General features: G+C 37.6%; 4 protein-coding genes across 21 annotated transcripts; 2 read left to right on the top strand and 2 right to left on the bottom strand.

Annotated features, from left to right (window-relative positions):
* Positions 1-13,804: 13,804 nt before the first annotated feature.
* LOC107770073 (glycosyltransferase-like KOBITO 1) lies at positions 13,805-24,626 on the top strand. Its single transcript, XM_016589341.2, has 11 exons — positions 13,805-14,216; positions 15,292-15,441; positions 15,761-15,813; positions 16,392-16,500; positions 16,577-16,711; positions 16,835-16,879; positions 17,285-17,472; positions 17,656-17,797; positions 20,997-21,043; positions 21,267-21,354; positions 23,973-24,626. The coding sequence occupies exons 1-11, from the start codon at positions 13,869-13,871 to the stop codon at positions 24,255-24,257; spliced, it is 1,590 nt and encodes a 529-aa protein (XP_016444827.1). The 5' UTR covers positions 13,805-13,868; the 3' UTR covers positions 24,258-24,626.
* An 888-nt stretch (positions 24,627-25,514) lies between these two features.
* On the top strand, positions 25,515-29,795 carry LOC107770066 (uncharacterized). The gene is made up of 2 exons (XM_016589335.2): positions 25,515-25,893; positions 29,504-29,795. Exons 1-2 carry the CDS (start codon positions 25,594-25,596, stop codon positions 29,633-29,635), a joined length of 432 nt encoding a protein of 143 aa, XP_016444821.1. The 5' UTR covers positions 25,515-25,593; the 3' UTR covers positions 29,636-29,795.
* Positions 29,796-30,240: 445 nt separating this feature from the next.
* LOC107770023 (pentatricopeptide repeat-containing protein At4g20740) lies at positions 30,241-35,746 on the bottom strand. Of its 18 annotated transcripts, XM_075237960.1 has the most exons (6): positions 35,184-35,746; positions 32,445-34,196; positions 31,906-32,021; positions 31,509-31,638; positions 30,546-31,383; positions 30,241-30,440 (listed from the first exon to the last, which is right to left on the bottom strand). In XM_075237960.1, the coding sequence occupies exons 1-2, from the start codon at positions 35,608-35,610 to the stop codon at positions 32,458-32,460; spliced, it is 2,166 nt and encodes a 721-aa protein (XP_075094061.1). In that variant the 5' UTR covers positions 35,611-35,746; the 3' UTR covers positions 30,241-30,440; positions 30,546-31,383; positions 31,509-31,638; positions 31,906-32,021; positions 32,445-32,457. The 18 variants fall into 18 exon arrangements, with proteins under 18 accessions (XP_075094061.1, XP_075094064.1, XP_075094060.1 ...); XM_075237963.1 differs by lacking the exon at positions 31,509-31,638 and having other exon boundaries at positions 30,546-30,942; positions 31,906-32,005; XM_075237959.1 differs by having other exon boundaries at positions 30,546-31,638; positions 31,906-32,005.
* Positions 35,747-45,789: 10,043 nt separating this feature from the next.
* LOC107824983 (uncharacterized) lies at positions 45,790-49,249 on the bottom strand. Its single transcript, XM_016651809.2, has 2 exons — positions 48,988-49,249; positions 45,790-47,416 (listed from the first exon to the last, which is right to left on the bottom strand). Exons 1-2 carry the CDS (start codon positions 49,085-49,087, stop codon positions 46,221-46,223), a joined length of 1,296 nt encoding a protein of 431 aa, XP_016507295.1. The 5' UTR covers positions 49,088-49,249; the 3' UTR covers positions 45,790-46,220.
* Positions 49,250-55,788: the final 6,539 nt, after the last annotated feature.

Below are 55,788 nucleotides of genomic sequence, written 5' to 3' on the forward strand. Positions count from 1 at the left end.
AGGTTGGATGTGCCGATTTGTTCGAATAAGGAGTTCAGACTTGATCCCTACTGAATACATGCCATTTCCTGAGAAATGGAATATGAAACGTAAGTAGCATTTCGCTTAGAAGGTTTAATCTCGTTGCTTTTCTTCTTATTTCTTTCTTTGTTGATAATTTTCGGCACTGCAGTTGTGGCCCAGATGCCGGGCCCAATTCCGAATCTTATAAAATGGGTATAAGGCCTCGTGTTACAGAGGTCGTACTCAGAGCGTGCTTGGATGGAGTTGTCGAAGGGTCGATGGGAGGCCTGTAATCATGGTAAGTTTCCTTCTTAATATGGTGATCGTTCAGGATTTTCTTCGAGCTTACTCATCTTTTTTCTTTTGCAGGCCTCGGAAAGGATGTTGCAATGAGGCCCCCATCTCGTGACGAAGAAGTCCTCACACCTGCTCCGAACGAGTTCCCTGGGCTCGGAAAAGAAAAAAACGGCGAGGAAGTCTCGCAAGTCCAAGGGGGACATTGGTGTTATGCCTTCGGAACTAATCAGCCGATTAAGGAACGAGTCCGAAGAAGGAGAAGAGAAATATAATTCCCAACTGGTGGCCCGCGTGCGGGCTGGTACTTCGATACCCAAATCATCTGAACTGGCGGAGGTCGAAGAGGTAGCTTTGGCCGAAGTTCCTGAACCAGTAAGAATTGAGGCCACCCCTTCCCAAGCTGAGATGGTCGAAAGGGAGACCATAGATGTCTTGAGGGACGAGCTCGGAGTGATCTATATTTTCGGATCCCCTCAAATTTCGGACGCTATGATCCGCGAGGCCAATATGTTGCAAGGTCGTTCTTACGAAGGTATTTAGGGGCAACCGATATCCATGGCTTCTTGGATGGGTTTGAGTCTGCTGCCTCGGAGGATGTCATCGGGTTTGGTGGTTTACCGGTGTTGAAGAAGTACCATCATCGGGCGCTACCGGTTCTTCATCGAGCCCAAAACTGGTGGGCCGATTCCTGACCCTAAGTGTTAATCCTGACCGTAGGCGGAATATAGTGCTTTCTATCCCTGCGGGTGCCCGGATTTTCTCTCCTCCTGTGGGGATTGCTAGCTACCCTCGATCCTTGGTGATCGAGGAAGACCAAGCCGTGATGAATGCGATGAGAGCTGCTTGTCTTTTTAATGAGGCCCAACATACTCTGAATCGGGTAACTTTGAAGGTTTCTCTATTATTTCTTTTAAACTCGGAGTTGTAGATAATTCTAACATCTTCTCCCTTATTTGCGGGCTTCGGTGTTGCATCACGAGGCTTTCCTCCGAATCCGGGAGGAGCACGAGGTTGAGATTCGAAACCTTACTGAGAAAAGTGATACCTACAAGCTTCTTAGCGAGAAGCTTCAGGCCGATTTAGTGACAGCTCGGGATGAACATGCTGAGATGGTCGAGCAAGTATTTCGAGTTCTTCACGATAGTGAAGATGAATTGGAGATAACTACTAACTATCTGATTCTGCATGTTCGGCAGAGGCTCGAACAAATCGGAAAGCTCCAGGCTCAAGTAGATGTGATACAGGCCGAGGCAGAAGAATTCAAAAAGAACATGGACATCCTAGCCTCGAAAAAGAAGACCGTCCAAGCGCAATTGGAGTTGGCCGATACCCAGCTCCAAGCTACAAAAGAGAAGGCCTCGGTGCAGGTCGAGAAGATCAACGAGCTTTAGTCTCAGTTGGATTTGGCCGTTTCTGATAAGGCAAGCTTGGCCAACAAACTCGAAGTGGCCAGATTCGAGGTGACCGTGGCCAGATCTGAGGTGGCCGTGGCCAACACAAATGCTAATGCTAAAGTGACCCAGCTTAGGGTCAACGTTGAGGCCATTCAGGCCAAGGCCACGGGAATGGTGGATCATGCAAAATGACAAGCTCGAAGGGAAGCTCTTGAGGGAGTTAATGCACAGTGCTTCGATATTATAGCCGAAATTGAAAATGCCAAAGCAGAGGAAGTCAGGGCTCGAAGGCTTGCCTTCCCTGAGGAAGACTCCGAGAGCTCAAGTGAATCCGAAGACGGAGAAGAACCCGAGGATGGAGATGCAACTTGCGATGAAGACCAAGCCACTTAGGACTTTAGGTTTTTTGTTTTTCTTTTGCATTTTTTCTGAGGCTGGTTTTGGCCATTTTAAATTTTTGTTTTAGACCGATTTGGCCTTTGTAAAAAAAAACTATATAAATATAAGGCTTTTCTTTCCCTTTCGGCTCTCATATCTTTCCTATGCTTTATTATTTGCATTTGCAAAGGTTGAAAATGCCTTAGCATAAAACAATAAGGTTGTGTCCGAGGGTTCGAACAAACCTTGCCTTTATTGCTTTTCTGGATTAAAGCGTTATTGGGGTTCGGTGTTACCAAAGTTTTTCCCAAAAATATCTTAAGTTTTAGCCTTTGTCAAGGGTAGCCTTTAGAACCGGTTTGTGAAAGAAATTTTTCTTTTTCGAAGGCCTATATTTGTTACGGGTTTCGGACGTCTCCGAACCGTGTTAAGTTGGTCATAGCCTTTTAGTTCGGGATCTACCCATTGAGCTTGTTTTCCCGTTTTATCCGGGCTTGTCCGAGATAATAGTCCCCGAGTGGGGTGGTCGTAACCTTCAGAAATCGGGGTGTTGCCTATTAGGTCTTTTGCTCCCGAGGCCCGATGACTTGGGCTGTTTGAGTCGGACGGCAGTCCCCGAGTGAGGGAGCGATCGTTCTTATTCCGGTTAAGTATTGCCCTTGGGCTCGTTATTTTTGGAAGTAGGAAGCCTTTTTAAAAAAGAATTTTAAAGCATAAGATATTTGTAAGGAAGGTACTTCCCTTTATTCTCGATCAAAACAAGGCTCGAGCAATCTATGTGGCCACGATTCGTTTTGACCGTTCGAGCAATTTACGTGGCACGGTTCGTTTTGAATGTTTGGACCTTACAATAAATCCTATATATTGGGACCCTCCTTTTATGAAGTAGTTTCCTCGCTAGAGTTTATATTCGAAGATAAATGCATAGCCGAGGGTAGCCCCCCAATATTCGAGGTTGATTGCAAAGGAACCTCAAATATTGTTGAATTGATCTTCGATGTCGATTCGTAATCGGGCTTGATTCTAAGTCAGCACGATTCATCATTGCCATGTCAAAAACCTTGCCGAAAAAACCCATTTGGGACGAAAATTGGTCTGAGAGAAAAAGAGTGCAGCACATGCTTTCGGACCTAAAGACTTCGTGTCGTTCGCTGAAAAATCCATCATTGTTCCTTGTCGGCCACATGCAAGTCTTAATCTAAAAAGGAATGGAAAAGGGGGCGTACCTTAGCAGTAGTATCGTTTTAGGTGATACATGTGCCAATTGCTTCGTAGTTTTTTCCCATTCATCCTTCCGAGCTTGTAGGACTCTTTTTCGGTGACCTCGAGAATTTGGTACGGTCCTTCCCAATTTGGACTCAATTTTCCTTCATTGGAATTTCTGATGTTGGGGTGACTTTTCTTAGCACTAAGTCCCCGACATTAAAATATCGAAGATTGGTTCTTAGATTGTAGTATCTCTCGATCCGTTGCTTTCGGGCGGCTAATCGGATGAGGGCGGTTTCATGCCTTTCATCCAATAGTTCTAAGCTTGTATTCATGGCCTCGTCATTTGATTCCTTTGTTGCATATCGGATCCAGATACTCGGCTCTCCGACTTCGACTAGTATTAGAGCTTCGGCGCCATAAACTAACGAGAATGGGGTAGCCCCGGTGCTGGACTTCGCGGTTGTGCGGTATGCCCAAAGAACTTCGGGTAGAATTTCCTTCCACTTTCCTTTGGCGTCAGTTAGCCGCTTCTTAAGGTTTTGGATGATGGTTTTGTTGGTTGATTCGGCTTGTCCGTTCCCGCTAGGATAATAAGGTGTTGATAGGATTCTTTTGATCTTCGAAGAATTTGGTCGCTTTGCTGCCAATGAATTGTTTCTCGTTATCACACACAATTTCTGATGGTATCTCGAATCGACATATGATGTGCTCCCAAATAAAGTCGATGACTTCCTTCTCCCTAACTTTTCCGAAAGCCTGCGATTCAACCCACTTAGAAAAATAGTCAGCTATAAATAAAATAAATTGAGCTTTACCTGGTGCCAATGGAAAAGGGCCAACGATGTCCATTCCTCACTTCATGAATGGCCATGGTGACAAGACCGAATGGAGCAGTTCCCCGGGTTGGTGAATCATTGGTGCATGCTTTTGGCATTTGTCACATTTTCGAACAAACTCTTTTGCATCTTTTTCCATGTCGATCCAGTAATAGCCGGCTCTGATTACCTTTTGAACCAATGATTCAGCACTGGAGTGATTTCCACAAGTGCCCTCGTGAACTTCCCTTAGAACATACTCGGTGTCTCCCGGTCCCAGACATATCGCTAATGGACCATCAAACATTCTTCTAAACAAGGTTCTATCTTTGGACAAAGTGAACCGTGCTGCCTTCGTGCGCAGGGCCCTCGATTCTTTCGGATTTGAGGGACGCTTTTCGGTTTTCAAATACTCTATGTACTTATTTTTTCCAATCCCAGGTCAAGCTTGTGGAATTTATCTCGTTGTGGCCTTCTTCGACTACTGACCTTATGAGTTGCACGATGGCCCCCGATTTGAGCTCGTTGTCCTCGACCGATGACCCTAAATTTGCGAGGGCATCAGCCTCACTATTCTGATCTCGAGGCACATGTAGCAAAGTCCATTCTATAAATCGATGCAAAGTTACTTGTAACTTATCTAGGTATCTTTGCATTCGTTCTTCCCTAACCTCGAAGGTTCCGTTAACCTGATTCACCACAAGGAGGGAGTCGCATTTGGCTTCGATCACCTCCTCTCCCAAGCCTTTTGCTAGTTCGAGACCTGCAATCATGGCCTCATATTCGGCCTCATTGTTAGTCAATTTCACAATTCTAATAGATTATCTAACCACGTTGCCTATGGGTGGTTTTAGTATGATGCCAAGTCCAGACCCTCTTGCGTTCGAAGAACCGTCCGTGAAGAGGATCCATATTTCTGAGGGCATACCCGAGTTTATCAATAACTCCCTTTTGACCTCGAATACTAGAGCCGACGTGAAGTCAGCTACGAAGTCTGCCAAAATTTGAGACTTAGTTGTTGTTCGGGGTCGATATTCAATATCATACCCGCTGATTTCTACGACCCATTTGGACAACCATCCCGAAAGCTCAGGTTTATGAAAAATATTTTGAAGTGGATAAGTTGTCACAACACATATGGGGTGACACCGAAAGTACGGTTTTAGTATCCTAGAGGCGTTTATCAAAGCGAGCGTCAACGTTTCTAGGTGGGGATACCTAGTTTCGATTTCACCTAAGGTTCGGCTAACGTAATAAATTGAAAATTGCATACATTGTTCTTCCCAGACTAGGACTCCACTTACCGCTACCTCTGATATTGCCAAATATAAGTATAGTTGTTCGTCCGCCCTGAGCGTGTGAAGCAGTGGCGGACTCGATAAGTAACGTTTAAGTTCCTCCAAGGCATGCTGGCACTCCGGTGTCCATGTAAAGTCATTTTTCTTCTTTAGTAACGAGAAAAATCGATGGTTTTTATTGGAGGACCCCGAGATAAATCGCCCCAGGGCAGCTATGCGTCCGGTTAACCTCTGCACGGCCTTCACGTTGTCAACTGTCGTGATGTCCTCGATAGCTTTAATCTTATCGGGGTTGATCTCGATTCCTCGGTTGGACACCATGAATTCAAGAAATTTGCCTGACATGACCCCGAACGCGCATTTTTCCGGGTTCAGCTTCATGTCATATTTCCTCAAGATACCGAAGTTCACCTGCAAATATTTTAAATGGTCCTCTGCTCGCAGGGACTTAACTAACATATCATCAATGTAAACTTTCATAGATTTCCCTATTTGTTCTTTGAACATCCGGTTTACTAGGCGTTGGTACGTGGCACCAACATTTTTTAATCCAAATGGCACTACATTATAGCAGTAGGTTCCGTATTTGGTGATGAACGAGGTCTTTTCCTGATCATCCGGGTTCATTTGTATCTGGTTATACCCGGAATAGACATCGAGAAAACTGAGGATCTTGTGGCCGGCTGTGGCATCGATCATGCCATCGATATTAGGCTAAGAAAAAGAATCTTTGGGGCATGATTTATTCAAGTCTTTGTAATCTACACACATTCTAAGTTTGTTTCCTTCTTTAGGAACTACCACTACGTTTGCTAACCATTCGGGATATTTTACTTCCCAGATGGACCCTATTTTAAGGAACTTGGTTACCTAGTTTTTTATGAAGGTGTGCTTGATCTTGGACTGGGGTCTTCTTTTCTGCTTCACCGGATAGAATTTCAAGTACAAGCTTAGTTTATGGGTGGTGATTTCCGGTGGGATCCTTGTCATGTCGAGATGGGACCAAGCGAAATAATCCATGTTAGCTATAAGAAAGTGAATAAGCTTTATCTTGAGCTCGGAATTTAACCTCGTGCCCAGGTACAGCTTTCGTTCGGGCAGACATTCGATTAGTATGATTTGCTCTAGCTTTTCAATCGTCGATTTGGTGGCATCAGAAGCATCGGGGATTATGAATGATCGAGGAACCTCGTAACCGTCGTCTTTGTCAATTTTTTGCTTGTCCGATTAGGTCGAGGCTGGAATTGATGATTGCTATTTGGCTTCCTGTTTCGCTTTCGAACCTGAGTCCCTTGTCGAAGAGAGTGTTGATATCATAATTAACTCATTGATGGCAAACATCTCCTTTGCAGTAGGCTGCTCCTCATAAACCGTCTTTATTCCTTCTGGCGTCGGAAATTTTACTACCTGGTGAAGGGTCGAGGGCACGACCCTCATGTTGTGGATCCATGGTTTACCGAACAAGGCATTGTACCTCATATCCCCTTCGATCACATAAAACTTGGTCTCCCGGACGGTACCGACCACGTTTACTGGCAACATTATCTCTCATTTAGTAGTTTCACAAGCCATGTTGAATCCATTTAGCACTCTCGCCGCAGGCACGATTTGGTCCTGTAGGCCGAGTTGTTCTACGACCCTAGATCGAATGATGTTGGACGAACTACCTAGATCAATCAACACACGTTTAACTCGAGTTTTATTCATGAGTACAGAAATTACCAGTGCATCATTATGGGGCTGCATGATTCCTTCTGCGTCTTTGTTGTTGAAGGATAAAGTTCCTTCTCGTATGTAATCTCGAGCCCGTTTCCCCTTTGTGATTGATACTTTGGTACGTTTATCATCGGACCTTGAGGAACACCGACCTCACCGATGATCATATGAATGACGTGTTGGGGCTCGTCTTGTTCACTCTGTTTATTGGAATCCCTATTTCTGAAATGATTCTTAGCTCTGTCGCTCAAAAATTCTCGAAGATGACCATCATTGAATAACCGGGCTACTTCTTCTCTCAATTGTCGACAATCCTCTGTTCTGTGGCCATGTGTGCCATGATATTTGCATATTTGGTTGGGATCCCTTTGTGCAGGATCGGTTTGTTGAGGTCGAGGCCATTTAGTATCTTTGATGCATCCGATAGCCGATACGATGGAGGATGCATCGACATTGAAGTTATATTCTGACAATCGTGGTTCTTCTTTAGGTCCGGTATGCCTGTCGAAACCATTCTTGCTCATGATCTTTCAAGAGCTCCGGCCTCGATCATTTCTCCTTTCACTTCGCATAGGGTTGCGCCCGGGTCTGTTGTCCCTACGGTCTTTATTATACGGCTGATATCGATCCCTGTCCGACCTTGGTTCTCGGTTAATATCCCTCTTAATTCTATCGACGGTTCTGATAGGATAAACTGACCTATGTGGAGCCTCGAGTTGGTCATCTTCGACCCTGATCTTCGATTGATATCGATTATGGACATCGGCCCAAATGACAGCCGAGTATTTTATCAAATTTTGCTTCAACTGCTGCGAAGCCACCGAGCTTCTAACATTGAGTCCTTTAGTGAAATCTTGAACTTCCCAATCGTCGGCGACCGGTGGTAGGTCCATTCGTTCCATTTGGAATCGGGACAAGAATTCTCTGAGCATTTCGTTGTCCTTTTGTCTTACCTTGAAAATGTCTGATTTCCTGGTTTTGACCTTGATGGCTCTGGCGTGTGCCTTTACGAAAGAATCTGCAAGCATAGCAAAAAAATCAATAGAGTTAGGTGGTAAATTGTGGTACCATATCAAAGTTTCCTTTGACAGGGTTTCCCTGAATTTCTTTAGTAACATGGATTCGATTTCGTCGTCCTCTAGATCATTCCCTTTAATTGCACATGTGTAAGAGGTGACATGCTCGTTTGGGGTCAGTCATTCCGTTGTACTTAGGAATTTCGGGCATGCGAAATTTTTTAGGGATCGGCTATGGAGCCGCACTCGGAGGAAAATGTTTTTGTACGAACTTCCTGGAATCCAGGCCCTTCAATATCGGAGGTGCTCCTGAATTTGGTCTACCCTGGAATTGTAAGTTTCCACCTTTTTATCGTTAGCATCGATCTTATTTTCCCCTGATTCTATCCTTTTCGTCAGTTCCTCAAGCATATTTATAACTTCGGAGCTAGCCCCTGATTCACGTTCGTTTGATTTTTTTGTAGGACCGATACATCCTTGCGGGTAGCTTCCCGGGGAGGATCGGGCTCAGCCCATCTTGGTGCGCGGCTTTCATTCTGTAACTGAGTTATCGCTGCCTGTTGGGTCTGTAGCATTTCGAAGATCATTCGTAGGTTGATCCCGTCTCCTTCAACATTTTGAGCATTCCGAATCACCGACCGGGCTCCACCACGAACGCTATTTTCGGGGTTGGTAGGTAAATTTGCATCGATAGCCACATGTGAATTAGCGTCGATTGGATCTGTGATCGGAATTTCAACGGGATCAGCAGGCGGTATCTCATTACCGGGCGTTATGTTGTTATTTTCACCGTGGTGACCGGACTCGTTGTCAACACATAGAGGCGCTGATTGAGGGTTTGACATTTTTGTTTTTTTTAGCCTGGAACCAAAGATACTCACAGGAACAAGCGTAAAATAGTGTATGTTATGAAAGGTAGTACCAGCCAATCACTATTATCCTTAGCCCCACGGTGGGCGCCAAATTATTTATCCGAAAAAAGAATAACAATTAAATTTATGCACAGTTTTAAGGATACGTGATATAACTTGGCACAAATTGAGAAAATGTATGTGCATATTAATATTGAAATTGACTGTAAATGAAATGAACGCAAATCAAACGAATCGAATAGCCTTGGCCCTTGAGTTTGATCACCCTCAAACCAAGTGGAGATTCAAGTAATATAAGAACAGAATAACAAGATATTGCAAGCTAAAAGAAGGTAGTAGTTTTCTTTATATTGCCTGAAAAGATCTGTCTTTACAAATGATTAGACCCCATTTATATAGTAGGGGAGTCCTACTATTGATACAATGCTAATACAATTAGGAATCTCATGATAAGCTAATTAGTCGGCCGCTCCTTGATTTTCGCCGTCGTGATTCTCGCCTGATTGCGGATATTTCGGCTTTTCGTTATTTGGCTCGGTAAGCTTCACTCGATCTTGCTCGGTCCCAATCTTGGCTAGTCTTGATCTTGGCCAATCTCGATTTTGGCCGACCTCGATCTTGCTCGGTCTCGATCTTGGCCGACCTCGATCTTAATCGATCTCTGAGTCACGAGCTCGGCAATCTGCCTTCGCACCATGGTTCGATATAACATGAGTTTGAACTTTGCGCTATCATGTTCTACTCTTGATAAAGTCATGCGAAAGGCAAGTCCGATTTCGACCGTATACAAATATCAAAGCGCCACGAGTGTTATTCACTCAATTTAGATTTCAACTATCAAGTCTTAAAATTTGTTGGTGTCAATGGAAGCTTCCTAAGATTGATTCTCAAAACCTTCATTCTCGTATATTCTTTGATGTGTTAATGTGTCGCTAGACTCATGTGATGTTCCATCCATGGCCGATCTCACGTGAAGTTTGATGGTTTAAAACTTCAAAATTAAAATCTTTGATTGTTATTATGTAGATAGAACGTTTTTGCAATTGATAAAAATATATTATGTGATGTTTATGGTGCCTGCACCATAAAAATGTATCACTTGGAAGCTGACCATGATAAAACAACAACAACAACAACCCAGTGAAATCCCACTAATGGGGTCTGGGGAGGGTAGTGTGTACGCAGACCTTACCCCTACCCCGAAGAGAGGTTGTTTCCGAAAGACTCTCGGCTCAGGAGGACAAAAGGACAAAATAATACAATATTAGTATTACTATAGAAATCATAGGAAAAATAGGAACAATATTAAATGCAGAAGAAAGATGCAAAGCAAAGACGAAAAAAACAAAAATAAAAATAAAAACAAAAACGATAGCTAGTAAATAGGTCCGACACAGAAACGCAAATCTAAAACCATGATAAAACAATAATGTAATTATGCCAATCTAAAACCAGGAGGAGAATATTACATCAGATCTCTAAAACTAAAATATATATTAGGTAGGATGTGTCATTTAAATTTTTTAAAACAAAGTTATATATGAATTTGCGGAGGGATAAGTAGCATGAAATGGAGTATCATTTATCTATATTGGATTCGGCATATAATAAATTGCCAATTATAATATACCTAATGTAGGACTAAGAATAACAAAACACTTTTTTATTAATGTGTAATTCAATATCAATCATCAAATAAGTGTCACACCTCCTTTTTATGGGGAAATGACCAAAGGAGTTTTTCCAATTTAAGTGACACTATTTGAAAATTGATTAATTTATTTTATTTTTAAAGAGTCGCCACTTGGAATAAATGTTTATGGTGTTCCAAGTCACCATTTATTTTAAAATTTCAATTCAAGAAAATTGACTCTGTTTAAGTTTGCGAAACACAGAAGACCGGGTAAGGAATTCTATTCACCCGTGAGAAGGTGTGAGGCACTCCCGAGTTCTGTGGTTCTAGCACGATCGCTTTAATAATTATACATGGCTTAACTAATTTTGGATATTTTATGTTCTAGAAAAATTTATGCATTTTTGCCTTAAAACCGCTTTTAGTTGCTTAATTATTTGTAATTATGGAATTATCTTGAAACGAATCACGCGTATGTGTATTCGTTTTGTTTGGTATGTCAAGAATTATGTCACGCGTACGTGTACACAATTTATAATACTTTATTATTTTAAGGTTGTTTCGCCCTAAGTTGCGCGAACGCATACCTTGGTTTTAATTTTGGGAATCGTAATTATGTCACGCGAATGTATACATAATCACGATGATTCAATTAATTAAGTGCGCCTAAAGCATTCTAGCGCATTCATGATTTATTTCTTTCCTAAGTTTGAGATTATTGCGAAGGCCATGAATTATGAAATTACTTGTGAAAAAAGTGTATGATTTTAGATATTTGAATAAATAAATCATCATATACCAATACCCTACAGCCTAACAATTGGAGCCCAAACTTATTAGGGTCCAAATCTTCCCAACTTTAAAGCAAGTTTGAATACCATATTTCCAGAAACATGATTAAGCATATAGCATTTAAGGACTAACTTACATTATTATTTCTAAAGTTTAAAGGTAAATAAATAAAATCACATGAAATAAGATAAAAAGAACAGAGGGAAGAATAAACCTTTAATACAAAATTTTCAATTAAATGAGTCTCCAAAAACAAGTACAATAACTCAGACGAACGTTGAACAAGTATAAGCGAAAAAGAATATCAAGCCTAGTGAACGGAGCTCCAACGGAATCCTCGACCTCGACTATTGACTACACTGTTTGGCGTGTAAAGGGGGATGTTATGAAGTATTTTTGTTGGGTTTTGGGTGATGACTTGCTGGATTTTTCGGAAGAAAGACGAAGAAAGAATGACACGAGTAGAAATTCCCTTAGCGTAGAAGAAGAAAAATAATTTTTCTCAATTCCCTACTCTCTTTTTTTCCTCTCCTTTTCTCTCATTGTTCTCTTCTATTTATAGAAAAAAATTTAAAATTTTTCAGATTTATTTTTTATTTTTAATTAAAAAATTCTCACTTCCCATTTTCCTTCTTTTTTTAAAAAATAAATAAATTCCCCACCTTCCTTTACTTTTATTTTTTAATTTTTCACTTTCCTTACTTTTATTTTGTTTAAATTTTCACTTTCTTTTACCTTTTTTTAAAATTTCCACTTTTTTACTTTTCTTTTACTTTTGTTTTTTAATTCCCACCTACCTTTACTTTTTTTTTTCCACTTTGTTTTAACTTTTTTTTTCCCACATTCCTTTACTTTTTTAAAAAAAAATTCCATTCTTTTTTACTTTTCTTTTTAAATTTCCACATTTGCTTACTTTTATTTTTTAATTCCCACATACCTTTACTTTTATTTTTTAATTCCCTACTTCTCTTTTTCCTCTTTTTTCTTATTTCCAGCCGAAATTTTATTAATTTTTGTATTTTTATTTTTAATTTTCATTTAATTTATTGTTTTTTATTTAAAAACAAATAAAGATAAAAATAAAAAATATTAATAATAATAATATTTGACCTTTTTAAAAAAATATTTTCTAAATTTTTTATCCTATAAAAAAAGTTGAAACAAAGCTAAAAACAGTAGATTAAACCCCTAAAAATATTTACACAGTAAAAGGTGATAAAATTTTAAATATGGTCAAAAATTAGGTGCTCACAATAAGTATTTTTAACTTCCAAGAAATACTGTCAAACAATCTATTAACGATATTTTAAAAAGTAAAAAAAGTTAATTAATTAGTAAAAATGAGTAATTAAGGCAATGGGACTTCAAGAACTAATTTGTTTTAATCCTTGGATTTTTTAAAACTTTTTGATAATTTTTGTGGTAAGTCGGATTTCAAGTGATCAAGATAGTCATTTAATTTCTTTTGTACATATGGACAAGTTTATATGGTAGTGAATCTTGTAATTAAAAAAATAAAAATAATTGAAGTAAACGTAAAGATAACGAATACGAGGGGTTCAAAGCATAAAAATTAAAAGAGTCAGTAACTATTAAGGGTACACTAAGACTTCACTGCACCCCCAACTCCTCCCCGATGGCGATTGCCTCAGACAACAACCATCATCTTCTTGTTCCTCTTTGCAATGGTCTTTCTTCTCGAATATATTAATAAAATTACATTATACAATTTAATAACTGATAAAAATATATTATGCAATATTTTAAATTTCTACATACCATAAAAATTTATTATCATAGCTGATCAAGGTAAGAGAATAAGGAGGATATTCCAATCTAAAGTATATTTAGGTTGAATATACCATTTAAAATTTTAAAAATAAAATTACATGTTCTATAATTCATTATAGGGATATGTAGCTCCTAAATGGCTTATAGCATGAGATATATCTTTATTCTACATTGAATTCGGTATACTATAATATGTCAATTACAATGTACCTAACGAGATATTAAAATAAATATTTTTAACTTCCAAAAAGCTTGACCAAATAAGCTAGTATTAATTAGATCTGAAAGACATCCTTCAACACAATTTATTTCACTTAAAATCAATTAAGTTTGTGTTGTTACAATTAACAGACAATCAATAACATCACTAACTAAGCCAATGACTATTTGTTATAGTCCTAAAAAGGATTTACTTTTTTGATAAATGTTGTGGTAAGTAGGATGTCATGTGAAGACGCCAAACTTGGAACATTTTGTACATATGGACAAGTTTACATCTTATTGTGTTTTCTTAATAAGAAAACAAAAGTAATTGGAGTAATTGTAAAGATAACAAATAAGAGGGTTCAAAGCGCAAAATAAAAAGAACTTAAAAGACTACGAAAGTTGTTTAAGATTTCCAAAATTTTCACTCCACCCCTCAACTCCTCTCCAATGGCGGGTCTGTACACCTCCCTCAGACCCCAACCACCTTCTTCTTCTTCATCTTCCCAACAATCATTCTTCTCGAAGGTTCTTCTCCTCCTAACAATCCTTCCTCTATCCTTAGCTGTCTTTGCCTTTGTTCTTCAATGGCGTGGTGGCGGAGTTGACGATCCAATCTCCCGATGGTCACCTGAAGAGTCTCACAAATTTCCCGGCATGGACAGCTCTCCTCTGTCCACTGTCGCTCACTCTTCTTCTCACTCATCAGATTGCTCTCTCCTCGCTCATAGTAACACGCCGTCGTTTCCTTACTACAAAGACTGGAAATTCAAACTTCATTCAGATCTCAAACCCAAGGTTTCATTTTTTTAAATTTGCTTGTGAGGGTTTTGGCTTTTGATCGATCTCAAATGGGTTCTGGTCGTTTTTTTAAGTGATTTACATTGTTGGTATCTAAAGTTCATGCCATTTGTAAGCTAGGATTTAAGTTATATAGACGGACTATGTAAAGATTTACACTATAAGTGAATTTTAACCTGTGACAATAGGTTACCATTTTTACTAAATTACCACTTAATGCATATCAAGAGATTTACCTGTAATTAACTACCTGACAATGTCAATAATTCTTACATCGTCAATGCATACAACTTAAACTCATTTAGCTAAATGAGAAATTCTCACTTTTTTTTTTGCATTTTGTAGCACCTTCCGGCAAATGAGTGAGTAGTTCTTAGTTAAGTTTCTTCTACTGCATAACTGAGATTAAAAATTAGCTATTTTACTAAGTAAATAGAACTTTATTCAGCTAAAGTTTTTAATGCCATAGAGTGCATAATTTGTATAAGGAAGAAGCATTAGGAGGACCTTTAGGATATATATTATTCATCCAAATTTCACAGAAAGGATCAGTTGCAGGTTGATCATCCTTTGCTTCTTTCCCCCACCCCCCTAAAAAAGAAGTTATGTAGGAAAAGTATCTTGAATAATGACATATTGCATACTTCAGAGTTTCTTTTTCTGGCCAAAACACAACAAAGTAAGTCCAGTATCGGGATGCTTGGTCATGATGGTGTGCTTTCGTTCAGTCGAGGGTTGCATTATATGTCAAAGAAACTTTACAGAACTTCTAGTATTGGAAATCTCCAACTTATTCATTCGGAGCGAAATAGAGCTAAATGGATAGTGGTGATTCATATGCCGACCCCACCTAGCCTGGGATTGAGGCATAGTAGTTGTTAGCACAACAAAAAAATTATCAGGAAAAAGGTTTCTACAGCCTTTTCCTTTTTGAAATTCCAGGACCTTGAACCAAACGATATCTCCTTAACAGATTTCTAAGTGCATTTGTCCCTAGTTAAGAGTTGGTAACATGTTTTCTCTATACTCATTGTTGCCCTATAACAGAACACTAATGTTTCTCTATATGCAGATATGTATTACAACCAGTACATCTGCTGGCCTAGAGCAGATCTTACCATGGATGTTCTATCATAAAGTAATTGGGGTAACATCATTTTTGCTTTTCGTGGAAGGAAAGGCCGCATCTCCTGATGTTTCTAAAGTCCTTGAATCCATTCCCGTAAGTTCCCCAGCCTGTATTTTCCTTTTCAATGAATTTAAAGATTCATCAATACGATATTTAAATGGTATTGGGCACGATTTTATTGAGCAGCTGCATCTCCTTGCCTTGCCCTCAATTAGCTCTATCTAGATGTTTTCAAGAATAGCGATCCCGTGGCTGCTCTTATGAAATGATTACTTCTAATGCATTTTCACGTATTTCTTTCTTTTCTTAGATAAAGCTGAACTATACTGGGCCAAATCCAGCTTACCCATTTATTTTAAGACTCAAGTGGCATATTTCAATTTCCTAAACTTGGGTTTTGTTTGATCTGCAGGGAGTAAAAGTAATATACAGAACTAGAGAGCTAGAGGAGCAACAAGCCAAAAGGTCTGTCAATTCACATTTTCTGATTGTTTCAAGGACTGGCCATTATTTCTTGTATTCTGTTTGGTTGGATTCATGCCGAATTTGCGCGACAGAAGTTAATGCTGCAATTAATTTCTTGCCTGTTGGCTCCAATTGTGTGAGAAACAGTTAGATTACATAGACTTGCAATTTATTTTGACCATGGAATATTTCTAAAAATATAAGAATTTGTTGATTGGTTTTGGTGAGGCTGAAATGTAAGAAATTAATAGAAAAGGGCTATGAAATATCAAATGATACTTATGGTGCTTAACTTTGTTTCTTCTTATGTTCATATTTTCATTATTTCTGTAACTGTAATAATTGCTTTACGTTGAGTTGTTGAAAATTGGCTAAATGTCTCATCTTTTAGCATTAGCATGTCATTTTCTCTGCATACATTTCGTTGAGCCGTTGACATACATTTTCTAATTTTGATCTGCTTTGATGGGAAGGAAATGTGGCCTTCAAGTTTCGTTAATGGTTGTACCTTTCACATTTGCACGTCTAATGTTGTCCACCTATGTTTCACTGATGTCCTTTTTTTCATTTTGTCCTAGCCGGATTTGGAATGAAACGTGGCTGTCGAGTTTCTTCTATAAACCTTGCAATTATGAGCTCTTTGTGAAGCAATCTCTTAATATGGAGATGGCCATAGTGATGGCAAGGGTATGAATTCTTCTACTTTTGCATTGTCTATCATTCTAGTCATAGCTGATGATCCACATACATGCTGAAATGTCAGGATGGGGGTATGGATTGGATAATTCATCTAGACACAGATGAGTTATTACACCCAGCAGGTGCTCGAGAGTATTCTTTGAGGCAGTTGCTGCTTGATGTGCCTTCAAATGTTGACATGGTTATCTTTCCTAACTATGTAAGTTAGTTGGAAAAAGTGTTCCAGGAAATAGATATTTATAGACAGTCTGATTAGTTCTCAGAACATGTTGTTTACAATGTAATGTCATAAAGTGTTTTAATGCATTTTTTTTTAATTCAGGAGAGCAGTGTTGAACGAGATGACATCAAGGATCCTTTTACGGAGGTAAGCTGGAACTTGCAATTCATTATTTTGTTACTGAACTACTGCTCATTGTCGTTTATGGGCAAAACTACTTCGATCACAGTGATATGATATGATACAGGAATATGTTTCCGTTGATTCAGCTATTTAAGTGCAGTGAGCAATTGAGAGATAATTTGTCTAAATCAGCAATGTTGCATCTTCCTATATTTAATTTTCTTTATATGTTTGACCATGACAGGGATCTTTGAGGTAAATAATGGAACTCTTATTTTGTTCTGTTATTGGCCTCATGATCAGAATTTTTTCAAGCGTTTTTTTTTGTCATATCTTTTGTTTTTCAAAGCTATGTGAACTTAGCTTCGCCTATGACACCTAAGACTGTTTTTTCTTTTGTTTTCTTTTCCAATGTACCCATCACAATAGGTGTCAATGTTCAAGAAGAATTATGACCATCTAACGAAGGATACATATTTTGGCATGTATAAAGAAGCAACCCGTGGCAATCCAAATTACTTCTTGACGTATGGCAATGGTAAAGCAGCTGCTCGAATTCAGGACCATCTTCGTCCCAATGGGGCTCATAGATGGCATAATTACATGAAAACTCCGAAGTATGTTTGGCCTCTATAATCTCTCACATTATAACCTGTCAATTATGCTTTTGGCCCTAAGGTCATGCAATCTTAAAGGGATTTTCAATTGTTTCCTGATGCTATGAATATTCCAATGCTTTTCCTTGTAATGCTGATATTCTAGAAGAATTCTGTCATATATTTTTTTTTTTCATATGGCAGGGAGATCAAATTGGAGGAGGCTGCTGTTCTGCATTACACATATTCCAAGTTTTCTGACTTGACTTCAAGACGAGATAGATGTGGTTGTAAGCCCACAAAGGATGACGTTAAGAGATGCTTCATGTTGGAATTCGATAGATCTGTGAGTTTTTGCTCTTTTTCTATTTTTTATGTATATGTATAAGTAAGAGAATATTTTTTCTTATTGTTGTGTTTAGTACTGTTTACACGTTACTGCTGGATAGTGTAGCTCCATAATTTTTACAGCTTCATGGTTGTTGCTGGAGAGGAGTTGTTTTGTATCTAATCCATTATTTTATGATAGCTGCTAAATTTGCTACTGGGTTTCAGGAAAGATGCGTGGGTGGTGGAAAGGGAAAGGGGTGCGGGGTGGGGAAGCTGCCAACTTGAATTCTTTAGAGCAATGCTAAATGTCTTCAGCCTTTGGAAGCCTACTTTAAGGTCTGATAGAATCTGTTTCAAATAGATTAGGCTACTGGTATTTACCCTATTTTGGTTCCTTAAGAGTAAGGTAAGGTAAGGGGAGAGGCTCATTAAATTACTTTGTTAAGTGTAGTAATTATCATAATCTTCCCTTTGTTTGGTAAAATTAACAGGTGAATAGAGAAGGGATATACTTCAACCACTCTATTTCTTTTTAAAATTTTAAAAAAGGGAGTAGGTGAACCACCAGAAAAAATGAAAATAAAATAAATAGATATAGAGAAGTATTTATGTTATGTCCACAATGTTAATTCAATATTTCTTATTCTTTTCATAGTTTTTGATGACACAATGATATTTTGATGGTAATAACTCGCTTATTGCCCTCCCAAGTTTTGTATCATAGCAGTTGACAAGTTGACAAGTTCAAACCTAAAGATAATCAAGATATAGAATAAAACGACAAGTGTGTTATTAGAATATCTTTTGTTTGCCCTACGAACAAATATGGAGAGCAGTATTCACAACTTACAAGTAAGCCAAAGAATGATATGGATCATGTAACTTGTTCTATCTCTTGTCTGCAGACTAACTGATCCCTTTTTGCGCTTTAGCATATTAAGTCCATGAAACTAAAATAACTTCTATGCTCGCAAAATGAAAATATGTCTAGTACTAATTTTTTTAACCTATTCCATATGACGCAGTGTTTTGTTAATTGGAATATTGTTATAGTGTCCAACACACATCATGATAGTGTGAATGGTGAAAGGGTCAACACTATTTATCTTCAGCTTAAACCAGCTTCGTTCAGTACCAATGTCGTTTCCTTCAAACTTAGACAACTTAGTTTCCCATCAACAACTTTTTTACTAGCATATAAAGTAGGGGACTTTATGTTGGCAAAACAAGTTGAGTGTCGGAATTTGGCTGTCTAAGTTTGAAAAAAAATGACGTTGGTACTAAACCAAGTTGGTTTAAGCTGGAGATAAATGGTGCTGAATCTTTCACCATTCACAGATGTGTGTTGGACACTATAACAATATCCATTTGATAGTGAAACACTGCGTCATATGGAAGAAGTTCAAAAAAATTAGTGCTAACATATTTTTATTTTGCTTGTCATTATTTTTCCTCTGATGCGTGGAAGCCATTTCAATTTTATGGACTTAATATGCTAACGTCAAAAAAAGATTACTTAGTCTCCCGACTTGGGATAAAATACAACAAGTCTACAAGCTTTATGATCCATTCAAGTCTTTGGCTTAATGGTAGGTTGTGGATACTTCTCTGCTTATTAGTTAGTAGGGCAAATAAATGATGTTCTAATAACATAGTTGCTTTATTTCATATCTTGATTATCCTTAGGTTTGAACTTGTCAACTGTTACGAGACAAAACTTGGGAAGGCATTAAGAAGCGAGTTATTACCATCAAGAAACTATGAAAAGAAGCACTTCGCCATGAAAGATCTTGGTGTTCTTCATTTCTTTCTTAGGACTCGAAGTCAAACGTACATCAACTTCTCTCGTCTTGACTCAGACTAAATACACCTTGAAATTACTCGAACTCATTTGTATGACTCCAAGAAAAAATATTGAGGTAACATTTTGGACATAACGTAATTACTTCTTTATATCTACATGGGGATAGGACATGATCTCTTTTTTACTTCACCTTCTATTTTACTTACCAAACAAAGAAATAACACGACACTTTCTCGCCCCCACGACCTTAGACTAGTGGTAAGATCGTAGCGCTGGTTATGCACATCATGCAGTTGAACTTGTCGCAAACAAAAATATGGTATTTAAGTGGAGAAGGCTAGAGGGCAGGCATATATTGATTGCGTTTAGAACTATGCCTCACTAGTCCTCAGTGAATTCTCCGTTATAAAAGATAACCAATGACACCTCTCTCTATTTCACCTCCCATCCTCTTCTTGTTGCATCTATCATAGCATTAAATAGTTTTTGAAAAGAGTACTCTTTGTCAAAGGCAAAAAGTGTAGAGTTGTCTACCTTCACATATTATCTCATTCTCTTGTTGGACTGAATCTAGATCTTATAATCTACATTTTTGGCATCATAATTCCGTCTAATTTCTCCTTAACTTGATCCTTCTTATACTAACTAATCTTGCAATGCCAATTTTAGGCACTCCTCGTGTACGCCTTAAACAAGTTTGCGAGATAAGTTATGTGGATGCGATAATCAAGTCTTAGCGATGTTGTTGTTGTGACATTGATTGTAGTTATATATAGTTGTGGTAGCTCGTTATTAGGAATACATGTGGCATTATAGTGGTAGAATAAATGACGGAAAAACATTCCTAATGGCATGCTTTGTTTAGATTCTTTTACTCTACATGTGGTTTAAATTATTTAGGACGAGAAGTTTTTTTGCACCCAAATGTGTGGCCTAGTGGTCAATGAAGTGGGTTGAGAACCATGATATCTCAAGTCCAAATTTCTGCAGAGGCAAAAATACCAGGTGATATCTTCCCATTTGTCCAAACTTTGGTGGACAAAGTTATCCGGTACTTGTGCTAGTGGGAGGTAGCAAGTACCCCATCGAGGTGCGCAAGCTGGTCCGAACATCACGATTATTAAAAAAAAGTATTTCCTTTTTAAACTATTGGTAGTCTGGTTGTTGGAGAATCAATCTTAGACAATATCCATAGTTTGGTTTTGTGCAAATAATTTTGTTCAGCCCTCTTTTATGATTGAATTTTGAGCAAATCGTTCTAATAAAATGTAGTCTTCCTGCTCTGCTTCTATGGAAAAAATTACTATCAGTTGATGGTTTATTGATATAATGTCAACTGTTGTGTTTTATTTTCTTGACTTTGATAGCTTATAAGCTAATATGGTGTGATAATATGCTGTATCTTCTGCAGGCATTTATTATTGCTTCAACTGCCACAGAAGATGAGATGTTAAACTGGTAATCACTATTTTAAATAGCTGCTAAATCCAATTTAATCTCGGTCAGCTCTCTTTTTGTAGCACTCAGTTGGCTTTTTGGATTAGTTATGTTCTTGATTTATTCATCAACATAGATATTTTGAAATTCTGAAGCTGCTATATGTTTCCACTTTGTAAACTCTTGTTGAAGAATATATGGTTGTTAATGCTAGTAAAGATCTATTTGCCTTTATCTTGGTCAGGTATCGTGAACATGTGGTATGGACTGACAAAGCGGTGAACCTGAAACTATTGAGGAAAGGCATTTTAACTCGTATTTATGCTCCCATGGTAAGCCTGGACAACCTGACTTTGGAATTCTTTTTCTTTGGGTCCAAAAGTGCAATTTTCTGAATAGGAAAAAAGAGAGGAGGTTACTCTGGCGAAAGAGTCTGAACAAGAACGATTTTAATAGGTCCTCTTAAAAGAATATCTTCCTATCACATTGTAAGTCCTAGAACACAAGAATAGTGTAGCCTTTGAAATGAGTACATATCTCTAGCATCAATTTTGATAAGAACCATGTGAAGCTGATGGAAATATGTTCTATATATCGTTTATTGTGTTGGAAATGGAAATAGGGTATTGCTCGGGAAGAATTTTGGCTGTGGGAGGACATCCTTGGAGAACTAATTCTCGTAGGATGGACTAGTGGTCAATGAAGTGGGTTGAGATTCACGAGGTGTCGGGTTCAAATCCCAGTGGAGGCAAAAACACTAAGTGATTTCTTCTCATTGTCCAAGCCTTGGTGGACAGAGTTATCCTGTACTTGTGCTAGTGGGAGGTAGCGTATACCCGTAGAATATCACCAACTTAAGATGATGAAGATATCAGCAACACGATGCAAAATTAAGAGTGCAATGGTATGATAAATGAAACTTGTTTACTGATACCAAAATTCATGTGGTACCTGAAGGGAGGAGGGAAAACGAGGAGAAGAATAAAGCGAAATAGGAGAAATGAGAGAGAAGAATAAGAGAGAATCTATTTATAAACTGTTATTCGTCAACTGAAGTGTGTCTAATCAGGTTTCACAAAAGAAGTCCTAATTGGTAGGTAACCTTTGCATATGCTAGACTCATAAAACAAAGAACTTTTATAAAAATAAAATTAATGATAAAGATAAATTCAAACTAAAGGATAATCTTTTAAGATAAACTCTAAGAAAATTACTAATAAAGATAAAGTTTAATCTAAATAGATTAAAAATAAATGAAAAAATGTGGAAGAAATTTCTACCGCAGCCCATCTTCTTCTACCATAAAAAGTTGGGAGAGGATGAGGATGAGGATCACATAGTCTCTGTCAGCGTGGACACTTGTGTTTTCTTCGTTTGATATTTCATGCATATTGTCAGGACAATGGAAGAAGTAACAACAAAATGGAAAATACAGAAGAGCATCATGAAAACATCGTGGTTGTGTCATTTTTGGATTATATGCAAGAAATAGGAGAATGTGTTTAGAAACGGTGTAAAATGATGTCGGAAGTATTAAAATATTTTCTCTATTCCATTATATGTCTAGAGAGAGAGACTGCCGCGCAGAAAGATTAGGGATTATATTTCATGCATATTGTCACTGACAATGGAAGAAGCGGCTACAAATTGGATAATACAGAGACCAACATGAAAGCATCATGTTTGTGTCTTTTTTGGATTATATGGCATGCAAGAACTGGGCGATTGTTTAGAAACAAGTGTAAAAATGAAGTAGGAAGTATTAGTATATTTTCTGTATTCCAATATATATCTAGAGAGAGAGAGACTGTCCCCCAGAAAGATTAGGGATGAAGTGCTCCCAAGGCTTTGATTTAGGGGTAAAGACGCAACACGGGATGTGTGAATTGGGCATAGTTTGAACCTTGTCATTTTTTTTTGATGAAGTAAGTTGTATATTAATTAAAAGGCATCCAGAAGATGCAATGATTACAAAAGAAAAGGAGATATCAGCTCCTAGGAAGGACAAAAACCTATTACAATACTGTGGTTCACCCAGCAAAAAAGTAAAACTAAACATCCAGCCTTAAGTTTGTGTCTGGCAGTTGAAATGCCATCAAAGCATCTTTGATCCCTCTCTGTCCATATGCACCACAAAATAACAGCAGGAACCATAGACCAGATTCTCTTGATGGACTTCTCAACTTTCCAGGAGCTCCAGCTCACAAAGGCATCCCTGACATTCCGAGGCATAGTCCAATGTAGACCAAAAAGTGAAATAAACATCGACCAAATGTTTGCTGCAACTGTACAGTAGAGGAACAGGTGATTGATTGTTTCATGATTGCTAAGGCACATATGGCATCTGTTGGCAAGTTGGAAACCCCTTCTGAGAAGGTTATCCTGAGTTAGGCAAGCACCCTGTAGTGTTATCCAACAGAAACCACTAACCTTAGGGGGTAGGGTTTGAACCTTGTCATTGACACTAAACATGGTATTTAAGTGGGACTTTGGGAGTAGGGTGCAGAGGCGTGCCCATGCTCCCTCGAGTTTTTAACCTATGAGGAAAATTAGGATTGGACCAACTATATCTTCTTCTTTTTTTCGAACCAACTAACTCAGATGGGTTTTTTCTGGCTATAAAAAGAATTAGGAATGAAGTAGAAAATCAGTGTGCGATATCTGGAAAATGAAGAGGTTTATGGCAATGGCAAGTCAAATGCAGCCATGAAATGACAACTTTTGAAGTCCCTGAATGTAGAGTAAGAGTTAGTGTTGGGGAAATTTAGATCCTTCCATCATCTGCTCAAACATTCTGTTCGTCTTTATTCCAGCAAGACAATGCCTGCATTTTGTTCTCCTGAGATGGTCGAGATCTCTTGTGCAGTTTCCCTAGAATGTCAGAAACATTGTTATAACTCATTCCAACTGTAGCTTTCTTTGTTCATTCTTTTCTGTTTTACATGTGCAGGTTATTGTCCAAGGTTTGAGGGAGAGTGGTGTTTTCAGTTCTATAGTTTCATCTGCTCAGAAATCTCTATCAAAGGACAAATTTTTAGCATCCATTGAAAGTAGCAATTCATCAAAGGCTGCTGCCTCTGAGACACTTCCTTCGAGAAAGATTGGTAGAAATCAACATTCTCAAGCTACCAGAAGGATTTTAGAGGAAAGTGCTTCCCACTTTGAATTTCATGAAGAAGCCGTTCCACCACGGCCACCCCCAGGCATAGATGAAGATGTCATAACCGAAGCGTAATTGTTCTCCTTTCATGGCTTCTGCTGCTTTCTTTTGTCAACTTGACGGAGTGGATGACGAACATGCTATGTTTTCATTTGTATCAGAGTGTAGTATAGCTAAAGATGTAAGCTAGCAGATTCATGGGTGGGAGTTCGTTCTTGCTTCGGTTTTTATGGCTATTCCCGATCATTACCCAAGCGGAGGTGTAAATTTATGTTGTAATACAGAGAAGCATACAGATGTTGGAGTTGGGCGGGGGAGGGTGGAATTAGAAGGATTTTAGTTTCAGAGGTCCAACTTTATGGTATGGAGATGAGGGGTTATTCTTAATGTATAGTAACTCGACCTCTAACGAGTTGATTATTTTTGAGGCTCTTGTTTTCTGAAGCACATGCTTTGATTGGCTGTTTACTAAAATCATTTCTTATCTTGAATCCGGGGTTCGGGTCATGATAAAGCCTTGACAAAAGAAGATAAGAGAAATGAGAAAATTACTAAGCACTGATTTCTAAAGAGTGAAGTTACTATGAAGGGATGGAGTTATCTAAAGGCCGTTTGGTTGGCAGAATTCGTAAATGATCTCAGCATAAACTAATATTATGTTTTGTTAGAGGGATTAATAAAAATTACTTTTGATATAGCTTATGCTGTATTTGGTTGATGGTATAAAATAATATGCGCATTAAGTTATGTGGGTATCTAATAGATTGTGAAATGGAAATAAAACTTTTAAGACAAAAGTCCTTAGAATATGTAACCAGACAAAAGTCCTTCTTTATCGTCCTTGTATAATAATTCATACATTATTAATCACCACATAACAATTCAATTATCACCATTTAAACTTCCTTACCATTATAATCCTTGCATAACTAACATGTAACCATCAACGATCCTAAGTACATGTTTGGCATGTGGTAAGATGGCTAGTTCCTAAATGAGTATGGTAGATGTGGCAACATCAACACATTTTTGTAGTAACTTGTCAAGTCTAAATGGATTGGATTTTACTTGTTTGTATATTTGACCAACAGAGTGAATTTAAAATGATCTATTATGTCAAAATATTGAAATATCCGAGCCAAGATGTAATCCAATCTAAATATAAAATTTAAAGATTCAAAATTATGTAAATTTAAAAGTATTTAAGTTTAATAATTTAAAAATATACACCTTTCACATTTTTTCCAAAAGAAATAGAATAGAAAAGTAGATTTATGTTGGATGGGTTGGATTTTAATTTGTTATTTGACCCATCTTTATTCATCTTTTTGCCCAAGTAGAGGGGCAAAAGAAAAAAGTGAAGTAATTCTTCAAAATAAACGATAACGAACTGAAAACCAACCAGTCTTTGATGGCGAGTATGATACTCTCCAACTCGCTCTCTTCTTCTACTTTCCTCCGATTCAATGAGCCCCAACATCAGCAGCTCTTTTTGGGTTCTTCTTCCCGAAATACGCCGCCGTTTCTTCAATTGCATAGCCGGAAATTGAAGAAGAGTAGCAGAGGCTTATCAGTGGTGAGGCGTGCAGGAGGAGGAATAAGTAGCAGCAGCTATATATTTGCTTTGATATTCCCACTTTCTCTCCTTGCTATCACCATCTTCACTTCTGCCCGTATTGCTGATAATCTCGACAAGAAATTCCTCGAAGAGGTAATACTTCCATATACTTTTTTTTTCTCCCTCCGTCCCTTAATTTTTGTCCCTACTCTGTTTTGAGACTCAATTCGACCAATTTTAACTTAATTCAGACATTATTCAGTTCACTTTTTATATAGATAAATTTAGATGTTTATAAGCGTATTAAAAGGTTATTGATTTCCTTATATTAAAATGTGTTTGTCTATCTCAATATAGGTTCATGGTCCATTTTTTTAGGTTACTTAAAATTCTTTGGAAGTGACGTAAAGGAAAATTAGCAAGAGTAATTGTATCGGCATCCAGTTATATTTACACTTCTTATGTTATCTAATTAATTGTTTTAGTGTTCTGATTTTGTTACTCACATCAGCATTTATTGGTCTTGGATTATTTCTTGAGTGGAGGGAGGGGCTTGATGAAATTTGAAGTCTACCTGAAATTCTCTTTTTCTTTTTTTACTGATATGTTTTGTCAGATTTTGCATTACTTGCCATATTTAAGACATCTATATTAACATTAGACAATAACTATTGTACTATAATGTGTTGGAGGAAATCTATACTTCTTTATTTTCTTTTGCTGGTGAGACATGTAAGGTCTGTGGTGTGTGTGTGTGTGTGTGTGTTGTTGGGGGGGGGGGGGTGGTGTTGGAGGGGTTCCAGTAAAACCTATGTTGCTCAGACCCTTCAGAAGATGCTGCTATGCCCGTGTCAGATCCTTGAAATTTAGATTTTGGAGGATCTGACGCGGGTGTGGCAACCTTTTTGGAGGATCTGACAATATCGAGTAGAAGTGAGGGCTCAGACGAGGGAGCTTATTAGATAAGGTTATGAATGTATAGCCAGGGAAGATGCTAATGCTCGAGCCAATGCCAACTTCCTTAAAGCTTGGGGGGGGGGGTTTTTTGCATGACTCGACAGACTTAGGTGGGTTTTGTTTCAGAGTTGCAAAAAACTGAGTTTGCAGACTTAGTTTTTGCAAATTTTAAAAAATTGCCATCTAAGACTTGAATCAGCAATTCTTGGTTTACGTGTGCTGATATACGCTATCTTCTGTGTCTGTAGTCTTTTCATTGTCAAACTTTTTCAGTTCTAGTGTGGATATGCTACTTGATTGGAATGGGAATGACGTATAGTATTTCCCCCCTCAATTGGACATGGTGCTACAAAAGAGTGCAAACCTGTTAGCATAATTCTGTGAAGTACCAAGGCATCAGTCATTCCCTTGACAAGGAAAGCAGACAGGTCTATTTGGCTCCTGGATGATTAGCAGTGTAACTGTAAATGCCACTGAATTGAGAGATGATGCTATGAAAATGTTTATAGAGCGAAGTGAGCATTACTTGATGCATGTCTTTAAATTTTTGGACAGTCTTTGCTAGGAGGAAACCAAGAACAATTGGACATATATTCGCTGCAATATGAGAAGACTAGATTTATAGATGGCAAAGCTTCACACAATTTGCACCTATTTTGCAATTTGATTTATTGAGCCCTTTATGGAGTAGTCAGTATGTGCAAAACTAGATGAAGAATGTTCATGAGTGTACTATCTTATTTCGCGTTGGAAGAATAATGTATTTATGCTTGTACTCTCCCTAGACAATACATCAGCCAATGCATTGAAGGTCCCAGTGCATACCCTGATTTTCTGGTTGATAAGAGTTCACATATACAATGTTTAGACCTATCATACACTTAATGTCTTTATAAAGTACAAACTCTGCCAAAGATCTATGTTTTCCAATGATACATGTTGGACACTTAGAAATTGGTGGTTTCTCATAATTACAAGATGCATGTCTTTGGCATATGTATAGGATGTGATTTAAATGGGGCATCAGATTTTAATGACTTTACAGATCCGATTGAGTATTATTAGATAGTTATGTGTAAATAATCCTAGTCCCATATGTAGTAGGAGTAGAATATGTCCTAGTCCCCTATGTAGTAGGAGTAGAATATGTATTATATATATGACTCATTGTATCATTGTTAATAAATAAATTTTTCTCCCGTGCATTCTCACATGGTATCAGAGCTTCAGTGAGAAAATTATCATTGTGCGTCATTCCAACGACATCCGGGAAGAAATATCTCATCGTCGTGCAATTTTCCGGCAACTTCGTCTTGTTCCCAGGGTTCATCACTGCTACAGTGGTACTGTGCATATACCAGTACCACCATCAGATTTGAAACTCTTGTGCGACCAAACCCCAGAAATTCCAATCCCATCTGAACAGAAAAGTCAGTCACCGTGTGTCTTTCCGGTTGACCACTTAAGATTGATTTGTGTTATCTCCTCATCGGTAAGTATTGTGCGAAAAACTAACATTACCATCTTGTTCGGAAAAGTCAGGCGACAAAATCCCGGTCAATCGCTCCGGCAGAAGTCACGCGCCTCCACGCGCTGCCAAAACTAGGGTTCCGACGAGCTACAATAACTTTTCCGGCGCGTGTGAGCCATTCCGGTCACTTTTTGACAAAACTTCTTCAGGACAACTTACTCGTCCAGTGATTCCGAGCCTACCCATACAAATTATATCAAATTCTGACAACTTTATTTTTCCGGCGTGAACAGTGCACTTTTTTCTGGCGTGGACAATGATTTTCCAGGAAAGTTTCTGTTTTCTGATTGTGTTTTAGAACCAATTTTGTAGTGTGGAATTCGGCTTAGTCTCACTATTTTCAAATTTTTCCGGCGACTTTTCGGCCAACTCCTGGTTTTGTTGCTCAGGAGGAGTCTAGTGGCCTTGTATGTCGAATGATCAGCTTGCAGATATTTTCACCAAGTCTCTGACTAGTCTTTCATTAGTTACATATGTAACAAGCTCGGTACATATGATTTGTATGCACCGGCTTGAGGGGGAGTGTTAGATAGTTATGTGTAAATAGTCCTAGTCCCATATGTAGTAGGAGTAGAATATGTCCTAGTCCCATATGTAGTAGGAGTAGAATATGTATTATATATAGGGCTCATTGTATCATTGTTAATAAAAAAAGATAGATTTTTCTCCCGTAGATTTTTCTCCCGTGCATTCTCACAAGTATTAGTTGGAAGTGGAAGAAAAAGAAGAAAAAAAGAAAAGAATCTCTCAATCATTGGAAGAAACTCAAATGGTGTTCATGTCCTTTAACTGGATCAAAACCTTTAACATGTACACATACATACACACAGGCAAGCGCGCGCGCGCACACATGCATGCCCATTATAAGCTACAAGAGAAAAATATAGTAATAAAATGTTCCCTTGTGAATTGTGATCATATCGTTTGATGAGAGTTGTTTTTCAGTTATTTGTGCCCTACATTGGTCATTACTACTATGCATTTAGAGTAATTGCAGTGATCATAATGATCATAGTTGTATTTTTTCAAGCACTATATTTCAAATTGATTCCATTGCCACCCTTTTTTTTCCTGTTTTGCTGGGGTATCACACTTCTGGATTCTTTTTTTGGCCTTTTAACCTTTATTAGCTCAACAGTTAAGAGAAAGAAATGGGACTATTTTGAGGTAGTTTGTATTTTCAGATTCTTTCTCAGCAAATTGTTGTGTGCACATTATAAAATTTGCTTTTGACTGTATGAGGACTGTATTTGACTTCTCTTGTTGAATGGACAGCTTGCAGTAAATAAAGCAATAATGGAAGGCGAGGAAGATGATGGCATTGTGGTTACTCCGTTAGAGGAAAAACCTGCAACTCCTCGTACACGTAACCGACCCAAACGGGAAGTTGAACCTTCATCTAAGTAATTTGTTAAGGTGAAAAAATTATGATCTACAGAGTAGCTTCTTGGTCCAATTTAGCACTGCACCACTATATCATCATTGACTACAAAAATGTCTTTATTCAGCCGAACTCTTTGTACTAAAGCTATCTAATTCAAAATATTACAGTATATATGTTCATGAAGCGCTATGTTTCCTCCTGCTATTTCTTTACCAAATTATAAAAGAATACCTTTTGGTTACTGAAAAGCAAAAGGTGAAATGATTCATATAGCACCAACTAAAATGTAAATTTCTACTGCATCTGCTTTACCCTTGATTGCGTTTTGGCCTTTTATGGACGGCTCCTTTAGTACTGTTGCTTTACTTTGTCTTTCTTTTGATTTCCTTTTCTTGCTCATGAGCTGCTTAACTTCAATTACATATCGAAAAGGAGTGCATGAGATCTGAGAAAACCTACTATAGAAAAGGAGTGAGCAGAAACAACGCCCCATCAGTTAACAAGTTTTCAGAACAAAATTTTCAAATGTATCATTGAAAAACCATCCTTAGCAGTCTGTGTGTTACTTTGCAAGTTATACAGTATCAATCAAAAGTTAGCAAAATCAGCATTTGCATAAGACGTTCTGCCAAGATGTATTTGTTTTTTGTTTTTTTTTATAAGGTAATATATTTGTCTCATCTTTACGAAGTTTAGAAAAAAATATTTATTACATATAGTTACAAAAATCGGATTAAACTGACAGATCTTTCTGCAATTGCACATATACATTCCCTTTCGTAACTCGTCCATGATGCTGTTCTTGAAGCATGATCCATTTCCTCTAATCTGTCAAAACCAAAGGTAAATTATTGTTCTCGAGAAAATCAAGGGCACAAGTGAACATTTAAATCTTCAAAGCATGAAAATAACAAAAAGTAAACAAATACTTGCCAATCTTCTCTGACCAAATCATTCAGCTTGCGCTTAGACACTGTTAAACCATTCCACATCACCAAACAACAAGATGGTCTCTTTCACTTTCACTCTCTCTCCCCCTGTCTCTCCTATACCTGCAGCAACTTAGAGAGAGAGAAGACAAATACTTCCATGTAAATGCTTTCATCCGGCCGAACATATACTTCAACATGCAGTCAGTTTCTGCATAAGCTCACTTTCCAACTTCAAGTTGCAACTAAAAAGATCTGTTCATAAATCGATAGGTGACTCCCAACTAGAACATTTTTCACTGAACATGTCTCAGTGGAGAAATGCTCCAAGAGGAGCTGACAAACCCTTGGCAGTTAATCCACCAAAATTGTTTGAGAATGATCATCTTTTCTGCAAAATCCTGCAGCAAAGTCAAATGGATATCTTGTCTTTATAAGAAGCAAATACTTGGATAGAAGAATTTAGCTCTCGCCAAGACAACCATGAGATCTATCCCTTAGCTGTGCATTTGGATGTAAACCTTATTGCGATAGGCTATGGCCTGTAAGCAGACAAAGACATGATAAACTTATGCAAGTTCTTTTACTCATCTGGTATTTCCCCGTAATCCTAGTGATTGTCAGGCCAACCTTTCAGTAGAGAGTGAACACCTCAAGCCTTCACATTTTACAAATGAAATAAACTGACAGCTGTGCTCGGCTGCTAATCAAACAATTTCACTCCTTTATAATTTATAACCAAAAAGTTATTAGCAAACTGGTTATTAGACGGTGCTACATTGGCAGAAGTCATCAATGCCGCTGCTAAACGGGCCTTCATAGCAGGGTCATAATCCAGCTCACTGCCAAATCAACATTTCCATTTTCCTATGTCAGGAAGCTAGGGAAAGACGGAAAGCAAAGAGAATAGCACAAGTATGGAGTCCCTAAGGGGATGGCCTAGTGCTTGAGGCATGAGAGTAATAACCTGGAGATCCCAGGTTCGAATCTCAACTACAACATTTTGTGTTACTCCATCAGCTCCAGCCTTGATGATCAAGATTACCTTGGCAACTTGTGTTTGTTAGCTGGACAAGCTGCCTGGTGGATTAGTCAAGCTGACCTGACAACACCGATGTAAAAAAAGAGAGCACAAGAGTGGAAAACAATAGGGAGATCGGAGAGAAACTAGAGGACTTTAAAATGAAAATCTATCTATCTTTTGCCATTTCCCTTCCTTGAACCAAAAAAAGAAGGCAAATTTAGGTACATTTTCCTTCTTTCCTTTAGTCTCTAGACAAAGGGTTAGTTTCTTTTTTTTTTTGGGCCGAAAAGTTTGATTCAGTTACCAATGAATTGCTCAATCTCCAATTGAACAAAGTTACCTTCAAAAAGCATCGGAGTAGTCTTTCAACGCTCAAAGAGAATATGCACTTATAATCCTCCTGTGGATAGATTGGCCCCTCCAACAACTACAGACAGAATCTGTTTAACAAGTTACCTGTAAAGTTGAAGTAGTAACATGTGGGAAACAGTGAAAAATCTAAAGTGGTTTTTGTTTGAAATTTTCCAAAAACTAGGGTTGTGAACTCAAAGAGATTTTGGAAAGTGTTTGTTTGCTCCTGTTTTTGCAAAACGTGTTTTTAAGATTACCAAACTTGTTTTTTCAGAAACCTAAAAACTCCAAAAACTAGTTTCCAAATTACTGAAAAACTCGAAAACTTAAGTTTGGAAATCTAAGAAAATGAAAGACCTTTACCCCCCCCCCCCCCCCAACCCCAAAAAAAAAATTTAAAATCAAGTTTGCAAACTCAAGTTCTGGAAAACTTTAGATGCCACATCAAAAAAGGGCGACAATTCCTGGCAGTTCATATCACATACAAGTTAAAAGATGCAAACGAATGACAAGTTTATGATTTATTACCTATTTTCATTTTTCAACCTGCTAAAAGGGTAGACCCCTTTGCTTTTAACTTTGACTCCAGACCAAAAAATTTCAATCCAGACAACACCAAGTCTGCAGTCGTCTTCTTCATGTGGTCAATAAGCATCTCATCATAAACAACTAAGTCGGCTTCAGTAAGATGTTTTCGCTTTCTCATATTTGCAAAAAATTTCCGTGCTTCTTCAATTGTTCCATGTTTGCACATGCCAGAAATTACAGCACAATATACAGCATTATCAGGAGAATAGCCCTCTTCTAGCATTTCATCTAAAACTTTCATTACCTTCTCAGCATCATTCATTTTACAGACATGAATAATAGTGAGAATATACTTAAACTCAATAGGGCCACTCTCCACATTGCCTAGGCAGTCACGAATTAGCATCATTGCTGGATCAATCTGTCCAATTTTGCAAAGCCCTTTGACAAGAGAACGATACGCAGCAACCGACGGAATCAAAGACATCTCTTTAATTCTGTTATAGCAATTACATGCCTCCTGTACATCTCCGACCTCTACAAAACACTGGATAGCATTGCTGTAAGTCGATGAATCGGGTTTATGATCTGAATCGCGCAATTCAGAGAACAATGTGAGTGCCTTGGTCACCTCGCCATTCCTATAGAGAGCTTCCATAAGAATGTTATATATTGGAACACCACAATAATCTTTTTCTTTCAAATATTCAAAGACTTCTAAAGCAATCATAATCCTATCATCCTTCTCTACCATAAATGTAAAGAATTTGGATAAATCATCACGAATGCAATAGCTCAATCGCTGCAGTTCCTCAAGCAATTTGCAAATCTCATCCATTCTCTTTGACTCTGCATAAGACACCAATATGGGCCTTACAGTGGAAAAATCAGGTTGAAGATCTTCTTGAACTGTGATTTGGAAAAGTTTATAGGCCCTATCGATCCGTTTTGCATTGCAGAAACCTTCAATAAGAGAATTATAGATTGCCAAATCAGCTCTGTAGCCCGAGTCCATCAGATCTTTAAGCAAATCACAAGCTAAACCAACTTTTCCATTTGCTACAAACGATTCAATCAAAGATCCATAAATCGCCCTATCTATTAAATAATTCTTTTGTTTCATTTCATTAAACAACGCATAGCCTTTTTCAACCTGATTAATTTTACATAAACCATTAATAAAAGTTGAATAAGCAATAACATCGGGTTCAACTGCATCCCGCTGCATCTCTTCCCAAACCTTTGAACAACCATCCAAGTTCCGCTCTGCAACCAATATCTTTATCATTGCTGTATAAGCAAACACATCAGGTTTGCAAAGATTCCCTCTCATCCGACCCAAAAGCTCAAATACTTCATCCATCCGCTTTAACCTGCATAGTCCCTTTATCAAGATCATGAAAGTCATACTCTCCTCCACCAACCCATCCTTCTTGAAATCATCATAAACTGACATAGCCAAGTTCAAATGATTGGTTTTAACCAAAGCATCCATTATTCTGTTATACAGAAAAACTCTTGGTTTTACCCCAAATTTTTTCATTTTCTCATACACATAGTACACTCTAAGACCCCTGTTAGCATCACCATGCATTCTGATCAAGATTTCAAATTGTTTCTCACTAGGCGGCTTTCCTTGCATATGCATCAGCTCGGGAACCTGATCAGCCGCCCGAAATTGATTCACCCGATTCAGACCATAAGCAAAGGCATTGTAACAAGAGAAATCATGCCTGTAACCTTTTTGCTTTCCTGTTAAGATACATTATAAGAATAAGCAGATACACATACAAGAATAATGCTGATTATCATTCGTTTGTCTATTACTTCTGCTCATTTTTTCTTCAACCATTGAGAATCAGAATAACAAAATGCATAATTTTGGGTTTCTTCTTTTTTGTATGTAGAACGATTTAAGACATAGCAATCTGCCAAAAGATCAAAACCATGACAATCGCGGTCGTTGACTGCCTCAAATCACAGGTTGTATCTACAACAACAACAACAACAACAACAACAACGACAAACCCAGTGTAATCCCACAAGTGTGATCTGGGGAGAGTATTGTGGACGAAGCCTTACTCCTACCTTGTCTAGATAGAGAAGCTGTTTCCGGTAGACTCTCGGCTCTACATACTCTCTATGTCCCACAAGAATTTTCCCTTTTCATTTTTTTGGAGTCAGATTGACACATTTTTAGACTAAAAATGAAAAACAATTCATATATATTCAACAACTTGCAGAAAAATATTACAAGTATGCAACTTTAATGTCATTAAAATAAAATTGCTGCTCAAATGTCACGTTCTTCACAAAAAAAGAGTAAGCACTTAAAGAAGAGTAGCATACAGATTAAATATGAGAGGAAGCCTTGGCGCAATAGTAAACGTTGCCCCATGTGACCGGGAGGTAGCGGGTTCAAGCAGGCAGAAACAACATCTCGTAGAAATGCAAGGTAAGGCTACATACACCATACTCAACATGGTGTGGCCTTCCCCGAATCCCGCGCATAGCAGGATCCAAGCTCCCCTTCTTTATACAGATTCAATATATTTTCAAAATAAAATTTAAATACACAAAAAAGTGCTCAGCATTAAAAGTTGAAACTTTTCCCATTTCAAAGTGACAACATAGCACATTATATTTGCAGACAAGAAAAAGAAAACACAAACAATAAGAAGCCTCATTGATTAAAAGTAACAAAATTCAAAAAGGTAAAAAAGGGTGAATTTTTAATACCAGCCCAATGGAAGAACTTGGAGGAAATTTTAGGATCAATATTAGGGTGCTTGAGAACTTCAGCTACAAGCTTAGGAGTGACACGTCGCAGACGATTAAGGTCAGCCACAAGGGGTGGCCCCCAACTCTTATGTTTCCTGAAAGAATCAACTATATACCTACCAATTGGTGATAAGCGCTGAGCCAAAGAGAAAAAATCATGAGATGGGTCTTTCTTGGATTTTAGGCCTGAATCGTCATCTGGGTCCCATTTTTGGAGCTCAAAATCAGCAGAAGAAGAAGGTGAGTTTTTGGGGGTGGGGCGATTTGGGTTTATGGTTTGGCGATTAGAGAAAAGGCCGCCTTGTACTGTAGGACGATGCTGTGTCGGTTTCCGGTGGCCGTAGAAAAAGTATGGTTTGTGTTGTACTGCAGATTTGGGTGGCATTTTTAGGTTCTTTCAGAGTTTTTTGCTTCTTCTTCAGAAACCGAAAGCGGCGAAACTCGAATGAACTACCACAGACATGTAAATGTGCTAGTGGAGTTGCTTTGGAACTATTTTCGCACTTAGTCCCTTTTTTTTAAACACCAAAAATTTTAAAAGCTTATGCCTGTAACCAAATGTAAAAGAATAAAAGTGAAATTAAAATAGCGAGTAGAACCCAAATTACTTACAATATTTTTATATTTATTTTTTAAAATTTATTAAATGAGCAGTAATGCAAAATGATAAAGGAGCGAGAGTTCGTGAAAACACTGCATCAAAGTGTAGAATTTGAACTTAAAATACTTTAAATAGTTCAATAAGTTTAAGTTCTTAAAAATTGTAAAATAGTAGAAAAATATTTTACTTTTGTAATGTATTAAATTGATAGATTGATCTTTCTTGATTCTATGAGTGGTTTGCATAACCTTTTAGTTGGTTGAGCGATTTATTAGTTGGTTTCGTTAACGAAAAAGTTACATAATCAGAGTCGGACTTGAGTATCGGATAAAAACTTGCTCATTTTGATTCCCTTGCTACCTAAGCAAGGTCACACTAAAACTAAAAGCACCAATGACGAGACTTATGTACAAAGAACACGTGAGTGATGTTCGGTTTGTATGCTATGTTGGATCTCTTGGTTGTCCAAAGGCAGTCATGACCACAGTTGAGAATCTAGAGATGTTTACAGAAAATCTGCTAACAACTGTGTCCTAACACAAACATAACATCACCATTTAATAGAACATAATGTCACGTCCTTAGTTTTTAACTAAATACCCTGCTCACAATTTTACACAATTTGTTCATGTTCTTGCTATGCCAAGTCAGCCTTACTACATTAAAGATAGCTAAGGGAATATTAGAACACAGGAGAATGGCCAAAGGAAGCTTTTTATTGCAGAGAACTTGATTATTTTTGTTTGATAAGTTACAAATGAATAACCTCCTTTATATAATAGTTTCACAGGGGCTAGTGAGTAAGTAATAATTATTACACAAGGCCCTTGTTAGTTACAAGTAAGTCTTTCTCTAGAATATTCTACATAGCTAGAATCTTCTAAGGACTTTTCTAACAATTCCATAGGGTTCTAAGGTCCTCCATGAGAAATCTCCATATTTCTCTGGAACCTTCCTACATGTGCTAGTCTATTTCATATGTAAGCTTCCACAGGGCATTAATATGTGCCAAATAGCACCTAGGTGGTATGATGATGTGGCGGGTCATGACACTCTCTGTCACGCCCCGATCTCGGGGAGCGCGACCGGCGCTCAACCGAGATACCCCGGTTAAGCAAGCTTGTTAGATGCCTTCTACCCAATCTTGCCCATTAACAATATAAGAATCAGTACAGGTGATAGACACGAGAATGGTCAAGTGTTCCACAATATTTTCCATTACTAAAGGATATTCATTTATGATTTCCAAAATATAACAAGTTTACTGATATGATGAAAACATGTTCGCCCAAATACCAACACTTACTAGTTTAATTCCCAAAATCATATACCACTCACAATCTGTCTACGGAGCCTCTAAGTACAACAGAAGAGTAGTATGGATGTGCCGGCGACAAGGCCTCGGCTATACCTCAAAATGTAACATACAATGTCAAATGACATGAAGCCCGAAACAGAGTATGGCTCACCAAAATCTGTTGAATAGAGAGTAGTTGCTAACAAGAGTCAAAACCACCTGCTGACGAACCACCTGTATCCATTGAAGATGCAGAGCCCCCGATAAAAAAGGACGTTAGTACATTTAGAATAGTACTAGTATGTAAAGCTAAATGCCCACTTGCAAAATAGAATGCCAACATAAGAAAGGAAAAACTATATGAACAACAAGCCACAATCAACAATATTCAAATGCCTATTTAAAACATACCAATTTTCAAAATACGAAATAGTATATATTTTTTATTGGGAGTTCATTTGCACCGATATACCACCATGTTTTTAGCACGGAGTCCGATCACGCCCGATCGGCTAGGCTATCTCCCCATGAACAATGTGGTTTGACATGTGGTGTGAAAGAAATGTGTTACCAAGAGTAGTACCACCATGTGCGCAATATGGCGTCCGATCTCCACCCGATCGGCTAGGCCACCTTCCTACATAAGTCGTGTGGGTTGACTTTCCAATTCCAGCTAATATCAATCTCATCCCAAATAAGGGGAATAATCACAATCCACCCTTACACCGGTACGTGTAATTTCGGGTGTGGCCTTATGACCCACCCTTCCTCGGTTTGCTAATGATACTCCCAAAAATATTTTTTGTTTTTGCACACAAAGGTAATATAATTACAAATATATTCACCTCATCATCTTTCACATTGTATAAACCTTCATTAGTATTTTCAACCACTCAAAACCACAATAATTTTTTGGTTCTTTTGGCCATTCACAAGATTCCTTATTCATGGCACGACGACCGTATTTCATATTCCACACTTTCTTTTCTTTACTTTCAAGGATCACCATCAAACATCAATATATAGAATATTCCGGAAATCATAACTTTAAGTTTATTAACAATGAAGACTTTAAACACAATGAATTCCTTTCCAAGAAATGGAGTAAAATGGTTGGCAATCAAAGCACAAGTTAGAAGCATAAACGAGTAGCACATCATTTAATCTTGAAATACCTTTCCCAAAAAGGGCAATACACAATTTCAACTAGGGGCAGCATGTGGGTCGTGCCCGGTCCTAAGTGGATTTCGCAGGCCCGGTCCTAGGCGGGCCGGTCCTAAGTAGTCCCGGGCTTCGCGGGCTTCTCGTTGGAACCGGTCCGGGACCGAGACCACGAACTAGCGGTCCCGTGTTAAGTGGGTCGGTCCCGGGCCTAAGCGGGCCCAAACGATCCTAAGCGGGCCCAAACGATCCTAAATGGGCCCAATGGAAACTTTCTATTTTTTAAATTATTTTTATACAAGTTAGAGGAAAAAAATGGTAATAAAAATATCTATGGCAATTCCTAGTAAATTATATTATAGAATTATCACCTAAATTTTTTAATTCAAATTTAAAGACGAAAAAATTGTAAAGAGATATTCAAAGCAATGCGTTATAATATATATACTATATATACATCTTATTATATTAAGATGTATATATAGTATATCGTAAGATGTATACTATCGAATATGGCTTATATACTATGTATATAGTAAGATATATATATATATATATATATATATATATATATATATATATATATATATATATATATAGAGAGAGAGAGAGAGAGAGAGAGAGAGAGAGAGTATAGTATATACTATATTATACTATATGTATAGCTTAAGGTATATAAAAAGACAAAAATATTGTAAAGAGATATTCAAAGCAATGCGTTATATTTTTAGTATAGCATTAAAAAATCCTAACAATATCTTTCTTAGTCTTCCTCCCCCCTATGGAATGAGTACAACAAGGTGCTAATACCACCATTGAGAAGAAGAAAAAACTAATCAAGATGTGCCAAAATACAAGTTACATATTAATTTACATGGTATCTCTTACAAATTTCATAAATTCTTCAAGGTTCGGAGGAATTTTCGTTGGTGGTGGCGGAAATAAAACTTGGTCATCACCGCTTCCAGGCAAAGCATCATCCTCCGCAAGTTCAGATAGCATTTCTTCATAAGCTTCGTCTACCTCTGGTTGTGGTTCAGCAAGTCCAAAATTTCTTCTTTCCGAACGGATCCAATCTCTGAAAAGTACTGATTTTTCCAAGCTCTCCCTCATAGACGCTCTATAATCACCGAGTTGAAGTCTTGCTTGACTGAAAGCGCTCTGTGATGCCACTGTTGAACCTTGAATAGTTAAAATGTCTCGGGCCATCTTTGAAAGAATCGGAAAGTATTTTTCTTTGTCCTTCCACCATTCCAAAATATTAAAGGAGCCGTCGGGATTCACTTCTTCAATTCCTCGTGACAAATAAACTTCAAGCTCATTTAGTTGTGAAAAATTACTAGTACTAGAACCTTGAGAACCCCTGAACCCTGCCCAAGCACTAAGTGCTCTTACTCCCGCAGTTCTTTTAGATGATTGAGAACTAGAAGAAGAAGGCTATTGCGTCCGCAAGTGTAGACAACTCCTCATCTTCAAGTGCTAAACCATTATAAACAGTTTCATACCAAAATTGAGGACCTCCTAATTTCATAGTAGGATTTAACAATGCAGCAACACCATAAATAGGGAAATAGGGAAAAAATATTTTTTAAATTTTTTTCTCATGGAATCAATAGCAAGTTGATAAATTTCCACACCCTCTGAAAAATGATCAAACAAATTTGAAAGTTCTGCAATATAAACTAAACAGTTAGAAATAGTAGGATAATATTGCCCAGAAAATTCATTTGTAGCAATATAAAATTTTTCTAAAAAATCTACAAGCATTTTAACATTAGCCCAATCCGCATTTGTAAGGTGCTCATCATCATCACTTACATGAGTATTAAACATTGAGTTTATGGGGTCTATATTTATATGCAACAACTAAACTTTCATACATGTAATTCCATCTAGTTGGACAAGGTTTAGGAACCTTTCTTTCTGTTAGGCCAAATTCATCGCATCTTTTAAAATATTCTCTAAGTCTACTTCTACGATTTGAATAAAAAATCCAATTAAGAGCCATTTTAACCTTTTCAATTTCAACATTTAAAATTCGCATATCATCACCCATAATTAAATGGTAAATATGACAAATACATCTAACATGAAAAATATTACTAAATGCAGGACTTAGTGTAGTGGTAAGCAAGGCTACATCATTTGTGTTACTAGTAGCATTATCCATTGAAACTGATATTATTTTATCACTAATGCAAAAATATCTACAAATATCCGTAATCGTGCTAGAAATAAACTGCCATGTGTGACGTGAATTAATTATTCTATAAGCAATAATGCGCTTTTGCATTATCCAATCCTCATCAATCCAATGACTGGTAACAGTAAGGTAATCACAGTCATTACCACTTCTACCAATATCAGTTGTAATAGCAACACGATAATTTATATGAGTAAATAAATAGCGCAAATATTGTTCATATTCATGTTTATATTTATAAATATCACTCTTTACGGTTGTGCGAGGAAAACCTTTATAAGTAGGATTATAAACTTTTCTAATATAATGCACAAAGTGAGGGTTAGAAGAAAAACTATAGGGTAAGCACATAACAGTAACCATTTTTGCCAATTCTTCCCGATCTTTTTTTGGATCATAATATAAAATACCACCGGTAACAGTGTTAATTCCCGGTTGAAATTAATTTGACCCGGTACTAAGGTCAGCCTGACTAGGTGCACTTGTCCCCTCGGCCAAAGTTTTCATACGAAAATATCTAGCTTTATCTTGAGGGTGTAGCAATATGTATCTAGTCCAACTTCTCGTCCCTCCCCGACTTCCAACATATTTAAAAACTAACTCTTTGTCACAAGTTTTACACTTAGCCCTATTTTTTTCTCTTAGTTGAGTAAAAAATGGCCAAACAAGAGATGTTTCTGTCTCGTTTAGAAGGTTGTCTAGAAAAAGTAGGGGCAGTAATAGGAGGGTCAGACGGGGGATCATTTGGATTATTATTAGTTGGGTTAATTTCAGGAGCAGGACTAGTGGGTGTATCGTCATCCGGTTGCGTTTCATCAAAATCTATTTCTTCATCATCATTTTCATCAATAGTTGGATTACCATAAAGAGCATTCATATATTCATGGTTTAATTGTTCACCGGGTGCAATATTATGGCAAAATTGACTCTCGGTAAATTGTAATAAACTATTATCGCTATCAAGAATAGCAGGTATAGGACGAGTAATAGGTTTCGGCCGGGGAGCAGGGGGAAGTGGAGGAGGAACAGATTGGCCACTAGATTCACCACTCTTGGATTTTCCCTTATTTTTACTAAACATTTTTTTTAGAAAATAAGCCATCTTAATTAATCAAGCAAAGTAAATAAAACAAACAAAACTATAATATTAAAACTTAAGAGTTGGAACGAGTTTACCGAATTGACGAACAACTTGTTGAAAAATAATTATCGTTGAAGACTTGAAGACTTCATCACAATTTTGCACAAATTGTAACAATTAAGTAAGCAATTATAGAAGAATATTAGAGAGAGATTGATGATTTTGTGAGAAAAATAAAAGAATGAGGGGGTATTTATAGTTGAAAATAGGAAAAAAGTGTAATTATAAAAAGTTTGAGGTTAAAACAAAATTTGGGAGGTTAAATGGCTATTTTGGCAGACCAAACGGCTAGTTTTTAAATGGCCAAACGGTCAATTTTTTTTTTTTAAATTATCCGTTGGTTCCGTTTAGGATCGCTTGAACCGGCCCACTTCTGAGTCGGTTCCGGTCCTAAATGGTCCCGGTCTCGCGGGCCTCCCCTATGAGACCGACCCACTACCCGGCCCACCACCCCACGGTCCCGGTCCTATCCGGTTAGGACCGTTTAGGCCCACCGCCCATGTGGGCTTGCGGTCCTGGGCCGGTCCTGGTCTTAACCGGCCCACTAGCCACCCCTAATTTCAACTCATGAATATATATAAGAGCTAAAGACACGTTGAAAATACTTACAAAGCATAACACTAGTTAAAACAGCCACGTTTGGGCACTAGTATAACTCTCATTATTGGCACAGTGGCCACACTTTCCATCTCCAACCCCCTTCTTTCACTTTCAAGCATCCTTATAGATTATCAACAACAAGACATTTTAATTTAAGACTTTAGATACATATTTGAGCAACTAACCAAATTAAGGGTCTTAGACACATGTGATTTCTTACACAATTCGACATGCTAGTTTTCATTAGAATTGCGCTTCAAATCATAACATATTAACATACAACCCATGTTTATTCACCTTCTCAAATAGTAACTCAACAAAGAAGAATGTTTGGAATACAATTTGAACGCATATATCTTTTGACACAAGGCTTGTTCAGAAGGCCATTGCGGGGTTCAATTCTAAAAGAGGAGTTTAGCCAACATACCTTGTTTGAGCTTTCCTTAAGTTACTACAACGTCCCAACACTTCTAGCAATAACAATCTATAGGAAAATAGCAAAAATCGGATAATAATTAGAAGGATTCACATGGTGTAACTCTCTTAGGAATTTTGTCAAACACCTAGTATGCAAAATAGACTATAAAGCTCTACATTGGTAATCCCGTCCTCCCTCAACCAATTTCAACAAGAAACTAACCAAAATGGTTCATTAATCCCACATACTACAACCTATTGTCACATGCATGACCTATTTCCAACCCCCACAATATACTAGAACTCATAACCTCTTGCATGAAAGCTTAGAGGTAGGACTTACCCGGATAGATGATAATCTAGTGATTGGTTTCCTTGATTCTTGAAGGTTGGTGCAAGATTGGATGATTAGAGTGTTAGGCTTCCTCATTCTCTCTCTAAAATGCTCTTACTTCTCTCTAAAATCATTAGGTAATCGCCCAAAAATAAGCCCCAAAAACTATTTATCAAAATAGGGTCGGGTTATAAAAATAGGAAAAAGGACCTCCCGAACTCAAGTCTACGATCGCAGAATTGACCGCATAACAAGTATGTCGTCCGCAAAATGGACCGCGAAAATGATGCCAAGAACTGGCTGCACTGGACCGATCTGCAGTCCGCAGACCACTTATACGGCCACAGAATGGGCTACAGAATCGCCTAACAAAATTTCCTCATGATAACTCGGCGACAGAAGTGCGGACCGCAAAACAAGTATGCGATCGCATAATGGACCGCGAAACAACCCTCAAAATTCAACAACTCCCTGCTCAACTCTGTGACGCTTATGCGGCCCGCAGAATGGATATGCGGTCGGGAATCTGACCGCATTATTAGCCCTTCAGCAAAACAATTTCAACCAACACCTCAATATATTCTTCAACCCAAAAAGTCCGTATCACAATGAGCTTCCCTCAAACACGTAAGCCTACCTTGACACCACGAAACCTTAAATTCCTTGGTGAAATTTTCGGGGCCTTACATCCTCCCCCACCCAATTTTGTGCCCCCCCTCGGCACAAAGTATCGACACGTACGCGCGCACCTCGCCTTGGTGTCGCTGGAGATCTTTGTCCATTAGCCATGATACTCCATGGAGCGGTTCACCTTCCCATGTCATAAGGTACTGGTCACCTTTCTTCTTGCCCCGTTTGTACTTTGGACGGCTAGCAATGATAACCTCAATCCTCCGTCCATCGGATGCCTCTCCTTGCACTTGGCCTGAATCTCCCCATGACTCAACCAAGTCTAGCAGCTTCTGAAGCATCGGGTCCATGCTTACACTCCCTATTTGGCTGCCCTCCGTAGTCACAACCTTGCTAGAAAACTTAACCCCTCTGCTTGGTGCATCGTCCAAGTCTGATAGCATGCCATCACTTTGTAACTCGCCATCCTTTTCAACTATGTCCGCCTAACGTTTCTTGCTACCACCAAGCTTCATTTGCTTGGCGCCAAGATAGGCTTTGGAATCCCCTACTTTCGGCTTAGATTCCAAGCGCATCCCCCCAATACAGGCGGTCCCTCCTATGTCACCCTTGTGTGCTTGAGCAAAGTTCCCGATCATTGCTGCAAGCCTCCCCAAATCTGGGCATTCACTTGCCCGATGTGATCCTTTACATAAGTAGCACCCTCTCTTAGGCACGTACTCGCTACCGTTTTCCGGCCCCTTGCCATTTCGCTTGGACCCCAGTCCATTATGGGATGGCCCCTTGCCACTACCCTTGTATACTTCGGCTATGCCTTTCCCGTTGTCCTTGTCATGATCTCCCCTACTTCTCTCGGCATTGCCTTCTTTGGACTTGGCAGGCTTCATCTTGAAGTCAACGAGCGACTCGGCTAACCCTATGGCCTCGTCCATGTTGGCTATTTGATGTCCTCTTAACTCATGCTTTACCTAATTTTGCAATCCGTCCATGAAGTAGAAGAGGGAATCTTCCTCGGACAATGACATGATTTGCAGCATTAAGGTAGTGAACTCGCGCACATACTCCCGAATTGTGGCCGTCTGTCGGAGCTCCCTTAGCTTCCGCCTAGCCTCGTACACCACATTCATCGGGTAGAATTGCTTCTTCAACTCCTTCTTGAACTGCTCCCACGTCTCAATCTTGCCCCCTTCTCCATGTCAGTACATTTTCGACGCCACCCCAGAGCGGCGACCTCGGTCAAGTACATTAAGGCGTTGCGTACCTTAACAACTTCATCATCCTCCTTGACTACCTCAAAGTACTTGTCCATCCTCCAAAGTAAGTCTGTCACCTCGCGTGCGTCCCGTGCACCGCCATACTGCTTTCTCTTAGGACCTTCACATTGGTCCCTTTTTCAAGTACCACGCCCTTGGTAATTCCGACCATGTTTCCCTACAAAGTTTCCTTCTAGCAATCTATTGTACTCTTTCTAACATTCCTTTAGTCATAACCTTTGCTCTGATACCACGTTGTCACGTCCTTAGTATTTAACTAAGTACACGTGCGGCACTTGACAATCTGCTCACGATTTTGCACAACTTACTCACGTTCTTGCTATGCCAAGTCAGCCTTACTACATTAAAGATCGCTAAGGGAATGTTAGAACACAGGAGAATTGCCAAAGGTAATTTTTTATTGTAGAGAACTTGATTATTTTTGCTTGATGAGTTACAAATGAATAACCCCTTTTATCTACTAGTTTCATAGGGGCTAGTGAGTAAATAATAATTATTACACAAGGCCCTTATTATTTACAAGTAAGTCCCTTCTCTAGAATATTCTATATAGCTAGAAGCTTCTAAGGACTTTCCTAACAATTTCATAGGGTTCTAAGGCCTTTCACGAGAAATTTCCATATTTCTCTAGAACTTTTCCACATGTGCTAGTCTATTTCATATGTAAGCTTACACATGGCATTAATATGTGCCAAATAACACCTACGTGACATGATGATGTGGCGGATCATGACAATATGCTCAATACTATTCTAATGATATCTTCAAATAAGATCATATGACAAAGAAAAGAAAATATTCAATGAAGTCAATGAATTTTGCTGTAGCTAGTAGTTAAAATAAATTTTCGTTAAAACTTGGAATTCAACTAATATTTTGTTCTATCTTTACCACATTCGCTTTCCCTTCGATTCTATTTCAATTCCATTTATAAGTACTACAATTACTTGAATCACATATTTTACAGTATCTAATAGGATGAATTTTGGGGCCTAAAGCAAGAGCTTTACTAGCCTAGGGATGGAGCCGCCCTTGTTATCATTCATCTATCAAAAACCTACCCAACTATCTATCCAGCAGGGTATTTTCTCTTTAAGCAAAATGTATAAATGAACGGAAAAAAGAGCTTTTTTATGTTACACATATGTCACACCCGATGCCATAAAAAAAACATTCTCCTATTTATCTAACTCCATAGGCACGAGAGAGCTGCCTTCGAAACCTGCTGTCTTTCTCTTCCAATCCTCTGTAGAGTCATGGTTGCAGCTGCTCCACCACTGACCTTGGTAACACCCAAAGATGTTAAATAAGATACAAAAAGATCCAGAAGTTGGTCACTATTCATTAAAATTAAAAGTAACCCTCTTCTGTGGTTTTTCTTCTCTCCAATTGTACGCGGTCCTCTGTTCATCACCTTGAAACCTGGAGCTTTTGTACCGCGACATATGTTGTGAAGAACCTTCCCTCTTACGAGAACCAGTATAAAAGGTTTTATCACCTCTGTTATGTCTTCCAAAATCCATATTTCTCTCATTACTCTGCCTTGGTAATCGCTGCCAATCCCAAGATGTGAACTCAGGTTCTCCCCATCTTCTGTCATTTGAGGTTGTTCCACCACCTCGACTAAGGTTCCTATTCCAACGAGAGCCATACTCTGAATTCCACTGCTCATGCCCCCTGGTATTCCAATGGTTTCGGCCCCGGGAACCAGTTCTATTATTAACCCATTCGTTTCCTTTAGCACCAGCAACACTTTCACCACCTTGATGCCACAAATTGCTGAAAGTGTTATCAACACAAGCAGATCCATTCTCATAATTCAGCCCCGTGGTCCAACCCCACGACTCATTTCCACGGCCTCCCCAAGCTGTGTCCTTTAAGGTCCCCTGGTTTTTAGGGCAACTCCTTTCCCACGGATCATCATCTTTGATGTTTACAGGATTATCCCATTCATTCCAAGTCTGCTCCTCATTTCCTCCGCCTCCCCAGGCAGTAGAGTCCTTCAACGTCTCCTGGGTCTTGGGGCAACTCCTTTCCCACGGATCATCTTTGATATTTGAAGGGTTATCCCATTCGTTCCAAGTCTGCTCCACATTCTCACAAGTTTTAGAGCCCTGCACATTATCACTTTCCCAAGGATTTTCACCATTATCAGCAGCTTTATCCTCCCATACCAGGGTGCATCCAGAAACTAAGTTGTTCTCAGACTTGACGGCATTATCAACTTCATTAGGATTAAAATATTCTCTATCCAAATCTAGTATCAGCTCCGGATCAATAGTTGAGTCCCAATCAACTTTATCAATGTACATATCTGGATCGGGAGGAGGGCTCTGAGGAGGAAGACCACTTATCTCAGCCCAATATCTCCTTTTTGCATCATTGAATGCTTCTTGACCTGCAGAGTCATCCCACTTGACCACATTATCATAACAGTACATGTATTTTTTTGCACTCACAACCTTGCGCCAAGGAATCCCGGCTGCTCTGCAGAAATCTATTTCCCATGATGGAGCACTATTTTCCTGGATAGCTTTAAAAAGTGAAAATGAAGAAGTTATCAGATTTTGTAGGTAATACAATACTTGATAGCCTTCAAAAGCAGGTGTGCAGATGACAGGACATAAGATGACAATTTTTTTTATGCAAAGAAAAAACTAACTAGTATTTTAAGAAAATAAAGAAACTGAGGGAAATATATGAAGAGACATCTCTGATTAAAATGACAAAACATCCACAATAGTGAATTCCAATCGTGTCCAGCATGATCTTTTATACATCTAGGTACAAAAATATTTAGGGAGAGATTGGGGCTAAGCCAACATGGCAGCTGGCTTCAACACTCCGAGATTCTTCCGATAAAGGAATTTTCCTAGTACAACAGATTAAAAATGTTTTTTTATAACCGAGAAATTCACTATTTCCTACTTAAAAAATCAGTAGATAATGGGATTGGAACCGACCTTCTACCATCTCCACTTAAACACCAGACTTGGTTCACCAATAGGATTCGAACTCATGACTTGCGCCTACCATGATCTCTAGCCGTACTACCTATTCCCCCAAAACTAAAGCTCAGAGGAAAGAATATTAGTGGTAAAAGAGATTAAATTATGGGACAGCTGTTCAGTGCTTGTTATGTTCCAACTCAAATCAGTGACAAATCTAAACATGAAACAATTTACTTACAGAGAAGGTACACATTGGCTCCCTATTTACAGATTCGGCTAGTTCCCTATTCGACAATTCTCCTTCATATTATTTACGCTCAACTAGATGTGCACCTCACATGCTTCTGATTCATATATTTACCTTCCCAGCATAATCACAGTTCGGAAAGGGCGCATAACAGACTTTGCAGCATTAACTATCTCAAGAATGACAAGCGAGCGTTCTGGAAAGGCTAATCCCATTAACAAAGAGAAAGGCCGATAGAACAGTTTAATCATTTGAAATGGGATTGGGTCCCAATTAAGCAGGGTGAGTCATTCCAAATTCTTAGTTGCAACTGCAGGGACTCGAGAAAGACAAGTTTAATCCTATAGGATACAAATTAATGTACAATTATATCAAATTTCTTTTAAAAAGGAACAAAAACTTACTACTTTTATGACATTTACTATCTGAAGTGAAATTCCGATGTTATAAACCAATTGTAGCAGCTCAAAGTGGATTCTGCCCATAAATATCAGGGGTCATTTTTTTTGTAATTTTAAACTTAAATTCTTAAACTCGTTCAAAATTTCATTCAAAACAATCCAGGAATTTAAAAAACCCAAATATGTAAGCAAAGAATATATCAAAGAAACACGACATTTATCATCGTATAAACAGTAAAGCAGGTACTTTTATAGATCATCTCAAAACATACAAGGGATCATCTCAATAAAATTCAAATTCAATTTTTTAACCGAAACACCAAAAAGTAGAAGAAAAAAAACAAGAAAAAAAACCAAAATTTCCACCAAATTGGATCAATAAAAGAATCACAATCATTAATAAATACACAAAAATGCATAATCAGAAAAATAGCATGACACAGTAACCAAAACAAATCATGAGTATATTTTAAAAAAATGGAAAAATTAAAAGACAAGAAAGTACCAGGAGAATGAGATTGGTTGTAACGGGATGGAGGAGAAGGGGGAAAATCTTCGTACTTGTACTTTTTTCTTGGTATCCATCTTCTGTTCCAATTCCCCATTTTCTTCTGAAATCACTTATTAGACACACCAAAAAAAAACCAAAAAAAAAAAACAAAGAAGAGACTTAGAAGAAAAACAGGAGTTTCTTTCTTTAAGTCGGTTGGGGTTGGCGATAGAAACACTCAGATTTATTAATTTACTTTACTGATAATAAATGGGGAAAGACGAGACGAGTTGCTTGCTTTTTTCGCACACAGATTACATGCTTGAATTGAGAAACATGATTGATCATGGGCCGGGACTTGCTAAACGGACTAGATAGTTGATGGGCTTAGCCTAAGGCCTGTGGAAATGACACAAGGTAGCCACTTTTAAATATATTGTTTAAAATATATTTATAGTTTACAATATATTTAAAGATTAACCAATTCATTCAAACTTCAGGACACGATATCCTGAAGTATAAACCTAAAAGTTCAAACTTTAGGACTTCATATCCTAAAATTTTAAAATTATATCCACAAATTCGAATCTTATGTCCTGAATTTTAAATTAGAAATTCAGAAATTTAGGACACCTAGTCCTGAATTTTAATTAGCAGCTCAAAATTAAGATACTAAGTCCTGAATTTCAAATTAGCAGCTTAAAAATTTAGGATATCTAGTCCTGAAGTTTAGATGAATTGACTAAGTTTTAAATATAATGTAAATATGGATATATTTTAAATATATTTGTAGATATGCATCTCTCTCAACAGGCCTATTGCCTTTTGCACACAGCTACTTTTGGCAACTATGTTATGACGTTTAATTAATACTAATATAAGTATTTATTTCACCAATAAAAAGAAACAGCTACTTTTATTTTTGGCTTTGGATCATGGAGAGTGACAAAACTAACGTGGATTGACCAAGTCAGAAACTATTTACATTCGATAGCCGAAAAAATATATTAAATTTATATATTTTTTTGACTATTATTTTAGGAGCGACTATACAATGTCATTTTTCCTATTTTTTTTTTTTTTATCGATGAGATGATTAAGGAAAGTAGATGTTAGGATACTCAAGTAAGTTAAAGCCTATTTCGACCCTCTTTACAAAACTATGAAGTATCAAGCAAGGGGTAAAATTAGTAAGAGAAAGGGGATATATAACACACTCTAAGTGAAAACAAGCTGTCTATTTGCTGCCAAACTTATAAAAGAGGAGGACATTTATTATCATCCTTTTAGGACTATAATTGAAGGTTATAGATACTTGTTGGAAGCTATCAAATATATCTGGAGGGAAGCAAACCAATGTGCAGATTTTCTAGCAAATGAAGGTTATAAACGTAAGACGATTTGCTTATTTGGGACGATGCGCTCGAGGAAATGAAATTTCTTCTCCTTGCAGATTTGAACCATATAGGTTAAGAAATATTTTAAGAATTTTATTTAGTCTTTTTTAATGTACCACAAAAAAAAAATGTAAGATGACTCCCGATATTCCCTTTTTCATTTAAAGTTCTTTTAATTACACCTTTTAAACCTATAAATACCCTTTTATATTTCCAACATTTCTTACACAAAATACTCTCACATACTATCTTTCAAAAAGTCTTACTACTTTGCCTATCAATTCACAACATCAATTAGGTTAGTCTCTCAGTTTGGTTTTTGAGGATTTAAATTTGAGGATCAACTCAAGCTTCAATTAACGCTTTCATTATTTTTAGTTTGGACAATTCGGTACATTCATTCATTCCAACTACTTGTTTTGATTTAATTATTTGAGTTAGCTATATTGCTTGTTAACCTTATTAATTTTCACATATTGTATAATGGCATCATTCTTTTACATCCTTCTATATTTATTAGAAAAGTGAAAGAGCATAGGGATGAAGCTGAATAATGCACAAGTAGAATGAATGAATAATTCAATTTAGACTTGGTGCTAACAACACCAAAAGAATATGATGTGAAGAAAAGGAGATAGATCCACCTCAACTAGTTAATTGCATACCCGTAAGAGAACACCTTAGGTATGAAGCTATTTCAAGAAAATTCCTAACGAAAATAGAGCTAGATGCAAAATACGTAAAATAATGTACTAGGATGTACTATAATATTTGGAACCCGTGTGTGTACGGCTAAAATCGGGGTAATGTCTACCCCGATTTCCCGATGAACAAACGGAGGGAGAGCACAGATGCACGAGACCCTTCGTATCGAGACCCAGGAAGGGTAAACGATGTGCCTGTCATCGGGTATTGTAAAATGACGCGCCCCGGACCAAGAATGAGTTCTAAGACCTCGGGAGACACAGTGAACGGTTACGCATGACGGATAGAGGGTTGTGATACTCACACTCAACCAGGTATCGCGACGTGGATCTCACTTGATGTCGATTATGGATAAGTAATTACCGAGAAAGGAAGTTTTTTTACCTTTTTAGACCTATATTAGGGGCGAAACTCTCCTATTATATAAAGAGGAAGTCTTTCTTTTGTAACACACGCTGTAACATGCAAATCAAAGCACTACAAGTTTACTTTATGCCTTTTAGCTATTGTTAAAGTTTTTGTTCATTTGTTCTGTTCTTCATTCACGGCTAGGCTTAAACCGAGGGTCCAACCGAGGACGATGTCATTGGCCAGTCTAAGCTCAGGCTTGGCCATAATATTGTAATTGGTTTGAACGTTTATTTTATCTCTAATTCGTTTATTTCATATTCTTAATTATTCGTGTTGAATTAAATCACATATCCTTAAAATCACGTATAAATTTAATTGTTACCCGATTTCGGGGTAAATAATTTGGCGCCCACCGTGAGGCTAAGGATAATAGTGGTGATTTGATATGAATCTCCATATCACACCCTATTTTACGCTTGTTCTTTGAAGTCTTAATTTCAGGTCAACCCAAAAATGTTAAACTCTCAGTCTGCTCACTTGAACGTTGACGTTGAGTCTGGTCATCACCGCAAAAATAATAATTTGGTGCCCAGCAACAACGTGCCTCCTGCCGATTCCAACGGTGTCCCAGTTGCTGATCCGGTCGATGCTAACTCGCAGGTGGCCATCAACGTCAATTTGCCAACTGATCCCAAAAACAGCATTCGTAGGGGACCCCGACCAATAACTCGAGAAGCGCCAGAGGGCGAAGGTGATGGGGTAAGCCTACGGCTAATCTTTGAAATGTTGCAGGCTTAATAGGCGGCGATAGCACAACCGCAGAATCAAAGCCACGTCCTCAACATGGTTGAGCCCGAACGATCACGGGAAAGCACTCGAAGAGATGAGCAAATTATCGAGAGACCGAGTGAAGTCGAGCCCGGAGTAAATCCTGAGAGTTGACAAAACAAGTGGAGTCGGGTGAGAAGAAGTTTGAAGATAATGACAAGAAGGTGAAAACATACAATTCTAGGGTCGATTAGATCCCGGGGCATCCCCGATATTGAAGGGACCAAATTCCAAAATTTTTATCTAGAAGCCCTTTCCTCCGAGCGCGGAACCAAAACCGATCCCAAAAAGGTTTTGTATTCCCGACATCCCCAAATATAATGGGACCACGGATCCAAATGAGCATATAAACTTCTACACATGCGCAATCAAGGGGAACGCTCTAGGAGACGATGAGATCGAGTCACTACAAGAAAAATATTAATTATATGAGAATTTTACCTGGGGATTTTATTCGCAGATAATACATGTGTATTTGTATGGGAAAAATAAAAATTAGTAAATTTAAAATATTTTACCTGCGAAAAAGTTTTTCCGAGAAAATTCTGTAGGTAACTTTGGCGCCATTAAGCGCCAAAATATTTTCTGGGACATTACCTGGGAAAATTAATCGGCAAGTACATATCCGTAGCTAAACAAATGAAGAAAATGGAAAAAGTTTCCTATAATAATCCGTAGGAAAATCCCCAGGTAGAGCTAAAGAATATATTCTTGGAGATTTACCTGGGGATTTGCTTATTTAAAAAATTACATGGGGATGTTGTTGTTGCGGATGTAGCAAGAGATTTTTGCTGGAAAATTTACCTGGGGATTATCATAGCTGGGGAACTATTGAAGATGTAGTTACTGCGGATTCAGCTAGGGATAATATTTTGGGGATTAACTTGGGGATTTGGGGGGGAGGGGGGGTTGCTTATTTAGAAAATTACATGGGCATTTTATTAATGTAATTTTTGCTACAAACTTGTTCTTGGTGATATAGTTGGGGATTTTCTTACCTTGAAATTTATCTGATATTTTGATTGGGGATTTTTGTTCTCGGAATTTAGATAGAAATTTTATTATTGTTGATTTAATTGGATATCTAACATTTGAGAGTTTACTTGAGGATTTTAGGGATACATATTTAAGTTTTAATTTTGTTAAATACTTAAAATATATTATTTGAAAATTTTAAAAAAAATATAATTTGCTTATTTTAAAATTATATTTTCTTAAAGCTACAAAAATTTGATATGTAAAACACATCCTTCAGTATTGATCTTATCTATTATATATTTCTCGATTGTGTAGGTAAATATAGTTAAAATGATAACTTTATATAATACTAATAATGTACATATTTCATTAATTTTGTAACTTTTATTAATTTTGTATACTAAATTGTGAATAAGTACACAATTTAAGTTTAATTTCTAAGCATAAAAAAATGTTACATTTAAAAAACAGTAGCTAAATTTTATTAACTTTTTATATATGTATGTCAATTTTTCATGTGTATTTTAAATGATAAAATTTAATTATAGTATGTATAAAATGATATTAGTTTGTAAATGTCAGTATTGAAACTTAGCTAGCGTTTGGCCATAAATTTCCAAATTTGTTTTGAAAAATCTGATATGGGTGAAGTTTGGTTTGAAGAAGAAAATGTGTTTGGACATTGGTTTTCAAAACATATTTCACCTTTTTGTTTTTTGAAAAAATATGAAACACGACTTATACCCACAAGTCCTAAAAACTATCACAAATACCTAACAATATCTATCTTGATTATATAATTCTCTTTTTAACATCATCTACTTTTTAATATAATTCAAGTGTTTATATAATTCTACTTTTTAACACCATCTATCTTGATTAACTTCCTATATTATTAATATAAATTAATCATGCATACGTTAGGATTCCGAAACAATGATTACCAATTATCATGTATAACAATTATTGTTAATTAATGTATTTTTTTATATAAAAAAGGAAATTAATGTGGTAGACCAAGAATATAAATAAAACTTTTAAATAAAATAACTAAGAATAATTTTAAATTAAAAGTAATATAATTATAATTTAATTCACTTGCTTTTACTTATAAAAAGAATTTTTCATTTGATTATGAAATCTCTAATTAATGCACTTTTTCAAACAAAAAAAGAAGAAGAAGAGGGAAACATAAAAAATAGTAGTATGTTGGGAGAGAAATTACCATGGGAACATCTTTGTCCCACATCAGAGAAGAGATGTGAGATTCTCCACTTTATTAGTTGTGCGTCCAGTCATGACTAGTAATGAGCTTCGATTTTGGAAACCTCTTGGTGTAAGTTATAAACTTGTATTTAAGTTAACATAAGAAAATTAGAAAATATTTTTTTTAAAAAAAAACAGGAGGGGATGGTTGCAAATATGTTTAGAAAATTTCTAATTAATCTAATAATTAATTAGAAAGAGTAATTACCAAATAAAAATAATATTGTGGTGCTAGGTGTGTGGATTCATATACAAACAAATATGGGGTGGGGTGTGCGGGAGGCCTTTGATAAAAATTATTTCTCTATAAATTTATTGGAATTATAATGGGGATTTACTTGCAGATATTTCCCTACAAAATCAGTAAGAAAATTCCTAAATTTCATAAATTTTTACCAAATATTTCATGTGAATTATTAGAATTTCCTACGAAAATCCGCAACTAATTTACATGGAGATTTAAAATCCCAGGTAATTTACACACAGATAAAAAATTTCCATGTACGTTACCTAGGGATTTATAAATTTCGTAGGTAATAGTTACCCACAAAGGTTTTTTCATCGGATTTTTTTGGAAGAAAAATCCGCAGGAAACCTTATTTCCTGTGAATTTGTCTATATAATCCCAGAAAAATCCCCATGTAATACGTGATTTTCTTGTAGTGAGTCGGTATTACTGAAGAAGTTTGGGGAGACTTTATCCAAGGGGGCAATGATATGGTATCACAACTTGCCCCCAAATTCCTTTGACTCGTTTGCTATGCTTGCAGATGATTTTGTAAAGACCCATGCCAGGGCCATCAAGGTCGAGACCAGAAAGTCAGACCTTTTCAAGGTCAAACAAAGGGATAACGAGATGCTCAGGGAGTTCGTGTCAAGATTCTAGATGGAACAGATGGACCTACCACTGGTTGCAGATGATTGGGCTGTTCAGGCATTCACTCCAAGGGATCAACCCCCAAACTTTGTTGGCCTATCAATAGCTAAAACAAAATTTGGTGGAGTACCCGACAATAACTTGAGCCGACATCCAAAATAGGTACCAGTCAAATATCAGGGTCGAGGACGACCAACTCGGGGCCCCTTCTGGGTCAGTTTGCCCCGTCAGGGCCGATGATGATCTAAGAGAGCCATTAATCAAGATCCAAGACCGGTCCGAGATCGGTATCAACCATACAACACGGACCGAAGGGAAAATGAATTCGGGAGTCATCCCGTAAAGAACGAGAAGAGAAACGATCAAGGGCCCGATGGCCTGATGAGAAAAAAATAGATTTGATAGGCCACTCAG

The sequence above is a fragment of the Nicotiana tabacum genome, chromosome 19 (assembly GCF_000715075.1).
Source record: "Nicotiana tabacum cultivar K326 chromosome 19, ASM71507v2, whole genome shotgun sequence".
NCBI classification, from domain to species: Eukaryota; Viridiplantae; Streptophyta; class Magnoliopsida; order Solanales; family Solanaceae; genus Nicotiana; species Nicotiana tabacum.

What these genes read in the sequence shown, in the direction of transcription:
- LOC107770066 (XM_016589335.2), top strand. Translation starts at nt 25,594, where the DNA reads ATGGCGAGTATGATACTCTCCAACTCGCTCTCTTCTTCTACTTTCCTC. An exon ending in ACAAGAAATTCCTCGAAGAG is followed by an intron (nt 25,894 to 29,503) that starts GTAATACTTCCA and finishes TTGAATGGACAG; the next exon opens with CTTGCAGTAAATAAAGCAAT.
- LOC107770023 (XM_075237964.1), bottom strand. Translation starts at nt 35,610, where the DNA reads ATGCCACCCAAATCTGCAGTACAACACAAACCATACTTTTTCTACGGC. An exon ending in CAAGTTCTTCCATTGGGCTG is followed by an intron (nt 34,197 to 35,183) that starts GTATTAAAAATT and finishes GTATCTTAACAG; the next exon opens with GAAAGCAAAAAGGTTACAGG.
- LOC107824983 (XM_016651809.2), bottom strand. Translation starts at nt 49,087, where the DNA reads ATGGGGAATTGGAACAGAAGATGGATACCAAGAAAAAAGTACAAGTAC. An exon ending in CAACCAATCTCATTCTCCTG is followed by an intron (nt 47,417 to 48,987) that starts GTACTTTCTTGT and finishes CACTTTTTAAAG; the next exon opens with CTATCCAGGAAAATAGTGCT.
- LOC107770073 (XM_016589341.2), top strand. Translation starts at nt 13,869, where the DNA reads ATGGCGGGTCTGTACACCTCCCTCAGACCCCAACCACCTTCTTCTTCT. An exon ending in TGGTTATCTTTCCTAACTAT is followed by an intron (nt 16,712 to 16,834) that starts GTAAGTTAGTTG and finishes TTTTTAATTCAG; the next exon opens with GAGAGCAGTGTTGAACGAGA. An exon ending in AATTACATGAAAACTCCGAA is followed by an intron (nt 17,473 to 17,655) that starts GTATGTTTGGCC and finishes TTCATATGGCAG; the next exon opens with GGAGATCAAATTGGAGGAGG.